Source organism: Ostrinia nubilalis, chromosome 20 (genome assembly GCF_963855985.1).
Source record: "Ostrinia nubilalis chromosome 20, ilOstNubi1.1, whole genome shotgun sequence".
NCBI classification, from domain to species: Eukaryota; Metazoa; Arthropoda; class Insecta; order Lepidoptera; family Crambidae; genus Ostrinia; species Ostrinia nubilalis.
This window is the reverse complement of record NC_087107.1, coordinates 3474164-3540543: the sequence shown is the minus strand read 5'-3', so window position 1 is coordinate 3540543 and position 66380 is coordinate 3474164. Positions and strand designations below refer to the sequence as shown.

The window sequence follows — 66380 nt, the reverse complement described above, 5'->3', positions numbered from 1 at the left end:
CAGATTGAAATAAAACTACTTATTTACATAAAATGTGTTAGAAAATTATATTTTGAAAACATTGAATTCAATTTTATGGTAAGTAGGTAGATACTACTTAATTAATATTTGTGAATATAATGTGTAATTAGATTAAGGGACAAAAAGATTTGAAATATATTGGAGTTACGTTTGGAAGTTATGTTGTGTATTATTTTAAAAATTGTTTAACCTCTAACTTATTGAAATATCTTGATTTACTTAACTCTTGAAAAAAGCAACTATCTTAGATGGCATCATTTGATGTACTTGAATTTGGTTATTTTTGCCGTTAGATAATTCCTGGCGTAATTCCGGCGTTTCTTCTCAGCACTTGCCATATGTATGTCTCGAAGCGCTGGTAGGGCCCAAAAGATAAGGAGTAAAGTGCCCCATAAGGGCAACCTTTTTTTTTATTATTTACTATATTTTGACGTTCATAAGTGCCACTTGTTTTCAAATATTTTTGATTTTGATCTAATCCGACATATTTTTCGAACAGGCACATACTGAAATGTCCAACTTGGAACTGAGAATAAATACGCAAAGTTATTTTACATTGAACACTTGAGAATCAAACCCGTAAACCTCTGAACCGATAGAGGCTCACTCATTAACCTCGGGACTATTCCCACCTCTCGTTCCCACCACTGCAACTCCTGTGTAGCCAGGATCTACAGCTTGACCGCCACAAAAACCCAACCAATGAAGGTCAAGTTTGTCCCGGGGGAAAGTTAAACTGTCATTGGACCCGCAACGAAATTAATCAGAAGAACATAGGAGGAGTTCGAAATTAAGGTTCGACTTCCCTCCATTGCAAAGCGGATGACAGGTGACAAACAAAGGTTTAAAACCTTTAAGAAAAGATTATGCACCACGGACAATAAATTAAATTAAGGGGGCCTATCTTATGAGCAATTAGCAACTACCTGCCAATAATATTTTTCACAAAATCGCTTAAAAGCACGGAAATTTTTCCTTGTCGCGACAAGATCGGTGTAATAAATTGCGGAAACAGATGTATGTTGTATTGAATTAAGCATTATATCACGTTCATGTTTCCAAAGATCACACTCCCACAAGATATGATGGGCAGACTGCTCATGTCTGACATCATCAGTGGAACACTCGCAAAAAGGAGACGGAACTAGTTTGAATTCGTGAAGTTTATGTTTAAAGTTGCCATGTCCCGTGAGGAACTGCGACGAGCAATGGTCGATTTCTAACCATCGCCTAGTTAGACGTTCGCGTACATTCGGGAAGAATTTATATAAGTGACGTCCTTTGACTGACGTATCCCATCTTTTTTGCCATTCATTAAGTAAATCTTCTTCAACGACTTCTCGGGAATCAAATAATCGACTTATTTTAGAACGATCGCGGCTATTTAAGAAATCTGAGGTTATATTTTCCCTTGATGCGAAGTACATAGCCGCACGCTTTTGTACCTCTAAGTCGACCGGCAGTACACCAGCCAGGACTGGCAGAGCCTCCGTGCTCACAGTTCTGTAAGCTTTGCAAAGAAAAATCAATGCAAGGCGTTGACTTTGGAGTAGTTTCCGTCGAGCGGCTCCTATAGTAGCTCTGTCAGCCCAAACTCACTCATTAACCTCTGAACTAAAGGAGGACCCCATACACCAACAATAGGTAAGTGTACAAACAAAAAATTGATCACATTACAAAGTTGTAAAAAAACCTCTACTTGTTCATCACCAAAAGCTATGACAAAAGTGTGCAGCGACCAGCGACTCTATTATTTCAAGTAACACCTTTTTAGAGCAATCATAAATTATTCTTCTAAAATCTAAACCGTTCTATAAAACTAAATCTCTTGTCATTAATGTCAAACCGTGCGTCTGCATGTCGGTGAATTTTTCCCGTTTTTTTGTGAAATTGTTTTGTTCCCGTCAATATGTTGTGGTTCGCGAATCCGATCAGCATCAACAGCTACTATGAGTTCAAGCACTTCCAGTCAACATTGTTCGAGAAGTAAATACTTAGGTAAGATTTATTAATGTCTTTTTGTAAGTTTTTGTATCGCTTAAACGTGTGTGGTTAGAACAAAGTAGGATATGACATGACCACGCCCACTCTTCCCGTGGATGTCGTAAGAGGCGACCAAGGCATATGTGAAAATCGGGCTTCTCCGTTACGTCTGACCAGCTGCAGCGTGGGAAGTGTCATCAGAGGCAACTCCTCACGCCGCAATTGAAGAGGGTCGTTGTATTTGTATTTCTATAGTAGAGACTAAATGACTTGATGATGATTATAATGACTTCGTTAACCTCCACTAGAGGAGCACGTCCCTCCTTATTTTACCAAAGGCAAATGAAGAACTTAGCCTATATTCCCCACACTGACGCTATCGAGCCCAACCATACGAGTTGGCTTAAAAATGCTTATTGCCAAATAATTTTCTTTCTACCACCACCTCTTGTCCTTCCTTTTTGTATAAAGTCACAGATTTCTTTCTTTCTCTTTCTTCCTTGTCTACTTATTACTTCTTCCTTCTCTTTCTTCCAGCATGTTGACGCAGGTGGCGGTGACGGCGCTGCTAGCCGTGGGGCTCGCGCCCTGCGTGCTGCAGCGCGCCTGTCCCGCGCGGCCCCCGCGGCCCCCCTCCTCCGTCTGCATGCACCGCCTCGACCAGTCACAAAAGTAAGTATATTTACATAAATAGCTGGCTCATAGGGGTCAACAATATTAAAGGATAGAAGAGCCAATAGTAAAAAAGTACGGAGTTCCCTCTCCCGCCTTCCAGCGTCTGCATGCACCGCCTCGACCAGTCGCAAAAGTAAGGATATTTACATAAATAGCTGGCTCATAGGGGTCAAAATATTAAAGGATAGAAGAGACAAAAGTAAAAAAGGACGGAGTTCCCTCTCCCGCCTTCCAGCATCTTTATTTTCTCATGCACCGCCTCGACCAGTCGCAAAAGTAAGGATACTTTAATAGCTGATCCATAGGGGTCAAAATATTAAAGGATAGGAGACAAAAGTAAAAAAGGACGGAGTTCCCTCTCCCGCCTTCCAGCATCTGCATGCACCTCCTCGATCAGTCGCAAAAGTAAGCACATAAGTAGCTTCAGGGCCCCCTTACCACTTCCCAGAAGTGCTCTAAGTAAGTAAAAACATTCCGAAGCCCACTTGCCCGTATTCTAGCGTCTGCATGCACCCTCTCGACTAATCGCAAAAGTGAGGGTAGCTACTTACTTACGTAAGTAGCTGACAATCAGGGGTAGAGTACTTAAGTAGCTGACAACAGACGGAAGAGCCAAAGGAGCCACTGCGAAGCCCACTTGTCCGTCTTCCAGCGTCTGCATGGACCGCTTCGACCAGTCGCAAAAGTAAGGGCACTTTCTTAAGTACTTGACTACCAGACAGTTTTAAGATAAAATGAAGAGCCAGGAGCAAAAAAAACGCGAAGTTCCTTGGTTTTCTTTCCCGCTTTCTAACGTCTGCATGCACCGCCTCCGATATGTTTACTCATCATCATTTCAGCCATAGGACGTCCACTGCTGAACATAGGCCTCCCCTAATGCTTTCCACGTTGATCGATTGGTAGCGGCCTGCGTCCAGCGCTTCCCTGCTACCTTTACGATGTCGTCGGTCCACCTTGTAGTAGATGGACGTCCCACGCTGCGTTTTCCGGTACGCGGCCTCCATTCCAGAACCTTGCTGCCCCATCGGCCGTCAGTTCTGCGTAATATGTGCCCTGCCCATTGCCACTTCAGCTTGCTAATCCTGCTGTGTGGACTATGAAGCGAAAAACGTAGAAAACTACTACGTTGTGACTACTTGGTTGAAACGAGAGTTGAATTGTAACGACCGACAACTAAGTACGAAACTCTACATTGCGCGTGGCAAGACACGCACTTGGCCGTTTTTCTTAAAGAAATGGCTTTGATCAATTACTTATTTTCAGAATAATTTTTCATTTATGGATGTTTCTCTTTCAGATCATCATGTAAAACAACAAGTTTTAAAGCGGCTAAGTAATTGAAAACAAGATATCCATGTAGGTAATATTCACGGAAAAACCTTTCTAAAATTTTAAAGAATAAAGCGAAAAAAATATTTTAGTGGTAACGGTGAGTATTCTTCGAATTTTAAGTATTTTTTTGACAAACTATCACTCATCGAATGAACAAGTAGTGAAACAACCTCCTAATTTCATAATTACCCCAAAATTGCTTGAATGTTGACGCTCGGTCAACGACTATTGATGTAGATGGTCGAAGTTTAGGTTCGCAATTGTAAATAATGGAGACAATGCTGAATATTTGGCGAGTGACCGATGTTATGGGACAGCGTCCGCCGACGACTGTAAACAAAGCGTGTTGTTACTATCATAATTATGTGGCCCCTACCATGGTGTCGCAGTGAATGTATCAAAAAAGGCACAAAAACAACATTCATGTGGTAAAAAAGATAGAAACATTCACACAAAGGAAGAAAAACTGATAACTTATGCTGTGCAATTAATATGCGACACAGCACACTCATTGTCATGGTCTCGATGGTACATCCTCGTTTACTCTGTTCCTGCTGATTATTTACGTTTTAATATCTCCTTAGAAAAATGAGCTATTCTCACAGTATTAATGGTAGGAAAAAGCAGTTTCAAATAATTTGTCTCTAACGACTCTCCCTAAAAATAGTTTCATTTACCTACTGGTAGCGTTTATTAGATCTTTAAAATAAATTTTAGTTTTTAATCAATTTCCATTAAGGTGATATGGCTAAGGCCAAGAGCTTCTCCGTTGTTTGTGGATAAATAAAATATATGGGTCTACCTAGTATTGGCTTGGGCTCATGAGAGCCATCTCATTCGTAAATGCTATAGTAGAGCTTGCTCAAATGCCTGTTAACTCGTGCCATTACATTATAAACAAACTATTTTTCAGGTATACAAAACCAAATTCTTAGCAAAATAACTCACTAGAAACTCACTCAAGCTTTCCGGAACAATAGTAGCGGCCTTACCTTTGCTTCGTAATGCGCGCTCGTATAAAACACGGCGGGCACGGCTGCGCGCGCGGCTGTTCTTGTAAGCGCTGCATCGGCTGCCGTTGGATATCCTGCTGTTTCGCTTGCCGCTGCGTGTGCCACCGGGACGAGTGATGACGTGGATAGTAGCGTTTGGACTTCTGGCTGTGTTTGGGGGAGTGCATTCTGTAAGTTTGAGTGATATTAGACCTTAAAGACACTAGTTTCTGGACTTAGCTGTTACAAGCGCTGCAACTGCTGCCGTTGGATATCCTGCTGCTTCGCTTGCCGCTGCGTGTGCCACCGGGACGAGTGATGACGTGGATAGTAGCGTTTGGACTTCTGGCTGTGTTTGGGGGAGTGCATTCTGTAAGTTTGAGTGATATTAGTCCTTAAAGACACCAGTTACTATCAGCTGTTGCAAACGCTGCATCGGCTGCCGTTGGATTTCTTGCTGCTTTAGACACTAAGGACACCAGTTTCTAGTGGCGTAACTATGGGTGGACGGATCGGGCTGAAATTTGGCATGCAGGTAGACGTAGTAGGTATGACGTAGGCATCCGCTAAGAAAGGATTTTACGAAACTCTACTCCTAAGGGGGTAAAACGGGATCCACGCGTACGAAGTCGCGGGCGGCCGCTAGTTACAAGATAATGTTAATGATAATTATTATTGGACTTTACATTTTTAGCGAGTGTTTTTTTCAATGTAGATCATTTTTGCTACTTCTTAGTGAAAATATCCATCTACCCACAGTACCTAGTCAATTCTGTAAGAGACTAATGCCCGTTTTACCATCAATCCCTATTTTTTAAGTGACCCATAACAGTAATTTTGTTTTCATAGGGGTCACTTAAAAATTAAGGTTTGATGGTGAAAACGGGCATAAATCCTATACAGCTAATCTCTAAAGAAATATATTTAGGAATATTTTTAAGCATAAATTAATAACTTAGATCCCCGATATGATGACGTAGGTACAAAAACAGGCGATACAAAGAAAGAATGCTTGCAAACACTGTAATAAATCTTCCAGTATACAAACTGATTAAACAGTTGCCATTATAACGCTAATGTCCTTGTTATTTCTTATTGTTTTAGTTTAAGTTTAAACAATAACATAACTACGATCTATTTTATATATTTTGTTTCAGGCTTCTACAGGATGCAAGAACTGCATTGTGAGTAAATAAATAATTTTCCATTGCTTTGCTATTTAAGTTGGGAATTTAGAACAATGCTATGATTCTTTTTAAGACAGTATTCGACATTTCAAGCGTTTCGATAACTCTTTCCAAGCCTTCTTGGAATTCGCTGCCTGCTGCTCTCTTTCCTGTCTTTTGAAGGCGAGATTCTGGGCAGATACTGTACTTACCATCCTAGATTGCATCTCACTCAACATCAGGTGCCATTGAGGTCAAATTTCCGTGGCAGAGGAATTCTGACGATAGTTACAGGAATTTGACAATTGACACTGAAAGCTTAGCATCGCATTTTAAGTAAGAGCTATTTGGCATCAAAAATGCCTGGTGTGCTATCGAACGTTCTATAGTGTGACCCAGCTCCCGGTTCGGAAACCAAAATATTCATAAATGTACCTAATAATAACGATGTCAGCTATCCCATTTGCACTCATTCCAGATTTTAGGCAAGGAGGAGAAGGCGATGTTCCGTGCCCACTCCGACGCCTGCCTGCCCCAGTCAGAGGTGGACCCGAAGTTGGTATGTTCCTCAACAATTTCTAGATAATCTGGAGAAAATATGAATTACTGTCATTTGGTCAAGGTCTCTCACATTACTCAATTACTTAATCACTCATGTCCCTAAAAGGTTTATCTTTAATACTTCCTTGTATCAATAATTTTGTTTTCGTATAATTATTTAGAGGCGCTTAGAAGTGGCTATTGGTTAATATAGCTAATCAGTTTTATCTGAAAAGATTACCTACTCTATAAAATTGTCCAAACCTAAATAATAGGTAGGGTCTCGAGGAGGACACCCACAAGGTGGACCAACGTCATCATAAAGGTATCAGGAAGGCGCTGGATCCAGGTCGCTACCAACTGATCCCTTTTGAAATCATTGGGGAAGGCCTATGTTCAGTAGTGGACGAAATGATGATGATGAGGTAGGTACTCGATTGCTGGCGTCCAGATCTCTTCATTAGAAAAAATGACTTGGATAATGTTACAATCACTAACCTTATGTTTCACAGGTGGAGGCGATGCTCAACGGAGAGTTGACCGAGGACCCGGCGCTGAAGCGGCACGTGTACTGCGTGCTGCTCAAATGCAAGGTCGTCGGCAAGGACGGCAAGCTGCACAAGACGGCCGTGCTGGGCAAGATGGCCGCCAGGGCTGACGGCAAGAACGCCACCAAGGTCAGTGTTCTCTTGCTGACGCTCTAGGAGGAGACAACTTACCGAGGACCAGTGCTGAAAGGGGCAAGGACGGCAAGCAAGATGGCTGTCAGGGCTAACGGTAAGAACGCCACCAAGGTCAGTGCTCTCTCACTGAGGCTCTAGGAGATGTTGACGCGAACTGACCGTGAACCGGCGCTGATTTGTTATTACTGCAAGCTAGGACTCAGAGCTGAAGCAGCAAGGACGGCAAGTAAGATGGCCGGCAGGGCTGACGGCAAGAACGCCACCAAGGTCAGCAGTGTTTCCTTACTGATGATCTAGGAGGCTATGCTTACGCGAACTGAGCGTGAACCGGCGCTGATGTGTTACTACTGCAAGCTAGGACTCAGAGCTTAAGCAGCAAGGACGGCAAGCAAGATGGCCGGCAGGGCTGACGGCAAGAACGCCACCAAGGTCAGTGTTCTCTTGCTAAAGCTTTTGGAGGCGATGCTACGCGAGGGGTCTTACAGCCGAAACGCGGCAAGCAAGATGGCCGTCAGGGGCAAGAACGCCAACAAGGTCAGTAGTGTTCTCTAGCTGATGCTCTAGCTAGGCGAAAGGGCCGGCGCTGAAGCGGCAAAGACGGCAAGCTGCACAAGATGACCGGTCGGGTTATATCGCGTCATAATACGACCAAGGACAGGACAAACCAGCGAATAGCGTGAGGAGTTTAGAACAAACCCTCCATTTTGTCTCTGGAAAATAACTGGTAACAGTTAGTTTGAAGTTAGACCTTCATGTTTAATTGCCATACTTATTTGGTAGTTTACACATTCCCGGAGTGAAGGTGGTATTTCAAGCACGCGCGAGTGCCGCTTTGAATCTTAAATGGTCAAGTACAATGACATTCACGTACCTACTTCCGGTGACCTTTTAAGGTATTATTTTTGGTTCAACGAACGATTTTATAAATAAATAAAACTCGTATGAATCATCGTTGTTTTATTGCCGTTTTTTGCTCGAAAACCTAATTACAGGAACAAAATTTTTTATATACCTATAAGTTTGTACGGAATCCTGTGCTTGTCCTATTGGCAGCTTGCGTGAGGAGATATCACCACTGCCAAATATTTGAAGCCATTTTGAACTTTATTCACATGCTTTTTACCTTCATTTCCAGGTGCTAGAAGGATGCGCAGAACAAAGCGGCGACACCCCAGAAGATATCGCATGGAAGCTGTTTAGATGCGGGTACGACAAGAAAGCAGTTCTCTTTGAATACATGCCCACCAATCTAAGTAGCGACATTATAGAAAACAACTCCTAATGCTTACGCACAGCACTAGTGTTGTCGATAATCGATTGTCGACCTTCTTCAATCGACATTTCGACAACACCAATTCAATATTGCAAATTAATTTAGTACTTTATTCCACCGACAGAGCACTGTAGCCTAAATCTTTTACCCCAGTAACCAATTCAGATGGCGTCAGTTTCCGTACCACTAGATTTTTCAACGCTTGTCAGTGAAATAGTGATCAACTTTGTTATTTTTGTCCGTAAAGTTACCATTTACAATATCTATTTATTTCTGTACACGTATAACTTAATAAATGTTTACTCAAAATAATATGATTTTTATTTTCTATTCACATTACTTTGTAGTCCAGTAGAATTAGCTTTTAAATCGGAAATAATTCCTACAAAAGATTTTATTGCTTTAATGGCTTCATTGGTTGCCCATTAAGACTCTCCTAAGTTTTCGACTTCGACGGAGTTGTGCTTAAGTGGTGGGGGCCCCCGAAAGGGGCGCTTTTTCGGTTTTCCAGTTATACCGCGTAAAGGACTTACCCTATCGAAAAGTGGTCTTCCTGATGGTTGAAGGGCATTTAATTCTGCATTAAATAAGACCAAATTCATATGTTTTGAACAAACCGTTCTCGTGAAAATGTTCGGCAAAGTAGAAAATATGTGTATAATTAATGACCCTCTCCACGTCCAATGGCTCGTTACCCGCAGGCTTCCAAGTCTTGAAAAGGAGCGCCTCAACCAGTGTAACCCTATCAAGGCATACGAGCTGGATTCGCCTATCCTTGTTCGTCCCAGCCGTTCCTTAACTGCGGTTGCTGCACCTCTTCTTGGCACTCACCTGAACGACTCTGTGTTACCTACTGTGGCTGCCCCTCTTCCTTGTATCCTCCTGCACGACTACGTTGCCTAGCCGTATGCCTGGTCTAAGGTTTGACGCCAAAAATCAACAACAACAAGTTCATATTAAAACGCTGAAGAGTTTTTTGATTGTTTGTTTGAACGCGCTAATCTCAAGAATTACTAGTTTGATTGAAATAATAATTTTTGTGTTGAATAGCTCATAAATTGAGGAAGGCTATAGGATATATACAATCACTCTACGACTAATAGAGCCGAAGCAGTAAAGAAAAATGTTGCAAGCACGGAAAATAGTATTTAAACTGTTTTCACGCGTGCGAAGTTGATTTTGTGGCGTCGAACCTTGGACCAGGCATACGGCTAGGCAACGTAGTCGTGCAAGAGGCTGCAAGGAAGAGGGACAGCCACAGTAGGTAACACAGGGTCGTTCAGGAGAGTGCAAGGAAGAGGTGCACCAACCGCAGTTAAGGAACGGCTGGGACGCACAAGGATAGGCGCATCAAGCTTGTAAGCCTTGATAGGGTTACACTGGTTGAGGTGGCCATTTTCAAGACTTGGAAGCATGTGGGTAACAAGCCATTGGACGTGGAGAGGGTCATTAATTATACGTATATTTTCTACTTTTCCGAACTTTAGCGCGAGAACGGTTTGTCCAAAACATTTGAATTAGGTCTTATTCAATGCAGGATTAAGTTCCCTTCAACCGCCATGAAGACCACTTTTCGATAGGGCAAGTCCTTTACGCGGTATAACCGGAAAACCGAAAAAACGCCCCTTTCGGGGGCCCCCACCACTTAAGCACAACTCCGTCGAAGTCGAAAACTTAGGAGAGTCTTAATGGGCAACCAATGAAGCCATTAAAGCAAAAAAATCTTTTGTAGGAATTATTTCCGATTTCCGATTTAATCAATTTTTGTGTTTAATTCTACTGGCCTATTGCAAGATCGGTAAAAAATGCCGATGCATTAAGTATAAAGATATTTGGAAAAAAACTTGCACACCACACCACATCACACAAAACATAATAATACACCTTTTTTGCGTAGGGGGTTAAAAATAAGGAAAATTCGAGTTCGAAACAATCTAATTTAGGCGGTCTTATCGCTAGGCGCGATCTCTTCCAGACAATTAGCATAGCCCTACAGTTCTAGGAAGGATTGAAGATGGTTTATTCAGAACATTGCTATGTCCGGATTTAAACCGCAAACTTAATAATATTTAGGATAAGGCGTGATACACGAAGACAGACATAAATAATGGACTCTACAAAAACTTGGAACAAAATTCAAAGGAAAGATGAAGCTTACACGTGAAATATTCAAACGAGTTCGAGATCCTAAACCAATCGATCACTGCAAAATGCTAATTTAAATTAGTCGCACTACATTTAGATCAATTGCTCATCTACCCACGGTACGCTTTTTCTACTTTTAAGCTAGATAGTAGGTTGGTATTAGCTATAATTGCATCGCCTATGAAATCGTACAGTTAAGTGATTCGTCATTGTCGAACGCTGGTGTCATTACCCGGTGGTACGGGTGAAGTCATCACGGCGTCTAGGGCCGCCATTATTGGTCAGACTAATACGATGACTGAGTATCTAGCAGAAAAAATGTAACGATCATCATCCATCAGTCTCGAGTCAGTCTACCAGATTCATCATGATCATTTTAGCCATAGGACGTCCACTGCTGAGCATAGGCCTCCCCCAATTTTATTATTTCTGACGGATTAGCAAGCTGAAGTGGCAATAGGCAGGGCACATAGTACGCAGAACTGACGGTCCATGGGGCAGCAAGGTTCTGGAGACGAAGCAATGTTACTTATTGTAATTGTAATGTATTTCTCATAACAATAGTTTTACTGACTGAATTGTTTCCTAAAAGTTATAAGTACGAATTATATTTTTATTTGGTATCAATTTTCAAGATAGCTTTTATAGCTTTTTACCCGACTGCGCCAGAAGGAGGGGGTTATTAACAGTATTTTTTTAGATGGTCGTTGATTCTATACGTGCTCTACGTCCCGTAACCCGTTAAGTTCAAAACAATGAGATTTTATCGAATCGAAATCTTTATGACATTGTTTGGTTACACTTGCTACCAAGGTGTTTAAATCACACCTAATCACCTAGTCACAAATACTCGGTTGTTGTCATTTTATAAGATTACTATGAGCACTATAGTATGAAAGTTTTTCGAAGGGTAGGAGAACGACGAATATTGTCCTCGTGCTTAAACTAGTACCTAGTAGAGCATTATTGTAGGAGCTTGAAAAGAACAAGGGGTTCCAATCAGGGTGACAACCCTACTCAACTTCATCATTTTCGACCAGTTGATGTAACTCGTGAGAAAAACTCTGAGGTCATGAGATTTAGATTCCTTATGACTCAATTTCGAATCAGTTCCGAAAACGACATTCCTTTAGCGCTTCATTTCAGCCAAATGACGTCCACAGCTGGACAAAGACTCCTCTAAGGATTTCCACAACGACCGGTCATTCATTAAGTAAGTACCTACTCGTACTTGTAATAAATATAAATTAAGCTTTTCTAGGTCCCTTACTTTTAAATTTCCTAGCTGTGTAGCTTTGTGTAAAGAATGAACCAACATTTATGCTACAATTTTACAGTCGAGTTGGAATGTAATGGAAAATTACAATAATTTGACAATTATTTCCCTTGTTTCTTATACCGTGTAAACTGTAAATTATATTTTGGGAAAGTCTCTACCTACCTATCACTAGAGATTCGGTTATGTGACCCTCTTTCGCTAAACAACATGCTCTATCAAACAAGTGACAAGCGAGGGAAGCTGCACTGCAACTCGTACGAGGCTTGTGATCTCATTGCAGCCGTGGGCGGTGACCCACAAGTTGCTGGCAGTACACCGCGCGTGCCTTCGCCTGCCTGACAGCGGCGGACATGTTTGTTTTTACGCGCGAAAATATTAAAAAGTTTGACGTCGTGAAAAAAGTTGTGACAGTGTGTGGTGATTTAGAATTTAGAACCTTAAACTATGTGGCGTAGGGAATAATTTAACTGTAATTGTGAAACCAAGGAGTTTATTTATTAAAGTGAAAACTGTTTCGTTCAAGCAAAGTTTGGAAAACTTGCATTAAAATTTGTTTATTTTATGTGTGGTGCTGAAATTAAATAATATTTAGTTTATGATTTGTAAAGAAAAAGTTTATTTTGGATTTCATGCATGGATGCGGGGAGAGCATACTTCATATTATCGTTAAACGTAAGTTCTTTATTTGAATTTAAATTAAATGAAGAGGAAAATCTTTAATTGAAAAACTGAAACTATTCAAAATAAGTAATATTAGGTAGGTAAGTTGCACAGCGTGCTATGGAGAGGGCTATGCTTGGTGTTTCTTTGCGAGATCGAATCAGAAATGAGGAGATCCTCAAACGAACCAAAGTCGCTGACATAGCCCGACGGATTAGCAAGTTGAAGTGGCAATGGGCAGGGCACATAGTACTGATAGTACGCAGAACTGACGGCCGATGGGGCAGAAAGGTTCTGGAATGGAGGCCGCGTACCGGAAAACGCAGCGTGGGACGTCCACCTACAAGGTGGACCGACGACATCGTAAAGGTAGCAGGGAAGCGCTGGACGCAGGCCGCTACCAATCGATCAACATGGAAAGCATTGGGGGAGGCCTATGTTCAGCAGTGGACGTCCTGTGGCTGAAATGATGATGATGATGATGATGAGGTAGGTATTACTAAAGATTATTAAAATGTTCTGAAAAGATCTTTTTTATTCAAAATCTATATTTATTTGGAATAAAAGCTTTTAGTTTCAAATTCGCCTATTTCCGCATTTGTTTACATTTAGTAAAAAATATAAATAAAAACGTACAAATATGACTAATTCGCAAATATTTGGGGCCATAAATCATTAGTCAAATCTTCAATGTTATTATAACTCCATAACTTTAGGACGTGGGAGCGACGGAGGCTTATATTTTGGCAGTCGTTGTTATAGAGCATTTACACAATACGACTTTTTCAGGATATTTACCATGGCGTGTGTTATTGTTATAAAAAAACCAGCAAGTTGGACTATAAGTGGTAGGAACTTCCTTTTGAGCACGATTTAACTGCTCTTCGCTTTTCTTTACAATCAGTCACCATCTTAACTTGTGCAAAACACCTTATTATAAAGTATGTCATTTTAAACTAACATTTTAAACATGAAATAAACTTTATTTTTATGTTTGACAGGCTTCGATGCCTAGCTAAAAGTAAATATATAACTGTCCCTATGTATTACCGTATGTTATTTCAATCAATAGTACTACCTATATAATTTTGTCTCTCTTTACTGTAAGTAAAGTCACGTTAAATTCGCAATAGACCGTACTTAAGCTTACTACCCTATGGTTTACGTTTTTAAATTAAACTAAATAGTAGCTTAAAAACTTATGCTCGTATGAAGAATCAATTTGAAGCCGTCATCTCAAAATACTTATTTTTTGCGCTAAAAGCTCGTCGCGTGTAAAAGCTCCACGTCATACTCGATACCTTTCGGATCAATATGGACATCGGTAAGGTCTTTTTGGTTTTATTGACGTCTCCAACCAAAATTATATTGATTTTTGATCAGCTGAACAATGGCTTCTGAGGCTCTACCGAAAAGGGAAATTTGGTGTGTGAATCATGAGAGATATAATTCTGATTGAAGATTAAAAAGGTAAGAAAACTGATGAGGGAAACATTAGTGAAACTTAATGTAATAACTTGTTACCTTTGTAAGGCCTACTTTATGGTCACCAAATATTGAAAGTCCTTTTCACGACAGAATAATTTTGGTAGGCAGAAGTTTGACGTATACAAGATTTAACATTAACAGTCCACTCCAGTGGGATTCGAACCATGTTGTATTTCGGTAAACCATTTTCCATTGCATCCAATAAATCTCATCTTGATTAGACGGCGTAAGACAGGCAGACTTCTATTTGAACTCATTAAAAAAGTCGTCTACATATGCCTTTCTATCTACGTCTAAAAGTCGAAGTCCAAATACGCTGACCTATCAATGCTCACGACCCACGCACTAAATCTAGATGACAGCACGACAGCACTTCATTATTTTATTACACCAATTCAATTAAACCTAACAAATCTGTCATAAAGTTTTTGTCCCGACTCTATATTTTATATTTCTCAGAAGGTGTGGAATCAGTGATGTGGGCGACACCCACATCGAAATAATTATCGATAAACTTAAACATGCGCTTGCGTCGATAATGGCACACAACTATATAATTTTACAATCGGCGCTTTGTGATTTATTCGGCGCCTGAGGTGCTACGACAATTGAATCTACGCGGTTTATGGCATGTTTTAGTGAATAAATTAATTTGGATGAAAACATAAATGTACATTGTAGTGTATCATCATCTATAAAAATACGTAATGGGAATACAAAGGTGCCGATTTGAAGTGTACATTTATTTCAGATCTTTCTCTAGAAAATTGGAGGTGACTCTACATTGAACGATGCCTAAGATTGATTTTTAAACAGTCCCGTAGGCAAATACCACATGTGGTGCTTTTATTTGAAGATAGATAGTAAGCGGATTTTATACTTATGCATCGCACTACCTGCAGAACTGATTATAAGTCCTAGAAGATATCTAGAAAGGATAACGAAACCTAATGACTACCAAGCCTTGTTCGTAAGCTTTTTAATGTCTAAGTTCAGCTTCGTTTACTAATACTTACCTACTTATATCACATTTAGATATTTCCTTTTACAGATTATTTAAATTTGCGAACAGCCTTAACAATACCCTAAAAGATAAGTTTAACTACCCTCGCGACGCCGTAAAGGGACATATTATTACCTGCCTTATTACACATAATTTTGCCTGTTATTGCGTAGGTCAGTGAGTGCACTCTTGATTTCGCGCCAAAAATACTAATGAGTAACCGAACCGAAGATGGCTACAAGATGGCGGCCGTCCATAAACCATAACAGGCAGAGACAATGCTGTCCGGAGTGCGCCAATAAATATGGGCTTATTGGGCGAGTTTAAGGAAATAACTGCGAGGCCGCGCCGATTCGGGTATCGGCTAAAATGTGTAATATTTATCGATATTCCGTTTTGGGGCTGTATGATCGTAGGATATCTGCAGGGCTGGCACAAGGAACTGACTGTAGTTGATACAAAGTTGCGACTACACTCCTTATTTTGACAGCCAATGGTCAGTTTTTGGTCGGGACATAAATCTTTCAGTGCTCATGAAATAATATTGAACTTGAATGAATTTCTTAGATAATATCATTCGAATTCCAGGAGCGACTACCCAGGAGTCGCTTATGCCAGGGAGTTCAATGAATTCGCGAAAACTGACGCCTCGGCGCGGAATTCAGAAAATATAATAATTGAAGAATTTGGATTGGTGCCAACCCTAATTACCGACAACATGCCCGCAACATATTAGGCATTATTATCGATATCTGATAGGGATATGACGCGGACAACACACAAATATAATTTGAACACAATATTTAAGGAATTTGATTGGATTTATACAAGAGCATTTTGGGATTTGACTTTCGTAGGCTGAAATGTTGTTTTTTGAATTTTGGTCTGTTAAAGACGACAACCTACACAGCACAATATAATAATCGGCTAGCCTATTTTCATTATCAACCGACTTCAAAAAAGGAGGAGGTTCTCAATTCGACCCGTATGTTTTTTTCTTTCTAACTATACGACTAAGCACGTCGTAGAGTAAAATTAAATTTTAAATAAACAATTGAAAAAATCGAACTGCCTAAGGCGGGAATGGACTCTAATCGCTAAGAAATTTTAATGTGTAGTTCAGTTGTTTGTAAATTCAATACCATAATACCTATAAAGTAGTAGGTACCTACTGGGACGTGTAGTAGTAGCGACTACGTGCAGAAAATAAATTAGTTTTATAACTTTTAGAAGTCTCAAGCCACAGAATTTCGATGCAACACGTTTTTGGCAGCTTGCTGGTTCGTAGTAATTGAAACCATATTTTTATGGGAATCTTTTTCAGGATAGGTACCCCGAAAATTTGACATTCGTGTAGAGATAATCAATTTCTTAATTTTCTGATGAACCAAATTAATTGCTATTGTTTAAGAATTAGACTAAGAATGTCTTTCAGCACAATTTAAGGTATGGGTACAAAGCAAGAGAAAACATAATAAATAAATAAAAACATATGCTGAATAGGCGCTTGCTCAGCAAAAATCGCGACATGACACAAACGTCATGCCGAGAAGTTGGTATTCAGCGGGAACCAATGTGTGATGAGGATTGCGCGCCCTTCTGGTTAACTGGTGGGTATAAACGAAACACCGATGGAAGCAGGTTATTCTACAACCTTCTTGCATGCATTGTACCTCCGTGTTACTTATAAGGCAGATGTTATACGAGCTTTCGATAGGATGTGTCTATATTAAGCGGCCTTAATTACAAAATTGTAGCCACAACCATTTTCAGTATTAAAGAGTCAATCTATCAACCTTATGAGGTGTTGACATGATACTCGTATTGTCAGTTGATTTTCTTTCCCATCACTTTACCTTTTTAATATTAACCTTACTTTATTTGATTACCAAAAGCAGAAACACTTATTAGTTTTCTAATCAAAACCAAAATTCATTAGCAGACCTAACTGCTTTGTAAGAACATACAAGGCAGAAGCACTTTCGCAGTATCAATGCAGGTTCCCGGGTTCGATTTCCAGTGGGGGCAGAATTTTCTGTTCGGTTTGGTTGGTGGTAGGGCTTGTTCTAAGTCCGCCTGGCTAGCTACCACCATCTTACCTAAGTCTGTCGCCATAACAACAATGTTAACAGCATTGTTGTGTTCCGGCAGTTAGAGTTAAGATAGCCAGTTCCTCCGTGGTTGAGGATTCCGGGTGAAGCTCGCTTCTACCTTCGGCCTGATCATCACTTACCATCAGGTGAGATACAGGCCAAGAGCTTGCTCGTTGTGAATAAAAAAAATACCTCAAACTTGTACCTACTCATCTTCATTCTCAAGTACAAGTTAACAACGCAGTTAGTATCTAGTTATACCTTACTAAGATGGCAATAGTTTTTGTGGTGGCAGCGTGGGATCGAATTTTGGACATTACGCTTCACTAATGACGGACGACCTACGTGCGGTACTTGAACATGGTAAATAAGATGTTTCCTAAATGAAGTCATTATTCCACTGTTTATGGCACGTAAGTAGGTGACGTGAAGAAGTATATTCACATTACTTTGATTCGTTAGCAGATACTACAATTATTTGTATAAGGCAAGTAAGCAAAATCTAAATGCTGGCTCTTTCCTTGCACAAAGGCTTAGTATTGCCATTCAGCGAGGAAATGCAGCCAGCATTCTCGCCTCTTTGCCTCACGGACACACTTTTATTTTTGAGTAAAATAAGTTTATATTTTTATTTTGTTTAGAGTTAAGTAAGCATGCATGCTAGACTTTTCCGCGCTCTTTTCTCATGCATGCGCAGTGCGCTCCACGAAATAAATGTCGATCTACCTTACTACTACTACTCTAATCTACTAAATATAAACTACTGCCTACCTTAAGAAATTAAACTAATTTTCACTGTAAATACGCCAGGCCAGGGTGTTACTTAACCCTACTACTGCTTCGGGACAATAAAAAGATCAGTGCTTAGAAGAAGCAGCGCAAGAAACTCATGCCCGTTTTCACCATCAATCCGTAATTTTTAAGTGACCCTTAGGGTAACACACAGGAATTTTGTTTTCAAACACTTTTCACTTAAAAAATAGGGATTGATGGTGAAAACGGGAATCAATCACCTAACTGCCTACCTAGAAATTAAGCGAATTTCCACTGTTGTTAGGCACCCTGGGTGTTACAGCCCACACTTGTAAATAGAGTCCATTAACTTCATGCAGTCATACAATGGGACACAATAAGACATCACCACCAATTATGGCACGCTTATTGATTGATTCTGTACGCCGCCCACTGACCCAGCCGGTCCTCGAACCCACACCCCCGCTAACTGGTGGCTTAGAAAGTTCTAATCATTGCATGTGTCATAAAATTGACACGTACACAGGCTAGTTGTAATGGAGACGCCAATTATAAATACAGGGTGTTCTAAAAAAATTAATTTACCATACTCGTTTCGTTTATCGATGAGTGGTACAAAATAAAATTACTAGGTGTCCTGCAATATAGTGATTTACCATCATAGCTGGGCACCGTTAATCAAATAGTTAACTTCGTTAATCGTTAAACCGTTAATAAAAAAATTAACTTCGTTAAACGTTAAAACGTTACATTTCGAAACATTTAACGCAAGTTAACGTTAATCGTTAATCCGTTAACACATGATAATAAAACAAAAAAAAATAATTGTATGCATAGTTCAAATAATTTCGAAAGTTTGTATCGCGCATGGAATTTATTCCTCTTTTATGTTTGCGCTAATGCTTGTATCTTTCGAAATTATTTGAACCTTGCATAAGTAAATTTTTTTTTCGTTTTAGTACAACTGCATTTCAGAATAAAAGCTTGTTTTTAAAAAAGTATAAAACACTTTTTAGTAGTATCTCAATCTCAGAGCCTTGGTACAATTACAGTACAATCGAGCACCAAAGTGCTCGAAAAGACAAATCCAGCAAACCCAAACTCGACAAGTTTCCACCGTTTCATTTAGGAATTCCTATAGCCACCTCCTGACTCCATCATCAGGGCCCTGGACATCATCTAAAGTCTGATTTTTAATTCGACGGAATTCTGACAGCTGTCATTTTTTGACAATTCAGATGTAATAAGCCTTTTTTGCATTGAATTATTAATAAATAATATGAATTGAAATTTAATCAAGTACAACTTACAAGAATGAACTATTGTTTGTTTCGTGAATTCAATGTACACACTAATTATTATGTACATTTTAGAGATTAAATAGAAAAAACGTGTTTTTAACACAGTAAAACAACATAATAATATCATCATAAACGAAAATATGTATTGATCATCAATCATCATTATCGTCATCATAATCAACTTGGATTATAAAATTGGCATCTTGTTAAATTGGTTATTTTATGAAGCTAAGATTTTATTAGCAAAAGGATTTTCATAAAAAAGGTTTGTAATCCATGGATTATTTGGTCAGGGAGTCCAGTAATAGAAAAATAATTTCCCATTTTTTTTTGTAACTTCAAAAATATGATAATAAAAATTCAAATAACAATTTTGAAATGATCAGTACATTTTTAAGCCTTAGTTTTTCAAGTGAAACCTTAAATTCAAGAAAGGATTATTTTTTAATTTGTGAAAATGCTCTCCATTCATAATGGGAATGTTTCAATGTTGGCAACACTTCTGAAATGTCAAAATTCCGTCGAATTAAAAATCAGAGTATAGTACTAAAGTGCTCGAAAAGACAAATCCAACGAACCCAAATTCGATGCGATGCCGCCGTTTCATTTAGGAGTTCCTATGGCCACCTCATGACTCCATCATCAGACCAGCTCAATGGTACCATAACATTGCATTGTCATCGTACCTACTTACATTAAGTATACCAAATTTAAGCTCAATCGGTTCAGGAAAACTGGTCTTTAATTCAGTTGCAAGAGTTGCCCCACACATACAAACAAGTGTCGTTAGTAGGGCATGCAAACCGGTTAACCGGATAACCGAAAAACCGGATAACCGACACAATTTGGAACTCGGTTTTTGTCAGTTATAAATCCGGGTTTTTCGGTTTTTTCGGTTTTTCTTCTACGATTTTAGATAATTTAATAACTCATACAAGAACACGCTTCTTTAGTCATATCAATAAAAACAATTATTGTAATGCAATGTGAATGAGTAGAGTATAGTCTATGGCTATGGTATTGAACTAAAGTACCATGTATCTTCTAGCTAAAGCTATAAGCGCGCGGGCGCAAAATGGAACGCGCTTTGTATTTGACCATTGCCGCCATTATTTTTGCTTTGCTAGTCTCTGTCAGTGTCAACTTACATATTATTTAAATAAGCATAACTATGACCAAATTTTCTTCTTCTTTTTTGATGATGTTGGCAATACACGTCGAGGTCGACTTGATTTGTGCCATTTTCCAGTATATAAATGATACGAGTTACAAAATGAGATCAAGTAATGATATAATGAAGGATGATAGATGATACCCTTTCCCGCCCTTTGAGTCTCAGTAAAGTTGTGGTGCTTTACTGAGACCTCCTATGGACAACTTGAGAGAACCAGAAGAATCACGATGCACTGTTTTGCTTCACTTGCCCACACCCATGGACGTTCACGAACACTCAATGGTTAATAATCCACCATTATTACACATTAATAGTCGCCCACACACGAATTTGAGGAAATAAAACAAAACCGCTAACATGACGCTTCAGATTCCCGCCAAGAAGTCATGACCAAAGGTTTTGCTTTGCTAATGAGCGAAGTATCCTATTGTTGATCTCTTTATATTTGATTTTTAATTAAACTATTCAATTGATCTCACAATATTATGTTCAGAACATGTAACTTCATCTTGTCAAACTAGAATATAAAAGAAATAAAATGATTTTTATTATAATTTGCAGCATTTTTATTTACTTACAAACAGTCGACCCGAAAAACCCGAAAAACCCGAAAAAACCGGTTTAGTTCGGTTTTTAAAAATAAAACCCGAAAAAACCGGTTTAGTTCGGTTTTTAAAAATAAAAACCGAAAAAACCGGTTTTTCCAAACCGCTCGGTTTTTGCATGCCCTAGTCGTTAGTGATCTGGTTAAAAAAACTGTTGTTTTGGGTTCTGGAAGTTCTGGAAGCCCGAACGTACTTGTCAGAACGCGTTTTTCTAGCGTTTTTCAGCGTGCCTGCTATATCTTTTTGGTAAATAGTATAGGTACTGGATTAACGATTAACGGACTTAAAATAATTTAACGGAAGTTAACGAGTCCGTTAACATTTTTTAAAGTTAACTTAAAAGTTAATCCGTTAATAGAAATGTTAACTTCGTTAATTAACGATTAACGGATTAACGAGTTAATGCCCAGCTATGTTTACCATCAACTTCTATTTTAGCTTACGGACATCAGCATAACATAATATCTCCATAAGGCAGACACTCCTACCCAATAGAATTGGGTCAAATCTCCGGCACCGAGTGGGCGAATACTGGTTGCGTTGCCTAGCTTGCCACAGTATAGGGAGAAAAAACATTCTTGAAAATGGGCTTTTTAACCAGCAAATTATTAAAATAATTAAAGTGGCCTGTAGGTACTTTTGACAAATACTCAGCCATACCAAACACGTTTGGCTATTAGTGGACGGAAAATACCTAACTGTAATGTATTGCTTGCAATGTCATTGTCCAGTGTGTTGCAGAAAAATATTGCGCGTTCAGAAGGTCCATAAAGAAAATGCTTAACAACTAAGGCACTAGCAACATAAATTGATGGCATGGCACCAGTGTTTTTGACACCAATTTAATATTTTACAGAACGCAATTATGTGTGAAAAAATGATTTTGCATCTTAAATGTAGACAAATAGTTACGAGTGGGTTAATCACAATAGTCCAACGGCAGCGGGGTTTAAAACGGCATCCCTCGCCAGTCTGCCACCAAAATCATTGGGCTATTAAAACTATAAGGTGCCACAGTAGTCAGCTTGAGCTGGTCGCACATGGACTGGACTGGCTCTTCTGGTCAGGTTACTCGGAGTAATTTTAATACTCAACGCAAATAACGCCTAGTTGCTTAGCACCCGTGAGATGCTAATCGACGTGGACCCGCTTATAAACTAATTGCTTCATTAGTTTAGATACTGATAAACCAGATTGCTTGTTGTAAACTATGGTTATTTCACTGGAAATTAAACCATATAGGGGAATCTAGTTAACTGACCAATAAATTGATTTTATAGCACTGAGATTTTGCGCAGCAGCTGTCAACTAAATCATACATGTAGTACTTACATATAGCTAGCTAACAAAAAATATTTTTTAAAACAACTTGAAAAAATTTAAATGCTTTATAAAGGTTCAAAAATATTTTTTCAAGTTATTTTAAAATTTAGTTTGAGCAGTACATCCGGTGTAGCAGAATTTATGAATGTCGTTAGAACAAATTATAATATCTTATTTTAGCAGTTCCAATTTAGTGGTGACATGACTGCACGAATGCGGGAAAGATATTTTTGTCGGTTTGTGTGTAATCGGTCACTCTGTAGTGACATAATAAAGGCGAGCAAGTTTTGTAGTTTTTAGTTTTGAACGTATAGAGGTCGCGGGAGATTCTAGTAAGTACAGAAGATGAGCTAAACAGACAATTCCTTACTAATAAAAGTTCCACGCATGTTGAACACTAGTTCAAAGTGACGTTTATGGAAATATAATTTTGGTGTTCAACGTGCGAGTAAAATAAGATCTAACCCAGAGAATCCATTAAAATCTAATCAAATATAATATGCTGCTAAAGTATTAGTAATTCCAATAATCTCTACTTCTAACGAGCGATGTGAATTTACATACAGGATGATCCAGAACTGGTGATTTTGATTTTCTTAACTCTACCAATTCACAGATTTTTGGTTCTAAATCTCATTTTTGCATTGATTTTTTTTCAATCGCCACAAGTGATACGTTTATAGCGTAGGAGTGTGAGCGGCATTCGATCGACTATAGGCTATAATTTCATTTCATTAGGCATTTGGGTAGACAAATAGTAAACATTCCATTACTCATTTCCATGATTCTTACCGTTTTTAGGTCATTAATGTTACTACAGTAAACTTTTTCAAAATTGTTATCAAATTGCGAAAATTAACAATTTTTTCTAAGTAGGTACCTAATTTATTTATGAAAAAAAATCTAGCGCGATTATTCACTCAAATTAGTTATAGGGTCATTCCATCGTTTCGGGTGTTACGTTCGTACACACATATTCAACAATTTCATGTATTTTGAAATAGTATTTTAATAATGTTAGTGCCTTAATCTGTCCGTTTTTAGTTGTTTTATCTTAATAATAAAGTTTGTACAGCTTAGAATGTAGGATAACGAAATATGAGTCGAAAAGTGTGCGTTTCGGGCGTTACGAGATTTTGCCTCTATGTTCTGACTGTTGCTGCATTTACTCGAAATTTAGCGAATTTTCTTAAGGAATCGTACCTAAAACTTACAGGACTTCTAAAGTATGACATTTACAAACCATGTAACATACAATCACTGTTAAATAAAACGTTTTACTATTTTTTTATAAATTTTTTCTTTGTTTCGGGTGTTACAATGGTTTTGTTTCGGGTGTTACGAGTACGAAAATTCAACTCGTTTTATCGATAAAATCGGTGTTTTATTAGTCTCTAGGTACTACAAAATAAGGAGTACAACAAATAAACACAAATAGAGCGAATTCTGGTTTGAAATTACGAAGCAGCTTTTTAAAAAAAATATACAAAGTTCAAGTTTAATTTTTCCTCAGAATATAGCTTTTTCTATTGTTTTTGGCTTAAAATAGCATTACTTTAATTTCTAATTACGATATTTATTGGAAATGTCAAACATCGACACTTTTTAGCAATACCTTAATTTTAGTGTTAAGTCGACATTTCAAAAAAGTCTTAAATTAAGAAATATGACTCCTTTTCCGATGCCAGCGCTAGTGGGAGGTCAAAGGACCCTCACAGTAGTACTTTTTCACTTCTCCAAGCAATATACATGTTACGGTTAATGTGATAAATTGAAAATTATTAATAATAACCGGTTATTATGAATAATTCCCGACAGTCGCGGTGAAAGTGATAAATTAATCACATTTAACAGTGATTATTTAATAATTCAACCTTAGTACTAACAAATTTCATAAAAGAGAACAACATCTTGTGTACGTGCTCGTGTACAGCCAAACTTTTGAACGTTTTGATATCATATATTAATATAATTTGGCATAATGAGTTTGGAATGTTTTTTGCATAATATTACTTTTCCATGATGCCTATAACATAATGTTTTGATTTAAAGTAAAAAATAGGTTAAGGTGCGGCGGGGGTGGCCCTTGGGCCACCCCTAAGCCGCCTATTTAGTTTTATACACACATAAATGACCTCATATTAATCACATTTACCAAATCATGCGGTAATTATTCATAATAACCGGCGATTATTCATAATTTTCACATTTATCACTTTGACCGTAACATACACACATTATCGACATATAAATAAAAATGTAATACCCGAAACGTTTCGGGTGTTACAGTTTTTAATCAAGAAAGAAACATACTAAATTAGTATCATGCTCAGATATTAGTTACTATTTGAAATCATTACTACCATGACCTTACTTTTACCAAATATTGTTACCCTAATCCATGTGTAAGGTACAATAATAAAACAAATAACTGTTTTTCTGTTTCGGGTGTTACATCGCCGAAGTAACAAGAAAACACACTTAAAACTTGATGATTATCAATTTTTTTGGGACTATGACGCTATCTCCCAATACTATGATAAATACCCTCGAATCATATAGTGGCAAAACGTTTCACAGATTGATAGTTTTTTTTTAAATCGTATTACCAATAATTAGAGAGAAAATGATCATTCAGACAGTTGACTTAAGTATAGACTTTGAAGACTAATAACTTAAAAATTACTTGTTTCTTTCAGATTTTTTTTGTGGCACATTATAATTTGGAATGTTTACTTTCAAAATTCATCAGATTTAATGCGAAAAGAACATATTTAGTTTTTCACCCTCGGTAACATTTGTCATGGAATGACCCTATAGGACCTCGTGTTTTCAAAGTAGTAAAAATTGTTAGATATTGCTGAGAAGAGTTTTGAGATTTTTGCTTCGAAGATTTGAAACGGAATCTTTACATAAATAGCCATACTCCATTTCCCTTATAAGGCAGCCGCGGGGCAGGTAACGCATCGGATCGCGCAGCGGAAGCCGCTGAAATTAGCGCACCGATGCGCGCGCGCCGAAACTAAATACCCAAATGTGATCCATCGGCTGCCAAATAAGGCATGAATCTCGGATTTCGCGCTGGCACGACCCCAGCGTGCTAAACGCGCGCTATTCCCGTCTAATACTGTCGAAAAACACGTAAAAACGTTTTTATTTCTGTGCGAGCGGCCTCTAAATTTAGGCCGTATGGAAACCGAAAGTAATACGAGCGATTTTGGTCGGGAGCGAGTTGTCTGTATTTAGATTAGAGCGGCGCAGTGCGCGCGCGCCGCCGGTGATGATAACGCATCGCAGTGCATTGTAATGCCGTGATAGTGATCGATGTGCAGTGATAGATTAAAGGATTTGGATGTCACAAATGCTGCCCGAAGGAGGAGGTCAGTTTGATATATTTTTTAACATTTTGCTGCGTAAAATTTACGTACGTGAACTTTTGTCGCGTTATCAGCGACCTCAATTCGTACTGATAAGATTGTGTCCATTAAAACATTGCGTCAACAAACCACTGAAAACATATTTGGAATTCTATGTTGTTATAAATTAGAGTTATTACCCAATTGATTGCAAAATTATTTCTATTACAACCAGAAACGGGTAATATTGCATTATCGACCGTCTGTTTCGATACATTTTGATTTATCGCGCTTTTTTATTTTACTTCACTAATAATAACGAGTCTAGCGCTAATTAGTTGTTTACATAACTATACAACTCTCGTAATTTTTGTCCTGACGATTTAATTGTTCAAATACTTTAATTTACGATTGTTTTTTTACTGTATTGAGCTACCAATATAAAATTGTTGGACAATTACTGCAATTTATAAATTAAATAAATAAATGAGGTTACAAAATTGTTGACTAGGTATTCTTCAAACACTTTGGCATTTATTTAAAATTAATCAAAATTCATAAAGTCCCCTCTACATACTTGTATGTGTACGTAATAAATGGTACTATTTATGTGCAATATAGTGTTGTTACTTGGCAATATTGTTTATGTAATTATACTGTAACGGCCTACGCTCTACGTGATGCGGGTGTTAGTATTAAATCATTGCGCATTTTAAGTAATATACAACCTACTTTTATGTTCAATTATAACGAAAGGTCATAGATTCTCAACATGTTCTTGTTAGTATTTTTTTTTGTTAACTTTATCATAAAAATCACGTTTAAGCAAAACATTTCTGTCAGAAAAAAATTTACTGAGTACCAGCTACAGGTTTCTATTTTCAATTTTCAGCTTCTTTCAGATTGTTATTTCTAGCGTTTTGGAGATTGTTCATATTTTTAACTCTTTTTTGACTTGAAAAATATAAATTAACAAATAAGTATTAACAAATGAATCCAAATTAGTGGAGGTACACATTTTTGTTGCAGTATTGTAAGATGACACAGTGTATAAATTGACGTGCCGTCGTCTTTACCTACAGCGATCTGGGGGCACGGCAGTGCCCCCGCCAAGTCGAGCGCGAAGCAAACACTGCCGTACCATCCTTTACTCGAACCATTTCGCCGCATTTTCAGGCCCCTATTTGAGAACCTCTGGATAAGACCAGAACGCAGAAATTTTCGTCATTTAGTAAGCTATAATCACATACTTTAAATCCAAAATTTCAAGTCTGTAGGTCATTTAGTTCCGAAGTTAAGCGAAAGCAAAGTTTCGCATTTACGACAGTCACTCACTGATGATCATCAAAATAGAACTAGTACTTCCCATTAACTCAGAGAGCTGAAATTTGGTACAGAGTTAGGGTTTAATGGCCACATGAAGGGAAAACTATAAAAACTAGGAAAAACGTAGATCTGGAGTAACCACATTCATAATCAATACTACTCCCATACCGTGGTGTTCGCCTGTATCGCTCACCGCTAGATGGCGCTAGCACTAGCAAGCGGTGTCCAGATTTTTATTCTTTCTAGAGAAAGTCGTCGATTAAGTTGAATGTTGTGTAATTTGCATTTCGTTGATTTCGTTTATTATACTATAAGGTTCGCTTAGGTTATGTTATTAAAACAATTCTGATTCGTTGTCCATTTTAAAGGTCGTTAAGTTTATTTGTGTTTAATATCGTAAAAAAATGTCGATAAAACGACGACGTTAAATAACTTTGCCACGTTCTACAAAAAGAAGTGAAATCCCACCAAAAACATTCTGTAAAAAAACTAGCCAAGTCTCGATGGAGCTGCTTGTTTATCTCTAAAAAGTAATGAAATCTAGACAAAGTCGTGCCAAGTCTATGGTTCCTTACTGCGATTTCTTTATTATTATAGTTAATGTTGTGTGACTTGGCCGTTGAACAATCTTTATTAAGATAATCATACATTATAAATACGCAGCTTTACTGAACCCACAATTGACTGGTTATTGTTGAACCAACGTTTTCCAAGTGGCAATTTTCCATCGTCAATGGGTAGCGGTTCTGGCGACAGATTGGTGCAATGGTGTCATGGAGCACCTGGTTTTGTCACCCTTCAACGGCCAAGTCACACAACATTAACTATAATAATAAAGAAATCGCAGTAAGGAACCATAGACTTGGCACGACTTTGTCTAGATTTCATTACTTTTTAGAGATAAACAAGCAGCTCCATCGAGACTTGGCTAGTTTTTTTACAGAATGTTTTTGGTGGGATACATTATACAGCTATTGATAATTCTTGCTTCATGCCCATTTACGAATTAAATATAGCTCGGACAGACACTATTACTCAATAAATTTCTCCGCCCCACTCACAGACACACGGCCCTCTAATATAGCGTACTCCATAGTAAGCACAGACCCGAAATAGATAGATTTGACGTAGACTGTCACACGTGGGCATCGCATATATCGCGCGAGCTCGCAATATAATTATCGCGCCGGATATGTGTTTATAGCCTTTAACTAGTTCAGTGAGAAATAATTTTCTTTGGTTGCACCCTTATTTCATCTTTATTAAGTTCAAAATAGACGACAACAATTTAACCACTGTTGGCAAATTCTTCGTCTGTAGAAGAATAAATTGGATGAAAAATAACTTTATTTTTATTTTAAAACGATAGTAATGTTATAAAATCATTTATAACGTGTTATTATAATCCATTTCAAATGACTACATCCTTTTGCCTTACTGACATGTAATCAATGATAGTATGCCCTGTATTTGATCTAAATATTGGAATTCAACCAACCAAAGCTTCTATTAAAGCTTGATATTGAATCAACTTTAGAGCTTCGTTCAGAAAAGACTCAAAAATGTTCGTCATCAACTTTGTGCAATAACAAAGTTTTGAGGCGCAATCCCAGGTAGGTAAAACAGTTTTTTTTACAAAATAATGTTTGTCAATTTTTTCCCAAAAGTTCAAAAAACAAATAAACAAATCGTGTCACCGACCCAATTTGTGATGATTTTCACTACAAATCAGGCAAATGTAATGTAAACACTGTGTGTAATGTGTGTCACAAGTACTACCGAATTCGTCAGTGTTTGCTCGTCTCACTTTATGGCGCATCAAATAACAGCCGTGCCTAATGTAATGACACAGACTACTTCAAGCTTAAGGAAATATTACAACTTAAGTCATCATCATCATTTCAGCCATAGGACGTCCACTGCTGAACATAGGTCTCCCCCAATGATTTCCACGTTGACCGGTTGGTAAAGGCTGGACAGGCCGCTACCAAGACTTATGTACTTACTTCACTTTTAATTTCTTATGATTAGGTGTGAAGGCCAACATTAGACACTTATATTCTGCATAAATATGCATTTGAATATTTTAGTTCAATGAATATTAATTTGAAAGGTTTACTTGCAATAGTTATAGATTAAAACACAAAAAACAGCACACCTGATTAAAAAAATATATATCATTCATAAAAATATTTTCTTACGATAAAATTGCATGCTCAATGTAGTATTTCTATTCATTTGTAATAAAAAAAGAATTATTAGTTAAGTTTAGGGGTTAGCCCCTCGTGGAAAGGTTCACCACATTAGTCGAGCGGGGCGGCCACATTATTCAATGCAATCCATAAATAAATAAACAATATTTCAAGTCAAGCACAGCTAATAACACTAAAAAGGGCGTTAAAAGAAAAACAAAGTGTCATATAAGAAAGTTCCGCGATTATTATTGAGTTTTCTCACTACTTTATTTGCCGCAAACAAACTTTTATGTTTGGTAGCACTTGCTAAATAGCCACCTGCGCCTGCGTCGAGGTGTTTTCAGTTATCGTCGCCAAATATGGGCGGTGAATGTCTCTGTCCAATTTGCGAAGAGCCAAAGAGGCAATGTTTGCTGTTTCAATATTCCGTACGTTTTATTTGGGTCAATTTGCCCGTATTACATTGTTGACATTTTAAACTATAAACTATGTGTCACTTCAAATTTTTTTAATGTAAATTATAGGAAATATGCTTGTTTTTTCATATAAAAACAATGTCTTGCAAGCCTGTAAATAGTAAATATTTGCAAGAATATTAAAATTTTACCATTAAAAAGTGCGTGAATCTGTGCTGTTTTCTTCATCGTTAACTCATTATAGTCGCGGGAAGAACCTGGTTGCGGGCAGCGCAGGACCGTTCATTGTGGAAAACCTTGGGGAAGGCCTTTGTCCAGCAGTGGACGTCATTTAGCTGAATATTTGTCATAAAAAAGTAATTAGGCCTAATCATCATTAAAATTTGGCCACTGTGTCATTTGGCCGACAAAACTTGGCTAAACCACTGATAATAATGGCGCCTATTTTTTACTCATCTGCTTTTTACAGGATGATTTATTAATTTAACGTTTTCATAAAAAAAATGGACTCTGATTTTGCTATTAATGTAGTCTCACACTAGGGTTGATACTGACACAGGATAGAAATAGATTTTTAGATGCACATAGACAAAAACTGTATTTGTAAAGTAAATACATATAATATAAATCTAAGTTAATAGCAAAAAGGAACTCAGATTTCAACAGAATGTTTTCATTAATTGGATGGTTTTTTTTAATTAATTTTACAAAACCTGTGATTCTTTGAACTTATAATTTGTCATTTGGAACCCTTTTGCAAAACATCCAAAGGTTTAGCAAAGTTTGGAAATCGATGTTAGGATTTCTTAAGAATGAAATTAGGCAGAGAAAACTGTTAGCTATTTATATCATGCCTTTTAACTCATATCCTTATATACCCATAAAAAGATACTAGTAGCTTTTCTAAATCTCTCCTACGTACATAAATAGAGTTTATAGTTTAGAACAAAAATGTGCACCCACTTAATAGCCTACGTTCGGATTTAGCATTATTATGTAAAGCCATCTTCCCACTATGGCTAATCCACATCTTTGGTCAATGTTTTGTTGTATATTGTAATAAATAACTTATATCCTGTCAACTTAAACTACACCTTATTGCTGAGAAAATAAGAGCGAACGATTGAACCTCCCAGAGCTCTCCTACGCCGGTTGATATGATTCATTCTGTATAATAATTTTGTTCTCCATTCACCAAATAAGGACACTATTATCGTTCCCTTTATGCTGCTTATTTTATAGCAATTTATTTTGTATGCAGAATGCCAAATTGGACTCCAAGCCACTTAGCTTGTACGTAACTCAATGTTCAACAAGAACCTACTATGGTTCTTGTTGAACATTGAGTTAATTTGCAACATTTCAAAAATACTTGTATAAAAATTTGTTTTAATTTTAGAAAAAGCTTAAAAAGCTTTTTTGTGTAACGACTCAATCGGATTTGGCAAATCGAGATGGGAGGAACAATGACAATATTGTGCTATTGACATCTTAGTAGGTAGGTACTATGTAGTTGGATCGTAAGAAATCAAGTAGAGTAGAGTGGTAGAGACTGATATCTACAAGGATCTAAGAAGTCTAACAATCAGATAAGTGAATCAGCAAATCGAACGCACAGCGTTGAATAGAGCTCTGTGATTGGTTCGTGTATCACCCTGTGTGTCCATGCGCACTGTGAGACCTCATAGTAATGTTTGTGAAGCGTCAAATAGTTCGTGACACCCAAAGTGGCCAAAAAGTTGACAACACAACCTCATTCCAATTGTAACAAAGACGTGTTGCGAACTTATTGGCTCCTTTGGGTGTCAGTCTGAACTCTACATGTAAATAATTTTGTGCTGTTGGCAAAATATGTACCAACTTGTAATAGAAACCCACCACCAGTGTTTTAACATTTTTATACCAACATTATGTTCACAAAATTGTGATCACCATCATCATAAAACAATAAAGCACGTATTAAGTGGCCATAAGCAGAATTATAATATTGTGAATATGAATTCACTCCCACGATATTGTAGGTCCACCTTTGTAACCAACATTTATTAATGTTACTGTAAGTTGGCAGATGGTTCTCAAACTAGTCTATCACTATCTTTATGTTACCTACTACTCCTCTTAGTATGTAGTAGAAAATGTCTAGTTAAAAATATACTTTTTATTGTGTGGTAGGGCAGGTAACAACGATAAGCACTATTAAACCTTTTAAAATTATACGCATGCCATTACATTTTGTGATCAGTAGGTACATAAACTAGGCCTTTTATACATTTGGAAAATTCGAAAGTTCATGGGAGTAGGCTATCAAAACTATTTCCCTTTACATTTATTTAATTTATGTCCCACTTATTTGACAAAGGTAATTGCGTTTTCGACTTCTCTCAAAACGCGCGTGCGCCGGTCACGTGGTTGTGTTTACCGTTCCGTTGAGATACTTTTATTTATAGATGTCTAGTTTTAGGCAGGGGACTCTCATAGATATTTTAATTTGCTTACTGAATTCAAAAGAACTTACTGATGATAACACGAGAGATTAACACGAAATAATTATAGTAAGTAAAAATCTGTTGCGAATTTTGGCTATACCTGCAAATAAGTAAGCTTGCACTTAACGCAATGAAAGAAACGTACCAAAAATTAGGTAAAATTTAATCTTTTTTTTTTCCAATACTTAAAGAAAAAGTTTTATTACGCAGAAAAAAAAATATACAAATAATAATAACACGGGCATCCCGCGTTTAGTCACCTCACACAGCATCAAAATGTACGCGTTTCCTCATTTTTTGCGGTCATTATTGAATGAACTGACTTGTATTGTAGTTATGATGTCACCCAAACAACCTATGTAGAGTCAGTAGTTGTATGGATTTGATACAAATAACATGCTGTGAAAGTAATATTCGCAAGTTTATAATAAGTTATGAGAACTCTTCATGAAGAAGGTAAGAAGTTTTAAACAGTTTTGAAAAATACCTGTTATTCAACAGTCTGGATAATTGCACTTTATAGCAGTGATTAAATTTAATCGACCTGTAAATAAGCAATACTGAACCATTTGTTACATATCACAGTCTGTTACTATCTTACAAAACATAGTTTCGACTATACTCGTACATTTATGTAAAAAAACAATCCGAGCAGTAATGGGTTAATTCTGAAAACAGACGATATTGAATATCGCTTCTGAAAACCCTCCGTAATTATCAAATCAGCTGTTAATATGACAATTTTTCTTTTATTTTTGATAATGATTCTATCCAAAATATTGTAATATCACCAGAATCACGATATTTGGCAGGCTTTTATTTTATTTTTTAAATTACATTAGCAAACATTTTAATGGTAAAACAATATATATTGGACTGGCGTTTACTGATCTGTATCAAATCGCTTTATCGCCGATATTTTTAGCCAAATTACTCGATTTACAAGTAAATTCTTGCGTAACCGATAATGATGTTTGGTTTACTCCACCAACTGATTCAGTGACGCATTGGCGCTGCGCCAGCGCAGGGCGCTACGTAGCGTGACGTCACATATCCTGGTACCGTGCTGTTGACAAGACAGATATTGTTGTCTTTTTTTTTCTATTTTTATTTATTCATTTAAAAAGATCACCAACAAGTTTAAACTAATCTAGATTTGTACAACAATAACATTTTCAGATACCGACTTATTAAAAAATCGTAACGAATTTTCCTTGCTCTATCTATGGATACTACGAGATTTAGTTAAGGGTTAACGGTTGTAGACCTACTGGCTAAATATCAAACAGTCTAACTGAATTTTATATAAGTCGAACCTCATGTGATAACAAAATGGATAAGTTTAATGACCTACTCCAGTAAAATGTTTACCTAATATTGATCCGTGGTCTAGTGGTTACAAATCGAAATGTGTCTTTTGTACCTAATTTTTAGTTTGCTCAGACAATAGTAGAAGAAGAAGATTCTTGATGTATATTTTGCTTTGCATCTGAGTTTTACATTTAAGTTAGTATCTTCAAAAATGCAGGTATCAAAAATGTGAAACCGTACCACACAGAATAGGTATATTTAATTAAACCCAAATTAGCTTACAATCGTGTTTTAGCACAAAACGGATGTTAAGTAATTATTCTACCGTGTCATCGCTTGAATCGACCGGCGTAGTAGGTAATCATTCCGCAGTGTTTTGCTGTGAAAATAACAATGATGTTGGTTTAAAGAATGTAATTAACAGACTTTGTTATAACTAATTTAGAACTGGTTTGGGTGGCAGTTCAAATACGAGGGGCGGCTGAAAAGTTTTGAGCCTAAGTATCTTCAAGTGTTATTATTGACTCGCACTAAATTTAATTAATTTGCCAATAACCTCCTTAGTATATGTACAAAGTTTCATTTCATTAGCGTCATCACGCTTTTAGTAATTAATTCGTAAACATCATCATGTCTCAGTCATCCGCGCAATATACGAAATTGAAGTACACAGTTGTCATAAAATTCCTCAAAAAGAGGAACAAAACGCTGACGGTAACATTTGATGAGATGTTTACAGTTTATGGGGAGTCTGGGCCTTCATTTGCCATCATGGAAGATTGGATCCGATAGTTCAAGCATGGGAAGGAGTCGCTAAAAGATGACTGCAAGTCAGGGCGGCCAGATTTCGCCATTAACGAATAAAATAATGAAAATTTAAAGAATCTTGCTTTAGAGATCAGCGAATTAAGCTGTGACAGATAGCTGAAGCCATATAGGCATTAGCATGGAACGTATTGGCGATATTTTTCATACTAATTTTCATGAAAAAGAGGTGCGCGCGATGTGTGCCAAAAATGCTCACGCCGCTCGATAACCAGCGTCGAGTCACAACTTCGCAGGGGTTTTAGGACATCTTTGGCCATAATCCTATCAATTTTTTTTCTCAAATTGTCACTATTGATAAGTAATAGATTCGGCAGTATGATGTAGAGTCAAAATAAGAGTCAATGCAATGGATTTAAAAGGGAAAACGCCGCCGCGGAAATTCAAAGTGGAGTGATCGACACCCAAGCTCATAGACACTATTTTTGGGATTGTGGAGGAATTTTATTCATTGACTACCTATTTAAAAAAAACTACAATAAACGGAGATTATTATACTGTACTGTTGATAAGAGTGCGTCAAGTGGTTGTTGAAATATTGAGAGGCAAACTGGCGAAAGGAAATCTGTTATTGCAAGACAATTCGCCCGCGCACATCACCCATGTTGCATGGCTTGCCCCGGGTAAAATTGGATTTCAAGAAATTAATCACCCACCACACATTTTAGTCCGAATCCCTAGCTATTTTGTCTAATTCTCAAATTGGAAAAAAGGCCTTCAGGAACGAAGATTTTTGAGTGACAAAGAAATGAAGGCGGCGTTAAAGGCTCATTTCGAAGGCAAATATTGCGATTTTTTTTTCAGTGGGTTAAAAGCTCTTTTACACAAATGTAAGAAGTCCGTTGTAGTAGAGGGAGATTAAATAGGAAAATATATTTTTTATACTTTTCTATCGGCATGTTTAATACCCTAGGCTCAAAACTTTTCAGCCGCCCCTCGTACGTAGTTTGAAACTTAGTTTAGTAATTTTTGAGTTTGTGTATTGAGACTCATAGAGTGCCTTAGTTAGTTTTATTAGAAGTAGGCAGCAGGTACTTACTCATAATTACAAACCCTGTGTATACCTTCATACTGAGCAGACCAATTTGGTATAACAATTTTGTTTTGCTCATGCTGATTACTTGTGTTGTTTTTATTTCTGGTACCAAATATTTTTTCTTTCTAATGAAACAGTTTGGTCACCAGATAGGCACTACCTCATGCTCTGGATTTCTGGATAGTGATTCTATGACATAATTTAAGAGTTATAGAAAAGAAAACTTTATGCTTTTGTTATTGTGTAACACAGCCCTATTTCACTATGTTTGTTTTGTTTCTGATAAGATTAATTAATTTAATAACTGTATCTATCTCAAGATCATTAGTTAATTACAGTGTCATCACATCGATCTACTTTTCCATAACAGAATGGGTGTATTTACAAAACACGGATCAATTAGCACAGAAATCGTATCCAGCCATATAAGGAAATCCTCTCACTGACTCACGTGACTGCCCATTATTTTTATACTTCTTAGTGGGAGACGATCGGATGACAGACTATAAACCCAGTTTAGATTTATTTGTATCGTCCGTTAATTTATTTGGGTTGAGATAGATAAATTACGCACAAACATGCGTACTAATTTTATTAGTTCGAGGCCATGGCAAATGATTGATGTAGTCGTACCTATTACATCAATGCTAGGAAGCAACTTTGTTTAAAAATGACTTACATAATGGCATCATAATCTAACTATATTTTTAACATTAAGGGTTAAAACAAAACCTTCTTTGCCTGGCCCATTCCCATTTTATTTGGGGTCGAGCCAGGCCGAGCCGGTCATGGGTCGTCTCGCTGTTTACTTACTTGGTTAAAACGAAATCATTAATGCAATTTATATAAGATGTAATTAAAAGTGTTACGTCCTTTCAGTACATTCAAATAAGCTCATCTATTTAGGTGGGTACTTTACCTTTTTTTTGTGAAACCGTGAGTCATGTAGTTTACCATGATATCTTTAGTATACCTACGGACGACAGCATCCAATATGTAGGACGTAGGTATAGGTACTTATAAGGTTGTAATTAAATGTAAAGTATTTGCAGAAAAAACCATACCATAATTATTATTTTCACCCCGAATGTCCTCATTACATTCGTACCCATAAACCGTAAAATTGCACACAACCGTGCACTTGTCCCAAATCCGAAAGCAGATGCAGCACTCGTAGCGGGAAATTGATATTGTTCCCCGAATGCGCGCGAGTTGTTCCCGTATGCGCGTGCGCGTTGCGAAATAGGCAGCGTCTTTTATTCGGGCGCGCGTATTTCGGTCGCGCTCGGGTTTCAGACGTTCAAATCGGCCCGCTTTTTTGGGCAAGCGGTCGGGTGACTGCGCTAATTCGAATCTTAAATAAAGATAGGTACATACGTTTTGGACTTACGATGATTCAGAGCAGACGATACTGTAGACTGTAGTCTTTCCAGCCGCGTGGAAGGATTAGGTAATCTGTGTCCGGACACCAAATTGGCCAATTTGCAATTTTCTAGGTAGTCGTTGTTGTTGTTTGTCAATTAGCAGCAGTGAACGGATCCAAACCTTCTGTAGTCTTTTGTTAGATTAACTTGCGAATGCCCGCGACCTTGTTCGTGTGTGTCAGTTCGGAGTTAAGTTTCTTCTTTGTCCAATGAGGGTTTTCGCGATTGAAAAATCCGCCAGATGGCAATACGTAGACGGTCCAAATGCTGCGTGATTGGTGGATTTTGACATATCAAAAATAACTAATCATGCAGCATTTGGACCTCGCGTCTACGTATTGCCATCTGGCGGATTTTTCAATCGCGAAAACCCTCATTAGCTGTTTTCCCATGATAGGGTAAACAAACATCCACCCAGCCTCACCTTTGTTTGGACAATATGTATAAGGGAGATGGTAGGGTCACTTGAATTAATACATAGAATTCATGCATTGTCTGGCTCAAAGACGTAGTTAATTTTGACAAATAGGGACCCGATTCTCAAATGTCACCCTATATGAAAACAATTTTCAACTACGTACGAATCAATTTAATGCAACTACCTATAAACACATTGTCAGTTTTTCTCCTCAATGACAACCGAATTCCAACAATCGTACCATTGAATTTGGGTTTAAAATAGAACATTTCGTTGTTACAGAAGTGATGCGCCGAGTGGCGTGCGGCGACGTGTGTCCCGCGCCGCCCGCGCCCGCGCCACAAGCCCTGCAGCCTAACAGGTGATGCCTATTTTCCTTATCAACACCTACGGTACCCGTAGCCCAATGGTGACGGCACTTTGGTAGCGATAAACAAAGTTAAGCAACGCTCTTTGCCGTCGGAGTTTGGATGGGTGACCATTCTTACAGAATGTAGTAGTATAGTAAAGATTTCCATAGGAGGAGGACACTTCACTTAAGGTCCTATGTCCCCTAGATGGGATAGAGCGTCCACAATAGTCCTCCATAGCGTTCGGTCTTAAGCTTCGCGTTTGATCTCCAGGTCTTGCCGATTTTCTTCGCCTCATCTGCTACAGTGCGCCGCCAAGTTTTCTTGGGGCGACGACTTAGGCCCAGAACAGACGGTGAAACGCAACTGCAACGAAACTGCAACTGCTAGTTACTTTTGAGTTGCATCTAAGTTTCTGCCATAGCGTCCGTTGAGAGACCACACATGACGCGAGCAGTTTGAAACTTTCAGTTTCAGTTTCATTCATGAGAATCATCAGAAAGTTGCAGTTTCGTTGCAGTTGCATTTCACCGTCTTTTCTGGGCCTTAGAGCAGTTGACAACCATAGTCCAAAATGATGATAATCTGCGTTCTTCGGATACGAGTATGTGGTAAATACTTAAGTATGATGGTTTACATTGTACCTATTCGAAACGATTATGTATTAAATAGGTAGCACAACGTAATACCTCGCGCATGCTCTGAAGGATGCGCGAACAATGTTTGTGCAATATTAATAGTTTGTCGTACTCACTCCGCGCATATTGCCGGTCGTGGGCAGTAGCATTCGCACATTGCATTTAACTACCCAGTATTATTGCAACAGATGATATCAGAATATTATACGGGACAGGCTGACCATCAAATTGCGTTGTATTAGTTTAGTAAACCGTTTCATATGGGTGGTCTACGAATATAATATTATTTTACCCCTCACTTCATAAGACTAGAATTTATAATGATAACTTTTTACTACTCCACTAAATAATCACGTGTACGCACAAGATTTCTGAATAAATAAACATAAACATGCCCATTAGATAACCAAATCAAATCCGTCATGTTAGTATAAGATTTTAGTTCGATCATTTTATGAGTTATCTTTTATTGACTGGTCTATTTAATCTTTTTCAGAACATCCGAGAACAAAGAACTTCTCCGGCAGCAACTCCTATCAGCCAGCAAAGACCGCCTCGCCGAAAAGACAGAGCCGCCGAAGCAGAAGCACGTGCGGAACCGGCAGAAGAACCGATGGAAGCTGAAGTTCCACCACCAGGCCCTCCCGCAGGAATACCTCGACCACTACGAGCAGAGCCTGCAGAAAGCCAACGCTAAACAAGCGCAGAAGCCAAAACCACAAGAGAAACCCAAAGTGGAACCCAATATAGACTTAAACAACATCACCAATGAAACCTTCAAGATATGGGCGCAGAGGCTAGCCGGAATACAGAACGAAACGGGAACATTAACTGTACCTAGTGTACCGTCGGTGCTAAACATGGCAGCGAAGCCCAAAGCTGAAGAAAAGAAGAAAAAAAACCCTACAATAGCCCCCAGTAAAATCGTGACCTACGACGATCTTCCGTACATGGGCGAGATGACATTGAACAACTCTAAGCCAAGAAGAGGCCGAAAACCTAAAAAGGCAGATATTTGCCACTTAATCTACGAAAATTACGGAACTGTAGTGCCAGGACAACCACCTCCTGCGCAGGATAGATTAAACCAGCTGTCAATGGGCACTCAATATCGACCTGAAAATGCTCCTACAAGCACTCCTAAAACAGATCTGCAGAACAAAATTATTTCAAGTCTATTAGAAAGGAAGTTGTCTCAAGAAAATAAAAGGCGGTTAGAAAATCTGTCGCCGCAAAGGTTCAACAGCCCTGATGAACCGATGCCCGAAGCACCTCTCACTATCCCAGGGCCTCTACACAGCGACGATGAACCCTTGAACTTGTGTATTAGAGATCTCTCAGATCTGAAGCTACAAATTCAGAAAAAGTTCGGTAACATCTACCCTTCCATGCCTGAAGTGAAAACTGAAATGGAATTGGAAGCTGAACAAGAAATCCGAAAGACTGAACAGTCGAATGCAATTTCTGTGATACAGAGGAACACGAATCTTCTACCTGCCACTGCGAGCAGTTCACCAGACCTGTCCAGGCAAACTAGGAATATATCTCCAGCGTTATCTGAGCCAGCACAGTCCACCGCCAGTCCAGACGGCGAAGGGAAATTCCCTGGCTACGTATACTGGCCTAACGCAGGAATCTACATGCATCCTTTAGCTTTACAAACACAACTGTTATACTACCAAAGGCTAGCAGCGGCCGGGCAACTGCCCAGCGAGGATCAGGACCGTGCCAATTCAACACCTAGCAGTGTCAACGAAAGTGTGTCGACTGAACCAAACTCGTCACTAGACGAGAGCAAAAGCAAATTAGTACTCAAACAAATATCAGAACTGTTAGACCCCAAAGTGATAAAGCAGGTGGAAGAGGCGAAGCGAAGTCCGGACCAGTCAAAAATGAAGAGGACGTCTCCAAATCCTGTGACGGGTCCAGTAAAGAGAAAACGGTCTGCAATATTCATCCCTCCAATGCCAACGAAAACTAGCTCAACCACTCCAACGACAGAAGTCAGTATCTGTAAATTCAAATTCACTGGTGGGTCGAAGCCTTCTTTGCAAGAGAAGAAAATGCTGTCAGTAGATTCTGGAGGCAACTTTAGATACTACAGTGGGACTGGCAATAAGGGTAACAAAGGATATGATTACTTGCATAAGAATTCAAACCAAGGAAGACAGGCTGAGGCTGAGGCTACTGCGTCGACTGTGGCGAAAGTCGAAGTCCCGACATCTTTGAGCAAGGAAGAGTTAAGTAAGAAGAAGAGGAAGTCTAAAAAGAGTTTGCAGAGGGAGAAATTGGAGCAGACGTTTAAAGAGAAGGGGTTTCTGATACAGACTCAGCAGTTGCAATCAGCTGAAGGGGCAACATACTGCAAGTTTAGGCAACTACGGAAGTTTACGAGGTATTTGTTCAGGAGTTGGAAGGATTATCTTCCTGGGGAGTTGGAAGAGAGGAACAATGCTGAAGCAGTACCTGAACCGCAGCCGTCTCCGGCAAACGAAGGAACAGCTGGAGAATGGGGCTGAGAGACGGGACGTTGGGATTGATAGTGTTCTTTTTGGTTTCGTTTTATGCTGACTGTGCTAGACAATAACCGGGGTTTTCATAAAAATTATAACAGGTGTAGCACCGTTTTAGCCCAAAACTTATTTTGAGTTTTTAGTACTGATGAAAAGAGACTAAGGAGTAAACGGTGCTGAAAGACTGTTTTTATTTTATGGATAAATAAATTAAGTTTGAATGAAACATGCTGAGAGTTATTAGTCGAAGTCTAACTGTATAGACTTTATTTACTTATGGTTGAAGAACTGTCATTTTGACAGATAGAACTTTACGCCAGAATGTTTGATGCAAACCGAGGTAGTGCTTATTAAAATACACGCGAGTGAGAATTAAAAAAATGCTTTGCACGACGCTATCAGTCCCTAGTATTTACCAGAGCTATAGGTTCGATTCCACAAATGTTTACTAGCTCTAAAACTGTCATTGTATCTCTTTCTTTCAAACTGCCAAAACATACATTTAACAAAGTATTCCACCACAGTAAAATGTCATACAAATCATGTGTTGTCCCTTTTTATTTACTAAAGAAAGAAAGAGATAATTTGATTTATAGAGGCAGTGGAATCATGCCCAGTATAAGCCAAAGAAGTGACGCGATGTACCGGCCCAAAATGGCCGACAGATGCATTTATTTATATATAGTGAGACTAAAAGTTACTCCGAATTTCTGAATCGCCGCTCCGTCCAAGTACTGAAGTGTGTGTCGCTTTATGTTTTTGTGTTGTGTACCTTATATTAATATGTATAGGGTTTATTTCACTACTAGAGGGTCTTCTCAAAACGATTGATATCTCAATATCCTGGACAGGTGTGGGTTTAAACTTTTTGCATACAAAAAGGTTGTAAATATTAATTTGTAGGTGGTGAAATGAGCCCTAATTTTTTGTTACGGATATTGGTGATCTGAGCTCAAATAATATATTAATTTTTTATCAAATTGTGACAATAGTTAGTGTTGTGCTCCTGTTGTACCTAATTTTAATCAGTAATTTATAAGTTATAAAACATTTTAAGCTGTTAGCATTTTTATAATAAGTGTACATGGCAAATCCGTCAAAGCGAATTATTTAATATGTCATTGACAATCAATATTTATATTTGTCTTTAAAAAACAAACTTGTTTACATTTTGTATAAATATTTCACTATTTTTGTATAGGATGTGTTATACGTTTGATGTAAAGCTAATAGTTTTTTTTAAATATACTAACAAAACTAGTCAGTTGACACCTCTAACTTAAAATAAGGCCTAGTTCGAATAAATTGTACATATAAAAAGCAAGAGTCTTATCTAGTCATTACTGTTAAGTTTTATACTCATTTGTTAGTTGTTTTAACTTGTACAGACATTTTAATGAACTTAATACATAAATAATATAAATAAATTGTTTTGTATAATAAAAAACTCAGTTTTGTACTCAATAAACTTTATTACAGAATGTTTCTGTTATGCAAAAAAGGAATGTAAACGTCCCAGAAATAAACTTTAACCAAATCTAAACGTTTTGTGATTTATCAACGAAGGAAGTCTACGATTAAACAAAAAGATTTTAGCCTCCAATTCGATGACATAACAATACTAATTTTAAACAGGATTATTTCTTTCAAAGAAATCACACAGTTAAATCATCTACAAAAAAGGATGTAACAAGGAATATAAAAATATCAAGCAACAATGGTCCCAAAATAGATATAGCCATATTCTGGCTAACATATATGAAACAGGCAAAAATGCGGGTAGTTACACTTATCACCTAACCCTTCAAAATCTTTCCAAAACCTTCAACAGTCTATATACCTTGTGCGTCTTTCAATATAAAGGCACTTATAAACGTTATTACACATAGAATATAGTAACATATAAAAGATATAAAAATCTATAATATAACATACAACCATGATCATCGATTCTTACATCTAGTGTAGCGTTAGGAACTACGCAGTGTACTTAAAAACCGGTTAAAAATAGTCAAAACCGGTTTACATTTATTTTCAAATTTTAGGAGGCGATTCTTATGGAATCTGTGACACGGGAATGTTTTTTTTAAAGTTACTGTTCTTATCGAATTTATCACAATACACCCAGATCATTTTATATCAATGTAAATTTGCGCAAAGTTATATCACATTTTTGTTACAATTTTATGCCGTAAAGCGTAAAAACGCTATACACCATTTTAGCCTTCGCACACCCTGTATTACGGCACTTCGACTCACAAGTAACATGTAAGTAGACGTAGCATTTCTATTCATTTTTAATAAAAACAAAAGAAAGTTAAACCAATCGATCGTGCGATCATAGGGAAATGATAGGTCGCGTGAACTGTCATGGGTCGCAGGATATGCCATTGGCCTTTGATCGCGCCGGCAATGGCGATAAGCACGCGTTGGTGTGGTTGAAATATTAGCCACGCCCACTTTTCCAAAACTATTGAAACAAAAAACAGATGCCGTCTCTTACGCTCATCACACACGGAAGACTATTTACATAAGAACAGTAACTGACAAACCGTTTTGCGCCTTCGGCCTACGCCTTAAGGACGGCTTTGGCGGCGGCGACCACGTGGGGAGCCGAGATGCCGTATTTGTCGAGGAGAGCCGTGGGCGGGCCCGAGCGCGGGACTTCGCGCACGTAGACATGCTTGACCACGATATCGCGTTCTAAGGCTACAGCTGAGAGCACTGCTTCGCCGAGTCCACCTGGAATATGGAATGGAATTGATAAGTATTTATTTGACACAAAAAAGTACATTAAACAGAAAAGATTAGGTAAATTATAAGGTTATATGGTTTCCACTGTTACAGCAGTTTCTTGCAAGATTGTCTCTAATTAACTCGAGGTAAATAAAGGAATTTGTTTATTTAAAGTAAGAAAAATGAATAACATCTGTCATTTCTATGACAGAAAGAGAGAGAGAGAGAGAATTTTAATTGAAGAATATTACTAATCCTTAACCAGGCTCTGGTGGCCATTCAATTTCCATTCAAATTCAGCATTAAGATCAATTTGAACTTAATGCTGTGAAGATGCGGTTGAAAACCAATGACTGTTTTTGTTGAGCCTGGTATAGGGTTATATTATCCCGTTAACCACTCTAGCCATGCTAAATAAGCTAGTGTTAGGGGTCGGTCAAAAATTCCAGCGGCGGGGTTCGCACAGCATTCCACGGATATGATCCGACAACATTGGGCTATTGTCACCTCTCACTCAATCGTTCATAGGTGAAAGTTAAGTTTTTCTTCTACAATTACTATTCTGTCCTTGTCACTCACCGGCTTGGTAGTGGTCCTCCACGACAACAATTCTTCCACCAGCAGCACGCGCGTGCTTGATCACGGCGGCCTCGTCCAGGGGCTTGATGGTGAACGGGTCCAAGACTCGCGCGTCCACGCCTGCAAGAGATTTGGTTGTTGATTAACTTACATATTATTAGATCTATACAGGGAGGTTTTATTCTCTCATCAATTTCACTTTAGAACTAACTGGAAATATAATTGAGTTAATACCTGCGGCATGGGAGCGGTAAGGGATGGGTGACATAGGACTTGTCAGAGCATAATGTCTGAAGCACATTTGAAGTCTCACTGACATTTGACGTCACAAAAAACCCTCCCATGCCAGTTCCATTCTTCAGAAATTGACTTGGTTACGCATTAGACCTACTGTAGTAGTGAAATCGGAAAAAACAGGAAACACAACAGCTGTTGCATTTGCAGATTCGGATTCCGCGTGGGTCTCATTCGTCTCCAAACACTAATCATTGATATTACCAAGTCCAACAAAAAATCAAACACCAAGACGCAGACGAAAGAAACAGAACTAGAGAGATTCAAATTTGAACTCTAACACTAGCGTAATAAGAGCCACGATCATACCTTCTTCCTTCAGCTTGTTGGCGGCGGTGACAGCCTCGTGCAGAGTGACGCCGGCGCCGATCAACAGAACCTTATCCTTTGGAGACTCACGGACGATTTTGGCTTGGCCGACCTGGTCAAAACACAAGAGAGTTAAGAGCTGACGTCAGAGAATTAACATAACGTGAGAGTTAAGGAATTGACTTCACAGAATACCTGTTCCAACAGGAAGAATACTCCGGAAACATATTTTATGTAATAGCAAGCATCATCATCATCATTTCAACCATAGGTCGTCCACTGCTGAACAAAGGCCTCCCCCAATGACTTCCATGAGAACCGGTTCCATCAAGCCTCACTAAAGTCTGGTCCGTGAGCACATTACGCGCGAGCGATAAGGATGGGTAGCTTGGGGTCATTGGACAAAATTCTACGTGCTCACGGACCAGGCTTTAGACATCATCATTTTAAAAACAGGACGTCTCCTGCTGAACATAGGCCTCCTCCAATGACTTGCAGCTTGGTTCGTTGAAAGCGGCCTGCATACAACCTTTTTGACTACACTTTGTAGGTGGACATCTCACGCTGTATGAGGACAATGCGATCTCGATGCCCTATCGACAGTTATTTCTAATGTACTTAATTACACCGTTTGCAAATCAATCGTTTCGTACCTTGAACACCTCATCGTTGGCGTACAGAATGTCTGTGTTGGGGCGGGAAGTCCTGATGTAGCAGATGCCCTTAGTGTTGGCTGCCAGTTCTACGGCACGCTCGGTCGACACTCCGTCACTGTGGATAAGAGGATATTTTTATGATAAGCTATAAAAGTAATAAGGTATTGGTCGGTGAAAAAGGTAGTGTACATCTAAAAACATTTACAAACACAACTCTTCTTCCACATTGGGTACACTGGGCCTGATATATAGGGTGTTAGGTAAATGGGTATATGAGCCGACACTAGCCCATGTTAACATATGCATATAAATGGTATGGTGAAGTCAGAAATTTGATATAATCATTTTAATTTTTTAAATGTTCATACAAAATAAAAATTATAAAATCAGATTTGTATGAAAATTAAAATAATTAAAATGGTGATATCAATTTTCTGACATCACCATACCATTTATATGCATATGTTAACATGGGCTAGTGTCGGCTCATATACCCATTTACCTAACACCCTGTATTTTATACTGGGCGCAAAGACTCGTGGCAGGCGGTGTCATGATAAAACAGTGCATAATATCACGTTTTCTCTCGCACTCACACTGGTTATGGGTGACGTCACACAGGCGGGCATAGCGTTGTTTAATTAATAAAATATTGACGAATGAATATGGCCCCGCCTGCCACGAGTCTGTAGTATAATGAGACCCCGTAGGCACGGGGCCCGGGCATAACTGTTTTGTATCTCTTCACTACGTGTACACCTCTATTTGTTTTAAGATGTGTTTGATGTATGAATGCTACTGCCCACATCGTCCGATGGCGGTCGTGCGAGTACGACAAACACTTTGCTATTGCACTAGTAGAAGAAATGCAACTATTGAAGTCGCACTTCAAGTATTTACTTAGTGCAACTCAGGAGCACTTTTACTATAACCGTTGCGGTGAGAGTTTCTTGGGTTAGTTGATGGTAAATACGACACAGCGAGCAATTCGCGGCCGAGTTAATCCACGATCTCGTTATCTTAGAGATCTATCTTTGTTGATGAGATCTTCTCTGATGCTCACGCCGCAGTGGGAACCGGCCAGGTTGATGTTGGACTGATGCCCCGTACGGGACCTCTATACACTGTACGGGACCTTTACACACTGTATGGGACTTTTATACACGGTACGGTACCTCTATACACTGTACGGCACCTCTAACTCTGTTCGTTCGTTCGTTTCAGCCGAAAGACGTCCACTGCTGGACAAAGGCCTCCCCCAAGGATTTCCACAAAGACCGGTCCTGCGCCGCTCGCATCCAGGCACCTCCCGCGACCTTCACCAGATCGTCGGTCCACCTAGTGGGAGGCCTGCCCACGCTACGTGTTCCGACTTCTCTAACTCTGTACGGGACCCCAATACTCTAGATACTCACGAGGGATAGAAAACAGTGGCGGTGGGTACAGAGCGCGGAAGAGTCCGAAGAGTCTGAAGAGTCGAAATCCTCGAGACCCATCTGGGAGGGGCCGTCTTCTCCGATGCTCACGCCGCAGTGGGAATTAGCCAGGTTGATGATAGACTGGTGCCCCGTACGGGACCTCTACACTGTACGGGACCTCTATACACGGTACGGGACCTCTATACACTGTACGGTACTTCTATACCCTTTACGGGACCTCTTTACACTGTATGGGACATCTATGCACTGTACGGGACCTCTATACACTGTACGGGACCTCAATACTATGTACGGGACCTCAATACTACGTACGATACCTATATACACTGTACGGGACCTCTAACTCTGTTCGTTCGTTCGTTTCAGCCGAAAGACGTCCACTGCTGGACAAAGGCTTCCCCCAAGGATTTCCACAAAGACCGGTCCTGCGCCGCTCGCATCCAGGCACCTCCCGCGACCTTCACCAGATCGTCGGTCCACCTAGTGGGAGGCCTGCCTACGTCTTCAGACTTCTCTAACTCTGTACGGGACCCCAATACTCTAGATACTCACGAGGGATAGAACACAGTAGCGGTGGGCACAGCGCGGAAGAGAGCCAAGTCCTCGAGACCCATCTGGGAGGGGCCGTCTTCTCCGATGCTCACGCCGCAGTGGGAACCAGCCAGGTTGATGTTGGACTGACTGATGGCGCCCATACGAATCTGTGTACCGTATAATAAATAAATTAATATCATGGGACATCGTACTCGCTTGTAATATGGTACTAGACAAGGAGTAATAAACAACACTATGTTTTCGAGCAACATTTTTGGCGAACTAATTTGTACAGCGTTATCCATAATAGGGAAAAGAAAAATAAAACAGTCAACCGCAACGAGGTAGCTCTTGGCCTGCATTTTATGTAAGTGACAAACATCATGCTCACAAATATTGAGGGCGTTTGGCCGAAAATAGAAATTGTAAGCAAAATGACGATCACTATGGCAACTGCCGAAAACTTTCGCCTGTTTTCGGCGAGGACACGTTTGCTAAATTTCTATTTTCAGCCAAACGCACCCATTCACTCCTACATTATTAGTAGTAGGACATCTTCCTCAGAAGCTATACAGCCTCTCCCAGGAAATATTTAAGGGGGCTTATAGCAGTGGACTGTCCACATAAGCTGAGATGATTGCACAATCTTGTCCTGACAAAACCAAGCAAAACCACGTCTTCTTACTTGATCAAAGGTCCTGGTGAAGAAGGCGGCGAAGGTGGATGCGAAAACGACAGCGCGGTCGCGGCACGCGGCACCTGTCGCTACTCCCACCAAATTCTGTTCAGCGATGAAGCACTCGATGTACCTGGCAAAAAGAACCGTAATGGTGTAATAATAGAGGTCGAATTTGGATGGCACGGGTAAAGCTTTATTTTTTGTGATTGGAATTTGACCTTTATTGGTCTGCTTTTTATTGGCTGTCAAGCTGTAAGTCTAGGCGCAGACCACCGACATTTAGTTGGCCGATAGTTGGACCCGATTCTAATTTGTATGAAGAATCGGCCGATACCAAATCGGTGTAATGTGCGCACTTTCATACAAATTGATTTTCCATACAGATTAACAGCCCGACCGACCCAACTATCGGCCAACTCGGTGGTTTGCGCCTAGGCTAAATCCTGGATACACAGGAGTTGCAGCGGTGGAAACGAGAACGAGGTGGGAATAGTCCCGTATAAATAAGTAATGCGAACGATTTTCGGATACAATCCCTTTTTCCAACCATTAATATAAAAGAGTATGTTTAATTGAAAACGATCCAGATTTGCTAGTTACAATACAATGACGTCGTCATACGTCAGTATGTCATTGATAGGTACTTATATGACGTCATTGTAGTAGATAGTGTAGTAGTAGTTCTTACCTCTCTGGATACGCGTTGCGGAGCTTGTCACTGAAGGTGGAGTTCTTGGTGTCACCGTCCAAAGCAATCACGCTATAACAAAACAAAAACACTTTTAAACTTTACATAAAACTATTTAAATTAGTGATTGAAAACACAAGATTTCTTGATAAGTATTGGAAGAGGAGTTTTTTACGTGATATTAGATCATCTCAATACATGTGTGTGACAATAGAAATCTTATTAATATTTGGCGTTATAAATCTTTTGGCATTTTTAAGTGTGCAGTGTGGAATGTGTGGACGCTACATTCAGCTTTTAAATAGCTTGCTATTGTCCCTAAGAATTAAATGTTAAATACAGTGATTTCAAGGCAGATAACTTTCCTACAACAATTATTTTAATTGTTCCACTGTAGGATATGCTAGTGGGACGAAATGATGCTTTTGAATATTGATATTATACTCAATGAATAATGTACGAATGCTACTGCCCACATCATCCGATGGCGGTCGTGTAAGTACGACAAACGATTTGCTATTTGCACTGGTATTGGAAACGCAATTATGTAAATCACATTTCTAAGTATTTACTTCATGCAATTATCTTGTATATGGTATTTCCTGTAATAAATAAGAAGCAAAGGATTTTCTTCCGCCACTTTTCAGAATCAACTGATATGTAGTACCAAAACTATGGTACGGCAAGTTATATTTGGGACGTGTATAAGTGCCCTCTATCGACTGTTTTTTGCGCTGCTTATTCTCAGCATTGGTACACATAGTTGTGCTTAACCAGTGGTAGGTTTTAACTAGGACTTGTTTTAAAAGCCAATTTAATTTATTTGCAAAATGCAGAACAAGGTAGGTGACCGCAACCGCACCTGATGTTAAGTGAGATGCAATCTAGGATGGTACATATCTGCCCTGTAAGTGCCTATTCAATCTCGCTTTGAAAAGGTCCAGATTACAGTATTCGGGAAAGACATCAGCAAGGAGCGAATTCCAGTCCCTAGCTGTTATAATGACTTTATAGTTCCAAAATACTGAACTGTCCTATCGATGACATTGACAGCGGGGCGCCACCGTCAATACCGAATCGCTGGTTCCGATTTTTGCCATGTTGGAAACCATAAAGTTGAACGATGGTAGCGCCCCCCTGTCATTGAGTTTGGCGGGACAGTTCAGCGTGGGTCATCTATACACAACTCACCGCATGTTAGTGTAAGAAATTTTCTTCAAAGCGACGCCATACGCCAGGCGAGTGGCGATTTGTTCTCGCCAGCTTTGTACGCGGGAGGGGATGAGAGAGTGACGTCTCCAATGTGGACCTTAGGGGCCTCGGCTAGAGGTGGTTTTGGCTTGAACGTCACAGTTACCTTTCTGGCTACAACTTACCGCATGTTGGTGTCAGAAATCTTCTTCAAGGCGACGCCATATGCCAGCCTGGTAGCGATCTGTTCACCTGCCTTGTAAGCGGGCGGGGTTGACGACAGTCTCCAATGTGGACCTAAGGGGCCTCATCCAGAGGTGGTTTTGGCTTGAACGTCACAGTTATCTTTCTAGCTACAACTTACCGCATGTTGGTGTCAGAAATCTTCTTCAAAGCGACGCCATACGCCAGGCGAGTGGCGATCTGTTCACCAGCCTTGTAAGCGGGCGGGGATGAGAGAGTGATGTCTCCAATGTGGACCTTAGGGGCCTCGGCTAGAGGTGGTTTTGGCTTGAACGTCACAGTTCTTTCTAGCTACAACTTACCGCATGTTGGTGTCAGCAATTTTCTTCAAAGCGACGCCATACGCCAGGCGGGTGGCGATTTGTTCGCCAGCTTTGTACGCGGGAGGGGATGAGAGAGTGATGTCTCCAATGTGGACCTTAGGAGCCTCGGCTAGAGGTGGTTTTGGCTTGAGGCTCACGGTGTTGTTCTTGATCTGGCTTTGCAGATGCTGAGAATAATAATAAACACTATATTTAAACTAAAACTTATAAAAAAATCATATTTGATTTCTACATTCATTCAGTCAGATGACCTTGAAATGTCATTAGGTATTTCCATACAAACTTTACAGAGAAACAACGTCTTAATTACGTCAACACTGTTCTCAAATTACTATTTTTTACTTCAGTGTCAACGGATAGCATTGTTTAATGGCACAGTTGCACTTTGCACGAAAATGACCGAGACGAAGCGCTAGCACGCACACCGAAGTATGGGCGACGCACGGCGAAACTAATTGAAGTGCGTGTTTACACTATTATGCTCGTTTAATTTCTCGCATAGTGTAACTGCGCCATAAATATACGATAGAACCGACATATCCTTAAAAGCTTTAATAAAATACAGACACAAAAACTAATGGTTTGACAGCTCATAAAAATATCTGAAGTTACTGGTGATGTTATATGATCACATCCACAATAATCCTACTAATATTATAAAGGCGAAAGTTTGGATTTCTGGATGTCATGTCATGTCTGGATGTTTGTTACTCTTTCACGCAAAAACTACTGAACGGATTTTGTTGAAACTGTAAGTATTATTGTTTATAACCCAGATTAACATATAGGCTATAATTTATGACGATATGTGACAAATAAATTTCAATAAATAAATAAGACGTGTCTAAAAAGCGCCATCTATTGTCATTGGTTAAAATGCTACAGCGCTGGACAAACTACTGTTTTTGACGTTCGTAAATATTCATGCCGTGAAACGCCATCTATCAACATGATATCTAACGGGGGTAAAACGAGGTCCACGCGTACGAAGTCGCGGGCGGCCGCTAGTTCATAGTAATAAACACACAATAATCAATCTTACCTTAATAATCTTCTCTCCCTCAGCCCCCAAGGCCTTTCCGTGCCAGTTCTCCAGATCCTCAATACCAGGGAAGCCTCTTCCCTTGAAGGTCTTAGCTACCAGCGCGGTAGGCTTGCCGCTGGTGGAGGCAGCCTCGTCGAATGCTTTGACGAGCTCGGACACATCGTGACCGTCTACCACGAGGCTGTGGAGACCGAAAGCTTTGAGACGCGCGTCGTAGACTTCCAGCTGTTGAAAAAAAGAAAGTTAGCCTAGGCGCAGAATGCAAACTTTTTGTCGGCCGATAGTTTAGCCGGGCTGTTCAGGGCATGTATGGAAGTGCGCACATTACCAACTCGGGCCCAACTTTCGGCAAACTAAAAGTCGGTGGTCTGCACCTAGGCTTAGAAAAAAGTCCACTGTTGAGAAGAAGGAATAGGAAATATTTTGTTAGAGATTTACAGGTGAGCACGGCTGTAATGTGTCGAGCAGAGTCAATAAAGATCAAAACTTCAATGAAATGGAAGCGTCGAGCCTTTATTTATCTTGTAAGGCTTTTTTCTAGTGCTTTGACAACAGTGAGTGTTTGCTAGAGAAGATTTAATAATTTCTGAGATTACATAATGGTAGAACAAAAGTAAAAGTTTATTCAATAAATGTTGTACAGAAAATTGATGATTTTTTAAAGCCCTCATTAAGAGGGTTGTTTGCATACACTTCTTTTACACAATATGTCTATGAAACTGCTAAGAGATAAAGCAATACCACTTCTCATTGTGTAAAAATGTTTGTCGATCAACCAAATAAGAGGGTCGTGCTCCTACAATGGAGACTAATATTTTATTACCTAAAAGACGGGTTCAGGAGGCCTGATGATGAATTTTCTCGCCTCTTGCGACATCCACAAGAAAAGTATTGGTGGTCTATTCTTCCCTGTGCTATTCTACTCTATGATATTACCTTGTGCTGCAGCGAGGTAGGCTCAGACTGTCCCAGACGGTTGACGTCGAAGATGACCACCAAGTTGTCTAGCTTGTAGTGGCTGGAAGTGTAGGGACTCCCAGATGCATGAGAAGAGTAGGGTCCTGTGGCGACATCGACGATACGCCACTACAAACTGTGTACCAACAGATGGCGCTGTCACTACTTCACTATGGCACACTTCGCCGCTCATACAAACCTGCATCGCGGTGACGGAGTTTTCTACCCTGCCAAGTATATACAGGGTGGATGGAAACGTTAAGTGATCTCACTCGATTATTTCTAAACTATACAAGATATCGAAAAACTGATTACTGATTTTAAAAGTGCTTCACAAGCTCTTTCAAACGGTACCAATGATAGGTTACATAATAAACTGGATCTATCCAAAAACTCAATGTTTCCAGCTTCCATACATTTAGTAAAACCGCATAATATTAAAAACTATACAAGATATTCAAAAACTGGTTACTGATCCTGAAAGTGGTTCACGAGCTCTATCCAACGATACCAATAATAGGTTACAAAATTAACTGGATCCATCCTAAAATTCAATGTTTCCAGCTTCCATACATTTAGTACAGCCACAGTCATGGCACTCATGTCTTGATAATATTATAGCAAGTAAAGCCTAAAACCAATGTTTTCCATGAATAATTTTAAATAAGAATGCAATTTACGAGTTAATTTTAAGTGTTTATTGTTTAATAAAAAAATTAATACTTCTAATTTTGTTTGGCTGGCATACATTTAGTATGGAGGCTGAAAACATTTAATTTTCGGATAGATCCAATTAATTCTGTAAACTATTTTGGTACCGTTGGATAGAGCTCGTGATGCACTTTTAGGATCAGTAACCAGTTTTTCGATATCTTGTATAGTTTAGAAATAATCGAATGAGATTACTTATCGTTTCCACCCTGTATAGAAAAACCAAGATGGTGTAAATTGGACCTTGGTCCCCGAGCATAACACCCGGTCGGCAGGAAGCACTAACACCTTAGCTTCCTTATTGTGGTTGAGCATCATATCCCACAATCCTATTCTACTCTGTAGAAATCACACACCTAAATTACTTGCTGATTATTACCTTGTGTTGCAAGGAGGTAGGCTCGGACTGTCCCAGACGGTTGACGTCGAAGATGACCACCAAGTTGTCTAGTTTGTAGTGGCTGGCGAAGTGCAGGGACTCCCAGATGCTACCTTCTGCGGCTTCGCCATCTCCGACCAAGCAGTACACCCTGGACAGGTAAAAATTGGTTTCATATTTGTATGATGCTATCAAACATGATAGTGACCTAAAAAATTTAAGGAGGAAGGAAATTGAGTTCCAAAAAAGTCTTGTTGTTACATGAACGGTGAACTGGGGAGGTGTAAGTTAAAGGAGACACCATGATCAACACGATATAATTTTATCGTGTCATTTTATCGATTCACGGCCGATTGTCATCCTAATATCAATACAAGGCACGATAGGATTGTTACTGTTATTAGGGCAAGCTTCGGTCGACGGCTCGACGCCTGATCTCCGCAGTATATCAAAATAATGATACTGTTTACATTTCTTAATGAACGTAAAGATTGTTGCTGTTGGAAATTAACGCCAAACCTAGCCCCTAGCTGTCTGGGGTGGGATGGCCTTAGCCCTAACTTTACTATTCACTTTTTATGGAAACTTCCAATTTAACACCTTAGGCCCAGAACACACTGTGAAACGCAATTGCAACGAAACACTTTTTCTTTACGATGAAGCCCAGACTGTAAACTGTTTGTATACCTATTACAAATAAATAAATAAATAAACTGCAACTTCTAGTTACTTTTGAGTTGCATCTAAGTTTCTGCCATAGATTCCGTTGAGAGACCACACATGACGCGACCAGTTTGAAACCGGTTTGAAATCTAGTAACTAGAAGTTGCAGTTTCGTTGCAGTTGCGTTTCACCGTGTGTTCTGGGCCCTACTGTTTTTAGTTGTCTTTTTTGTCAGTCAATAGCATAGGTTAACACGAACCTGTAAGGCGCCTGGTCGAAGTATTTCCCCACGTATGCCATACCGGCCGCGACGGCCAGTCCCTGGCCCAGCGAGCCTGTGCCTACATCCACGAAGCTCAGTCTAGGTGTGGGGTGGCCTTCAAGGTCTGAGTCCAGTTTGCGGAGGTTCTTCAGCTCATCGACCGGGAACAGACCGGCTTCGGCCCAAGCCGCGTATAGGATAGGGGCGGCGTGACCCTGTAGATAAGAAACTGCCATTTTAGAACATGCTATAGCTAAAACCAGAGTATATACAAATGAGTAGGTCATCTTCATAGAAACGCCCGAGCGCGGTTTGTATGTGAGCGCGCCAATACGTATGCGGCGCGCACGCACACACTGACAAAATTTAGCGTGGATTAGCGGTGAGGTGCGTAATTTGTATTTACTTTGGTAGCAGGAAGGCGCTGGATGCAGGCCGCTACCAACCGTGCGATGTGGATTGGTGGAGGCCTATATGCAGCAGTCCACGTCCTGTGGCTGCAATGATGATGATGATGGTGATAGCTATTTTAGTCACCTGTTCTTAAGAGAGGGCATGGACAATGTTCTTAACAGAGGTCCTAGAAAAAGTTACATTCGTGGCAGTTTAATTTAGAAATCATTTATGGAGCGAAGTAATTACATACAAAAAACGCCGGAGCGATTTGGGGATTCCAACTGTCACGTTTGTATCTTTGTCTAGGCCCCTTGGACATGGAGACCTACAATTTCAAGTGATTGGTAATTTTTATTCTGTTGAGAAAAAAAGGTCTGTAATGTATGAATGCTACTGCCCACATCGTCCGATGGCGGTCGTGTGAGTACGACAAACACTTTGCTATTGCACTAGTTGCAGAAATGCAACTATGATAATTGCATTTCAGTTACTTATTTACTTAGTGCATAATATTTTATGCAAGATAGAATGTCATTAGTTAGTCTGGCGTTAGTTAGAAGCACAAGAATGAGCGTAGGAATCTGAGGACGAACTTAAGGCTTCGGCAAACCAAACGCGGGGCAGTAGCAGCAGCGCAGTTTGAATGCGGGCCCTCGCAAGTTGTAACACAAGAAACTCTTTGAAGTGTGTCACACCAAATTTGAACGCGGGCCCGCGCTCCAACCGCTTCGCGCCGCGCCGCACTGCAACTGCCGAACCACAAACCAGGCGGCACGGGAGCGGGACAGAAGCGGCGAGAGCGCGGGCCTGCGCTGTTGTATTACTATGGCGGCCATATTAGAATGACACACCGGAGGCAGGGCGGTAGCAGCGCGTTGAAAGCGGTTTTCGAATATTGAATTTTTTGACAACAGCCCGCGTTGCAACTGCTTTGAAACTGCGCTGCCTTCAGTGTGCTACTGCCGCGCTGCAACTGACCCGCACTGTTTCTGACCCGCGTTTGGTCTGTCTCTCTGGCATAAGAATTACGATCACGTAATGTTCTTTAAGCTTATAAGTTGCTTAGCATAACGTGAGTTTTCTTCTTTGCTAAGATTCTGGTGAGACCAGCAAGCTATACGAACCTTGGACAAGATGAATCTGTCCGCAGACGCGTCTCTGGGTGCCGACACCTTGTATCTCATGGTGTGGAAGAACAGCACCGACATGATCTCCGCCATCGAGGCGCATGATGTGGGGTGACTGAAACAAAAAATAGTTATGAGCAATTATTGAATGGAATTAGTACGTGAGGTGAGGCTATAAGACTAGGCGCACACCGTTGATTTTTCGTCGGCGATAGTTTAGTCGGGCAGTTGATCAGTATGGGCAATGTACATGTATGGGAGTGCGCACACTACGCCGATTCGATTTGGCCGATTCTTCATACAAATTAAAATCGTTTGGGTTGCCTGAGGGTTGTCATAGCTGAACGTAGAGACACCAGACTAGTAGCAGTGGACCAGATATCTGTCATTGGAGATGTAGTAAGAGAGTTCTCAATTAGTCTCAACTTAACTATAAGATGATTGGTCAGTTTTATTTCGATACGTAACACCTCTTGGCCGATTTAAAAACGATTTCGAGACGTATGAATTTGTGTGCATAACATAATTTAATTTAATCAAAAGATACACATCAGTCATTGGAGATAAGGTGTATTTTTACATAACTGTCATTGACACATTGTAGTTTAAGATCCCCTGGAGTTTCTCACATGTGCAATCAAGATGTTGATCATTCATCATCTACTTATAAGTATCAATCAACATTGCCTTTTATTAGTTGTAATGAGTTAATACAGTTTCTTTGTTCAATTAATGAATTATTTCTAAACTCCTGTGAGATCCTTCATAGTCCAGTGGTTAATTTAAGGACTCAGGAGGATCTGGGTTCGATTGTGCGACAAACAGTATAAATATATGCTCCCGATTCAGTCAGATTTCCATGTTAGATCCCAGCTCAGAAAATATAACCCCATGTTTGCAATTCTAATTGTTTTAATTAATTACATTGGAGTTTAATACTTCATGTAGCCTTATACACCAAGATACTTACATTTGAGGCTCAAAAGTATAGTTATTTGTGTGAATGCTACTGCCCACAGCCGACAATATGTGCGGCGTGAGTACGACAAACACTGGTATAATATTGCACATCTACGTATCACATATTCATGGAGAATATGTTCGATAAAAAGTATCTGTGCTTAATTAATCTTTAATTAGTTTAATTTATGTAATTCAACAGCAATTTCTCTACTTTTTGAATAGATGGCAGTCATCTAAAATCAGTTCAATTTGTATAATTCAACAGCTATTTTTGGAGTAGCTATCAGGCTGTTTCCATGCGAGGTTATATTAATTCTGCTTAAGTATCCACTTATATTTCGTTTATTGAAAACCAGAGTACTGATAAGCCAAAAAACTAGATATAACAACCTATTCGGATGATTAACTGTGCGTAGCTAAAATAAGGCTTAATTTTAGCATAAGTTATTGTTTAATATTGTTATTATGGAGTATTGTCTGATTGCCCAAAATAGGCATTTGTTTCATTTACATAGTTCAATGTGCATTAAATTAAGTTAAATTTTTAACTTTTCTTGTAATTAAAATGTATGAAAGTTAAGAATAATACAAATAATTAACCTACATAGACTAAATATTTACAAATAAAAAATATGTCCCAAATCGCTGTCCAAACAACGCGACATGGTGCCCAGAATGCTGGCTGCATTTCCGCGCTGAATGGCCAAACTGATTCGTTGGCCAAGAAATGCGCCAGCTCTTCTATCACCTGTACAGTCAATCAGCCGTTTGGCTAATTCCCTGTACAGGCGATGAGCACTTGGTCCCCACGGACCTAGCGTCTCGACCCCAAATGGCTCAAACATGTAGGTACTACTAAGACCTACATATTTGCGTCGCTTGAGGGATTCCGCTGATGCAGCGGCAGTACCAGCCCCAGACGAGGTTTGCGGTAGATGAGACGGTGCCAGTGTGTCTACGCAGGTTGCATCCCACACTAGTGGCCGTCCCACCTTCCATGGAACCAAAGTCATACCATCAGGTCTCTTACCATCACTTCGAACCAGGCCATTTGGTTCAAGAATGGCCGGTACGGAAGCGCTAGAAAGAGACCTACGTATGATGTCATTGAGGCTGGCGTGACGGGAAAATCTCCCGGCACTTCTGCTGCATGACAGTCCGTGATGACCAAGGGAGTCAACCATGTCACCGCAGGGACAGCGATGGGGGACAATGCATGGTGCCCCCAAACGGAGCGAGACTGCTAAATTAAAAGTGGTATTATCTAAAAGTGTGCCAATATGAGGAGAAGGTAGGGAGTGAAGCCAAAGACCTGATTCCCACTCGGCTACAGCCAGAAGACGAGCTCGATCTGCAGAACTGGAAGACGTGTTTAATAAGTTATTCCGTACAAGTCTGCAGAGCGGCTCGTCCCACTGCCTTTGTGAGATGAGAGACAACGGCAAATTTTCAGAGCTTAACTGCCTCCAAGCGCTAATGCCTTCGGCTAGGTGGATGGTAGTTGAGTCAGAACACTTACTCAGTATTTTTGAAACCAATCCACTGGTGCTATGAGCCGAAGACAAAAAAGCCGGTAGAGCAACACTGGAAATTTTGCGAATACCCAAACCTCCAAACCTAATAGGTAGAGAAGCTTGGGTCCATGATCGATCATCTAAAGGAATATTTAAAACGGAGGAAATAATTTGTTTTATAGAGTTATCTAATTTGGCAGTTAAGCTAGGGTATTTCCAAAACTGTGAAGAACGAATGCAATATGTGAATTTAGGGACAAAAAGACAAAACCGAATAATTGTGCACGCCATGTGTGTGTTAATTTTAAGTAAACGGTCCGAAACATTTTCAAAGCTCTGTAATTTTTCGTCTGTGAAAGAAGCAAACGCTTCCTCCAATATAGGAGACCCAAGGAGGCGAAGGGAATCTCTTTTAATAATTTTAATATTGGGAGCTATGGAATTAAAATTCGAAATGACCCTATCTGAATTAGGGCAGGAGTCGGGTACAAACAATTCACATTTAGAAAAATTTAAATCTAAACCGGCTTTTTCAAAGTTTTGTGTTAACATATTTAAATCGGCCAAAACTGTATTAGGGTCTCCTCCAAGGGTCCCGTCGTCTAAATACCACACATTTAATTTGGAATTTAGTAAGGTTATGAAAGGATGAATTGATAGGCCGAAAATAGCTGGACCAAGAGGGTCACCTTGCTGACACCCAACAGCAGACTCAATGATATTATCCTTATATAATAGTTTGCTTGGGGTGCTATAGCACTGCCAAAGGAAAGGATAAATCATCGGAGCCTGCTCTTTTATTTGTGTCAGCAAGACGCCCCTATCAACTGAATTAAAAGCATTTTTAACATCCACTTTCAGCAGGACGTCGCTGGGATTACTATACAAAAAAGAACGGACTGAATGGATGGCGGCTTCGCAACCGCCTTTTATGCCAAAGCCCAGCTGGACAGGTTCAAAATAAGCTGCAAGGCTATCGGAAACAGCCCTACAGCAAATTTTGGCGGCTAGTCGTCTCAGAGTTGAGCCAACAGCAATGGGTCGAATGCCACCATCCTTTTTTTTGAGAGCGCAGAGATTGGCTCCGTATAAAATATTTATGAATTGAGGGTTGACGCCACCAGATAGCATCAAATTTGTCAGGGCAACCAATTCCTTCAGGAGGAGGGTACCGGCTTCGCCACAGTTAGCACCTACCAGGTCTTTGAGATGCTGTGGAGTAAGGCCATCCAAGCCGCCCGCAGAACCACTCGCAAAGGAATTGATTGCACCCAATAATGCTTCTGGTGTTGTCTGGAGGCAGGACTGTGCAGGATCTGGTTGTTCAGGGTATACTGTGGTGGTTGCTGGAAGTGGATGTTTGCTTTTAAGGGCCGAGAGGGTATCAGGGGTATTAGGGGCTATAAGATCGTCGGAGAACATAATGCGCGCAGCACCTTTAATGTCACCGTCACTGATTTTTGATTCTACATATTTTATAAAATGTTCACTGTTAGAATAACGGGAGCTAGGTATGGAAGTGATATCAGAGGTTTGCCACGGTGTACTACAATTTTGCTTAATTCTGTTTGTCAATGATTGATGGTTATTTGGTTCAGATTTTATGTGTAAAACTCTATAAGAAAAAGTAAACAAATGCTCCCAGGCCTCAACAGAGTTGCTTCGAACTACATGGGATATGGATTGACTTAGGCACTGTGCAACTGAGGCACGAGCGCCACGAGGAATCCGTTTAATGAGAGGGTGAGAATGTTTAAGGTGACATATTTTTTTCCAAAAAGGACAAGTGGACGGTGGTGAGGGTTGAGATGGAGATGGATTTGGTTGGATGGAATCTGGCACTGTACTTGGGTGAATACGACTGAGATGAATTCTCAGGCCTCGTTGGCCTTTGAAAAATCGAGGCTGGGAGCATTTGGGGCAACGTATCAAGTTCTCCGACGAAACATTATCTCCGTTTGAAGGCACTGCACTAATAGCGGAAGGAACACTCATGATTTTACTTACAAAGGAACAAATCCTAAAATAGTAAAAAGGCATCCAAAAAAACATTGAAAATATAAAAACACAAATGTCACAAACATAATGTCATTATAACGATGACGACGAAAACGACACCAGGTTGCTAGGCAGCGGCGATAATACCGGCCTCCTATTGGTCACGGTTGCAGTGGGCGCCTAGCAACGGTAGCTGCTGATGAGGCGTCCTTAGAAACTGTCACGTTATATAAAATGACAGCGGCACAGCTGATTTCAGATAAATAATTTGTGTGAAAACTTTATGACACACTGTTCAATCAAAGTTGCCCACACGTACAGTCGAGTAGAAAGCTCAGGGCTGCAAGGTGATGGGGTACTTTCGTCGAATCATGCGATATTATTATTTTTAAAATTAAAAATTGAACTCGACTGACACTTTCTGTCACCTCTTAGACGATTAATTACAATATTAACTTCACTGTCCATAGTTTAAAAATTGTTCCTAAATAAAAAAAACAAACAATTATTCATCCTCATATTGAAAAAGCATTGCTAAGAACACATGACCAAAGTTCGCAAAAACATGTACGCAAAAAGTGACGTGTTAGAATAAATACATAATTTCAATGTAAAAATCTTTTACACATATCAACAGATTGTGGTAATTTTAGATTCAAAAACTATAGGTAGCTTAGATCCGGAAGAATTGGAATATATTTTGAAATATATTAAGAAACTAAATATAGTCCATAGCAACCTGAAGTTGTTAAAAACTTATTTGATACAGATACACACTGGAAAGTGATATCTATAATGACTCAACTAAAATAAAACTAGCCCGACGGATTAGCAAGCTGAAGTGGCAATGGGCAGGGCACATAGTACGCAGAACTGACGGCCAATGGGGCAGAAAGGTTCTGGAATGGAGGCAGCGTACCGGAAAACGCAGCGTGGGACGTCCACCTACAAGGTGGACCGACGACATCGTAAAGGTAGCAGGGAAGCGGTGGACGCAGGCTGCTCCAGGTTGGACCAATCGATCAACATGGAAAGCATTGGGGGAGGCCTATGTTCAGCAGTGGACGTCCTATGGCTGAAATGATGATGATGATAATGAAAATAAAACTGAAAAACAATATTTATTTATTTTATTTCTTATTCCAATTTAAGATTGCTAGAAGTTCAAAATAATCATTAATTAGATTAAGCTATTCTTGTAAGATGTCAATTAATAATGATAACAAAATCGTAGCAAGTTCATGGTTTTTTAATGATCACGTGCAACTACTAAAAGATATTCAACATGCACACAGCATTATCATTATCTGAAACTTTGTGACAGGTCAAATATTTAGCTTTTTAATCAATGACAAACTAAGGTTAAATAGTAGTAGGTACCTTTTTATTTTTATTATTATAAGCACATTGTAATATAATCATTTATTCTGTAGTTTAAGAAAAATTATATTGTTGGACGACCTTTTTCCTGACATTGGCCAGTGGGAGACAAATGGTGGGGGACATCAGAAATACACCCTTCATACTGAATTTTCTGCATTTTAAGGTCAAATTATAGTCAATCATAGCTAAGTACATCAAGTGACTGATTTCATACCTAAATAAGTACAAAGTGGACATGAGTGGTACTAAAATATTGGATTTATATTTTTTGCTTTACTGTATTTTTTAATTTACCAACCACATCTACAAGTTTTTTTTAATTTGTTACTTCTAACTGATGTCACATATTCAGAGCAACACATTTTTATGAATTATTATTAGATTAATTGTATGAATGAATGATACAGCATTTTGTTTGCCAGTGTAGGTATTCTATAGACACAGTAGGAAGAGATTAATTTCTTGAATTAGATTTTGCACATAGTTAGGTTCCCTGTGTGGAGAAAGGGTTCAAATTACTGAACTTTTCCCTAAATTCCAATTTGACATCATCATTAACCTTCTAAATACATTTAAATTCAATGCATTCGAGACAGTTCAAATTCCATTCCTACCTACATTCACATTTTGCAAAGCAAATCATCATTAAATATTGTTGTGTATATTCAATTAATAATTAACTTTGGTATTATATGTATAACCACATTTTTACCTATTTGACACAGAACATTCACAAAAAAGGAACTATGATAATAAATTGACTTCCAATTGGAAAAATTCAAGGAAAGAAATTGCATCCTGTGTGCAGAGAATAAAAACATCATGTTTTGATTATTAATACACCTGAAAACCAATCTAAATCAGTTGTATGATAAATCAATACTTATAAAATAAGTTCAGGGTGACTTAGCATATCACCGTTTGAGATAACGCTGACATAACACTTGTAAACTACTTGGCGACCTTGGTTGGGCATCGCCGTCACGTGGTACCAAGCTAACCTCTAGTAAAAATCAAGGTTTAAGTTTTTTAACTAACCCTCTATATTGTTAGTGAATAAAAAAAATTGAATAATAAGATATAAAGTTGTGGTTTGACCACTACACATTTGCAATAATTTAAAATTCAAATTAGAATTGGGTCAGGAGAAACATGGTTACCATGACGCCGGTTGTAAAGAATTAAACTGCAGCAGAAATAACCTTTAAATGACATACAAACTTATGTTAATTACACTTCTAAAGACTTTAAAAAGTGTATTTTCTGTATGAATTATTCGTAATAAGCTTCCACTAGGAAAAATAACCTTCATTAGACCTTCATGGAGCCGCAAGGAGCATGAGGTTACTACAATCACTCACCCGGATTTCGACGCATTTGTTGCAACGATGCTGTCGATCCTCAGCTTGTTTGCGATGTCTTTCAAAGCTTGGATGTCTACGTTCTTATCGCCCTTCATTTTGCGAATTTTTATGAACTTTTTTATTAGTATTTAGAAAACAACGCGATTGCGACCGGTCACTCACCCGCCGCCCGATTCAATGAATGACAGCAACTGTCAGCGGGGAAGTAAATGAAAAAGTTTTGCTGCGTTCCGTTTCACGCGTTTACGTACTTGCTTATTAATTACCGGAATTAACTTAGAGAATTTTATTAATGATTTTACTAAGAATCGGAAACTTAAATGTTGTACGAAAAGTTGATTTCGTATTTATTTTTGTTAGTAAGTAATGCCACCTTTTCATAGTGTGGCATCATTCCCCAATGTTCGAGAAACAAAATTACCTTACCTTAGTTGTAGAATAATTCGTCCAAGTGTAGAATTTTGTAAAATTAATACATAAAGCGAAATTGAATCGAGTTCTATCTGAATGGTCGCCTACCTACCTACTAAGTTACATAGTCGAACATTGATTGATGAGGTTTGCTCTAACAAGAACATGGACAGCCGGGTAGCCACACTAAAAACGAAATGAGCGAAGTTTTAGCGGCAAAAACTTGCAAACTCAATACGCCATCTTGAGATTCGAGGCAGTAAGGCCCTGTCCGTCTATTGCTTCACAAAATTATGTATGGTAGATAAATACTACTAGCTGTAACTAGATTATTAGCAATTCGTAAGTAAATACAAATAATTACCAAACTAAAATGCCCGTAAGTAGTTGGGTTCACCACAATAGTCATACGACGGGGATCGAACCCGCGTTCCTCGGATAACGAGTCGGCCAGTAAGTACTACACCTTCACCGAACGGCTATCCTCGCTTCAAAATGAACGAACTATTTGAAATTAACTAAAAATATTTTATAATACATAAGTAGGTAGGTATTTCTCGCCTTATAATCATTAACAATAGTATCAAACTAAACACTTATCTAGCTGTTTGTCAGCCGTAAAACAACAATGGTAATGCCGAGATAGCAAGTCAACGTTATAGGTAATATCACAGGAACGATCAAACGCCTCTGATATTGTATTGATACAGAATATCGTACGTGTTCGATAGCTATACGATTACAAACTTATCTTTGCGTACAACATAACTCCTAAACCATCCCAGTAAGGGTGATGTTGCAAAGTTTTCAGTGGTCAATAAGATGGCAAAGGTTTTACGATAAAAAGAGGGTGGCTATTCTAAATCGTGCTGACGAATCATAGCCGGACCTTCAGCTCACCTGACCATGTTGGCAAAATACGGACTTAACTTTGTTTAGATACCATAAAATATTGCTGGAATGAAAACGTGAAAGGTCAGAATTACGTGGTTTGGGTTTTTGATTGTAGCGCCTGCAGACATGCACAAGCAAATTTATTTTAATCACTGCAAGTTTGGTTGCTCATAATTTAATGCAAGGATTTAAAATGTTCTTAATTAGGCTAATTAATGCCGTAGTAAGTAGGTTGTTAAATGCTAAAAGTGATAATACATAACCACCATGACCTTAGAATATAACAAGTGGTAAACTGGTCGAGAATGCTTTAGTGCATTAAGTTCGCCTTAATTAAAGTTTTAAATAAATAAATAAAACAAGTGTAGTTTATTGACTTTTCCCTTTTAGTTATGTCCTTATTTATTTGTCAAGAAATTATTTGTGTTGAAGGGGCAATTTTGTTTTTGCGATAAGTGTAATCTTATAATAATTCCTCAGCAGAAAGTAAAACTATTACTTATTTCGAAAGATATAGCTTGACAATTGAAAATAATTTTAGGACAATAATGATTGCTAGTCATATCTCTAAAACCTATCTGACCATATCGTCCTCCCTTCGCTACGTCATAAAGACACACGCCAAAAACGATAGGGCAGAACAACGCAAAAACAGCGTCGGATAAATAAATATAAAAACAATAAAACTGTTGTCTATGGCCGGGAAAATGGCCGCGCTGGGCAGGGGCTAGCTAGGGTGACCACGTCGCGGAATGTCTGCTACTGATTTATCTTTTCTTTTACCTTTATATTACGCATAACGAGCGATTTAAGTAAATCTTTGTTCCTATTAAATTATTTAAATTGTTCAAACATTTTATGTAATCTTAAGTAAGTAAGTATTAACCAAACTGTTTATTTTTGCAACGCCTTAGTTTCTCTGCTTGACCCATGGATGACTGGTAGAGAAGCCACCCGGCATTAAGTCCGCCACTGTACATTACTTTTATGTGTAAAAGTTGTAATAAATCAATAAATTAGTTAAGAATTGACTGTCTTCTACTGTCACTTGGGGTGTCTAAAATAAATTGCTTTCTAGCGGTAAGACCCTGAAAAGTTGTAGTTCTTTCAGTTGTCCAGTTTTGTGTGATGTGTCTACTTATAATGTAAAATAAACAACACCAGGCTGGCATTTATGCTTGAATTAAAATGAGGTTTTTACTTTTTTAGCCAGCGTTTATGGACAAATGAGACATACTTATTTGTCCTTCTTTAAAACAACTGCATGGTGCACCCAGGCGGGGGCATCGCCGGCGGACAGAGGGGGGTATGGTGGCTGATGTTCTGTTTTCAAATTCAATTGGGCGCTGTCCCGGGGCGATCTTTCTCCTTGCAATTCAGAATTGAATATCAATCGAACGATTGGACGAAAGCTGGGAGTGGACATGACTTGATACTATGTAACGTTAGAAGGTTTTCGATTTTTTCAAACCGAATAGGCAGCAATCGGTTAGAAGGATTACCTTAAACACACAGGTTGATTTAGCATGTTTTTCTTAATTTGTCTCGTTGCATGTCGTGACGAGTTTAGCGCCGCACAGGTGTTTCGAACGCGATTAGTGAGTCTATTAGTAGACTAGACTAGTCACACTTTTCTAAAATCGGATCTGTCCGAATAGAATGTCAGATTTTGCCACTTGTCTAGGGGGCAGATCAATTCGGGCGATTTCGGTTGCTATCGTGAGTGTGTGATTGAATAGCGAAAATTAAATTACTTTACTTGCTGCGTAATCTGACTGAACTGCGTGCATCATGTCATCAGACCATCAGTGAAAAAAAGATCGCCTTTTTTATTTAGCAATATTTCGACATTAACAGAT

General features: G+C 39.1%; 3 protein-coding genes across 3 annotated transcripts; 2 read left to right on the top strand and 1 right to left on the bottom strand.

The window, feature by feature from the left end:
• Positions 1-5228: 5228 nt before the first annotated feature.
• LOC135081716 (pheromone-binding protein-related protein 6-like) lies at positions 5229-8977 on the top strand. The gene is made up of 5 exons (XM_063976504.1): positions 5229-5375; positions 6161-6187; positions 6648-6728; positions 7222-7386; positions 8528-8977. The coding sequence occupies exons 1-5, from the start codon at positions 5322-5324 to the stop codon at positions 8672-8674; spliced, it is 474 nt and encodes a 157-aa protein (XP_063832574.1). The 5' UTR covers positions 5229-5321; the 3' UTR covers positions 8675-8977.
• A 16686-nt stretch (positions 8978-25663) lies between these two features.
• On the top strand, positions 25664-42806 carry LOC135081464 (uncharacterized). The gene is made up of 3 exons (XM_063976164.1): positions 25664-25869; positions 37565-37643; positions 38767-42806. Exons 1-3 carry the CDS (start codon positions 25842-25844, stop codon positions 40787-40789), a joined length of 2130 nt encoding a protein of 709 aa, XP_063832234.1. The 5' UTR covers positions 25664-25841; the 3' UTR covers positions 40790-42806.
• Positions 42236-63418, bottom strand: LOC135081468 (transketolase-like protein 2). The gene is made up of 13 exons (XM_063976173.1): positions 63214-63418; positions 55992-56109; positions 54469-54686; positions 53547-53697; positions 51497-51724; positions 50434-50621; positions 48698-48769; positions 48016-48139; positions 47349-47497; positions 45355-45472; positions 44702-44813; positions 44099-44218; positions 42236-43525 (listed from the first exon to the last, which is right to left on the bottom strand). The coding sequence occupies exons 1-13, from the start codon at positions 63309-63311 to the stop codon at positions 43353-43355; spliced, it is 1869 nt and encodes a 622-aa protein (XP_063832243.1). The 5' UTR covers positions 63312-63418; the 3' UTR covers positions 42236-43352.
• Positions 63419-66380: the final 2962 nt, after the last annotated feature.

Bases quoted from the DNA above. Each gene is read 5' to 3' on its own strand.
- LOC135081464 (XM_063976164.1), top strand. From the start codon at position 25,842: ATGTCACAAATGCTGCCCGAAGGAGGAG. The intron at 25,870-37,564 runs GTCAGTTTGATA...TCGTTGTTACAG, and splicing joins AATGCTGCCCGAAGGAGGAG to AAGTGATGCGCCGAGTGGCG. The intron at 37,644-38,766 runs GTGATGCCTATT...AATCTTTTTCAG, and splicing joins CAAGCCCTGCAGCCTAACAG to AACATCCGAGAACAAAGAAC.
- LOC135081468 (XM_063976173.1), bottom strand. From the start codon at position 63,311: ATGAAGGGCGATAAGAACGTAGACATCCAAGCTTTGAAAGACATCGCA. The intron at 56,110-63,213 runs GTGAGTGATTGT...TTTTTGTTTCAG, and splicing joins ACAAATGCGTCGAAATCCGG to TCACCCCACATCATGCGCCT. The intron at 47,498-48,015 runs GTAAGAAGACGT...TACGGTACACAG, and splicing joins TCACCAGGACCTTTGATCAA to ATTCGTATGGGCGCCATCAG.
- LOC135081716 (XM_063976504.1), top strand. From the start codon at position 5,322: ATGACGTGGATAGTAGCGTTTGGACTTCTGGCTGTGTTTGGGGGAGTG. The intron at 6,188-6,647 runs GTGAGTAAATAA...CACTCATTCCAG, and splicing joins CAGGATGCAAGAACTGCATT to ATTTTAGGCAAGGAGGAGAA. The intron at 6,729-7,221 runs GTATGTTCCTCA...TATGTTTCACAG, and splicing joins CAGAGGTGGACCCGAAGTTG to GTGGAGGCGATGCTCAACGG.